Genomic DNA, 72,089 nt, shown 5'->3' with positions numbered 1-72,089 from the left:
TTTTATAATCCTTGGTCTTGGCAAATAAGGAAATTTAATTACTATTAAAATTCCCTTATATTCCTTGCCATTGATTAATGAGGAAAATTTAATTAAACTTTCCTTTTAACCCATGCTATGGCCGGCCACATCATAAGCTCTAAATAAGGTAAGTTAAACATACAAAATTAAAACTTCCTTATTTGTTTCCGGAAATTTTAAAATAAAAATTTCTCTAATAATTTTTCCCTTTATGGTTGGATATAAAAGGAAAATTTGTAAATTAAAATCTCTCTATTAAAACATGTGGATAAATTCCAAAAAGGAAAGTTATCTTTAAAATTAAAATCTTCCTCTCAATCTACAAATAATGAAAGATATCAAATCTTTTCTTAATCTTTTGTAAAAACTATAAAAGGAAAGATTTAATTTTAAAACTCTCTTTTAAATCATGAACATGGTTACAAAAAAGGAAAGTTTTATAAAAAATTAAAATCTTCCTTTTAACTACAAATAAGGAAAGATATCAAATCTTTCACTTACTCTTTTGTAGAAACTATAAAAGGAAAGATTTAAATTTTAAACTCTCTTTTAAAACCATGGTATCCACATAAGAAAAGATTTTAAAAATAAAATCCTTTTAATTTTATTAGGGTCGACCACAACAAGCTTGGGCTCCAAGCTATGGTCGGCCCCCTCAACTTGGCTCAACCCTTGGCTTGGTCGGCCCAAGCTTGCTTGGCCGGCCACCTAAGGGTGGGTAGGAAGTGGGTATGCGGTGGGTATAATTCTCTATATACAAGAGGCTACGATAGGGACCAAGAGGAGGAATTGGTTTTGGTCTTCCAATGAAATTAAGCTTCCCGTGTTCGCCCCGAACACCCAACTTAATTTCATCAATAATAATTCATACCACTAAAGAATTATTATTGAACTACCGCACCAATCCCAAATTACATTTTGGGCTCCTTCTTATTATGAGTGTGTTAATCTCCCTGTGTTTAAGATGTCGGATGTCCACTAATTAATTGAGTTACTGACAACTCATTTTAATTAATATCTTAGTCCAAGAGTAGTACCACTCAACCTTATTGTCATGTCAGATTAAGTCCACCTGCAAGATTTAACATGGCAATCCTTATGAGCTCCTCTTGGGGACATTATCAACCTAGATTTCTAAGACACAGTTTCCTTCTATAATCAACAACGCACACTATAAGTAATATAATTTCCCAACTTATCGGGCCTATTGATTTATCGAGTTAAATCGCACCCTTTGATAAATTAAAGAAATATATATACTAAATATATGTGCTTGTTATTATATCATGTTATTATATCAGGATTAAGAGTACACACTTCCATAATAACAGAGGTCATGTTCTTTTATGTAGTCAATATAAAAATAAACTACCTCAAATAGTCCTATTCAATACACTCATAGTGTACCAGTGTAATTTTATAGTCAAGATAAACTAATACCAAATTACACTACGACTATTTCAATGGTTTGTTCCTATCCATCTTAGTCGTAAGCTACTGTTTATAATTTATAATGAACTGATAACATGATCTTCTGTGTGTGACACCACACACCATGTTATCTACAATATAAATTAATTGAACAACTACATTTAGCATAAATGTAGACATTTGACCAATGTGATTCTTTATTTCAAAATAAATGTTTACAAAAAGCTAGGCTTTTAGTATACACTCTAACAATCTCTCACTTATACTAAAAGACTAAGCTGTCATATCTGCTGCTATACATCTGATTCCCATCCCCTCCACATGCCGATCAAAAGCTTTCACCGGAAGGGCCTTAGTGAAAGGATCTGCCAGGTTATCTGCTGATGCAATCTTGGCGACAACAACTTCTCCTCGTTTCATGATGTTTCGTATCAGGTGGTACTTGCACTCTATATGTTTACTCACCTTATGGGCTCGTGGTTCCTTCGAGTTTGCAACTGCACCGCTATTATCACAATAAATTGTGATGATTTTGGGTAAACCAGGAATCACATCTAAGTCCATTAGGAAGTTCCTAAGCCATACAGCTTCTTTGGCTGCCTCAGAGGCTGCCACATACTCAGCTTCCATGGTTGAGTCTGAAACGTATTTCTACTTAACACTCCTCCATGCAATTGCTTCACCTCCTAAAGTAAACACATAGCCTGATGTAGACTTACTATTGTCCCTATTTGATTGGAAGTCTGAATTCGTGTAACCCATAGGGAGCATATCATCTGCTTGGTAAACTAGCATATAATCTCTAGTCCTTCTCAGGGACTTCAATATATGCTTTATAGCAGTCCAATATCCTTGTCCAAGGTTACTTTGATATCTGCTAACCATGCCCACGGTAAAACAGATATCCGGTCTCGTACACAGCATTGCATACATTAGGCTTCCTACAGCCAAAGCATAAGGAACTGCCTTCATGTCCTCTATCTCCTTTAATGTCTTCGGAGACATCTCTTTAGATAAAGCTACTCTATGCCTAAAAGGTAAAAAAAAAACCTTTCTTGGAGTTTTGCATGCTAAAATGAGCAAGGATTGTATCTATATATGAAACTTGAGATAGACACAACATCCTTTTCTTGTGATCCCTTATGACTTTGATCCCAAGAATGTGTGCACATTCTCCTAAGTCTTTCATATTGAATTGTTTGGACAACCATACCCTTACGTCTGATAACACCTTGACATTGTTGACAATTAACAAAATGTCATCTACGTATAGTACAAGAAATATCATCACGTTTCCGTTACACTTCTTGTATACATAAGACTCATCTGGACACTGAATAAATCCATATGACTGGATTTCTTCATTAAACCAGATGTTCCAAGATCTTGAAGCTTGTTTCAGTCCATAAATAGACCAATTGAGCTTGCACACTAGATGCTCTTTGCCTTTTTCAATGAACCCCTCTGGTTGCTTCATATGGATATTTTCTTCAAGACTTCCGTTAAGGAAAGCTGTCTTGACATCCATTTGCCAAATCTCATAATCCATATGAGCAACAATGGATAAGAGTATCCGGATAGACTTAAGCATAGCTACCGGTGAAAAGGTCTCCTCATAATCGATTCCTTCTTTCTGAGTGTACCCTTTTGCTACAAGCCTTGCTTTGAAGGTTTCTACCTTCCCGTATGTCCCTCTTTTCCTTTTGTAGATCCACTTGCATCCAACATATTTTACACCATTTGGTGTTCTACAAGCTCCTAGACATTATTAGAATACATAGATTATATTTCAGATGTCATCGCTCTTTGCCAAGATACTGCATCTTTATCTTGGAGTGCTTCGTCATATGTCCAGGGATCAGGTTCATGCTTACCAGGGATCAAGTCCGAAGACTCTCCCAAAAACATAAATCTCTCAGGTTGCCTCACGACCCTCCCACTACGACGAGGCATTGTCTGCGGTTGTGTATCATTTGTGACACGTGTTGCAGTTTCTTGTAGTACCTCATCTTGTACTGTTGGTACTAAAGTAGACGTGTCCTCTCTAATTTCTCCTAGAACAATTTTACTTCTGGGCTTGTGGTTCATTACATAATCTTCTTCTAAAAATCGAGCATTGGTGCTAACAATGATCTTCTAATTTTTAGGATTATAAAACAAACCACCTTTCATTCCCTTAAGATATCCCACAAACAGACAAACTTCTGTACGTTATTCCAACTTGTCAGTATCTCCTTTCAGCACATGTGCTAGACTACCCCATATCCGGATATGACTCAGACTAGGCTTACGCCCATTCCACAATTCCATGGGAGTAAAGGGTACTGTTTTAGAAGGTACCATATTTAGAATGTACACTGCTGTTTCTAGAGCAAATCCCCAAAACAAATTTGGTAATTCTGAATAACTCATCATCGATCTAACCATTTCCATAAGAGTCCTATTCCTTCATTCTGCCACACCGTTCTGTTGGGGTGTACCGGGTGCAGATAATTGGGATCGGATTCCAGCCTCTGATAAGTAATTCCTAAACTCTCCTAAGAGGTATTCGCCACCACGATCAGACTGTAGTGTCTTGATACTTTTACCATGACGTTTCTCCACATCAGCCTTGTACTCTTTGAACTTATCAAAGCACTCAGACTTGGGGCGCATCAAGTAAATGTATCCGTATTTTGAACAATCGTCTATGAAAGAGACAAAGTATTCGAAGCCACCTCTTTCTTGGATAGACATAGGACCACACAAATCAGAATGAACTAGTTCTAACACATCTTTGGCTCTATACCCCTTGGCCTTAAAAGGTCTCTTGGTCATTTTACCTTCCAAGCAAGATTCATAGGTTGGAAAGTTTTCTAACTCCAATAAACCCAAGAGTCCATCAGCTATAAGCCTTTGAATCCTACTTAAGTTAATATGACCAAGCCTTAGATGCCAAAGATATGTTTGGTTCATTTTCGAAGGTTCCTTTCTCTTATTAGAATTAGAAGATGTGTTATTAATTTCAATTTGTTGTTTTGTGGGAGAAACTAGATTTAAAGTATATAAATTGCCAACCAATGCACCAGAACATATAATAACCCTATTTCTCTTTATAACCATATTGTTATTAAAAGAAACAGAATATCCATCCAAATATAGTTTAGAAACTGAAATTAAATTCTTTCTAAAACTGGGTACATAAAGACAATTTCTTAAAACCAAACTTCTATTCCTATCAAAAGATAAGTAGACGTCTCCCACTGCAACAGCCGCTACCTTCGTAGCATTGCCCATGTAGACAGTTATCTCTCCTTCAAATAGTCGTCGAGTTTCCTGGAACCCCTGCAAAGAGTTGCAGCCATGATCAGTGGCTCCCGTATCTACACACCAGGTGCTGGTAGATAACACCACTAAACATGTTTCTGTTGGTTGCTACTCGGAAAACCTAGAGGTTCCACTGTACAAAAATTTTGTACAAAGGTCTGAACCTTTTCCTAGCTACCATGTGTTCTTTTAAATTAAATTTTGGATCGCTTACGGAACTTAACACGTTTGATCCAAAACTTAATCTATTTGTTCTTTTAGGTTTTGACTTGGATCTCCTGCGGAACTTAACACGTTCGACCCAAATCACCTTAAGTTATTAATTCCATTAAATATTAATTTCCATAATTGGTTCCCAGTACTGACGTGGCGAGGCACATGACCTTCTTGGATATGGGAGCAACCACCACCGACTAGACAAAACCTTTTATAGAAATCTAATATTTAATTTCCTAAAATAACTTTAGGTTAACCGAAAAGAACAATCAAATCACAAGGAAAATAAAACAAAAGAACATAACATCGAAAAACATATTCGAAATACTAGAATCATAAGCCTCTTGTATTTGGTATTATTTCCATAAATAACTAGTATGATGCGGAAAGAAAAATTACTAGTTATACCTTGTAGAAAAACCTCTTGATCTTCTACTGTATTCCTCTTCTAACCTCGGACGTTGTGTGGGCAACGGTCTTCCGAGATGAGAAACCACCAACCACCTTCTTCTCCTCCTAAATAGGTTCGGCCACAAAAAAAAAAAATAAAGCTTCACCAAGGAAAAAGAAAAACACCAACCAAGCTCCAAGAGATGCAAGCTTTCTCTCCTTCTTCTTCTTCTTCTCCAAGTAGTATCCGGCCTTCACAAGAGCTCCAAGCAATAGAGAATTTCGGCCACCACAAAGAGGAAGAAAGGGAGAAGATGTTGGCCGGCCACACCAAAGAATAGGAGAGGGAGAATAATAGAGGTTGTGTCTTGTGAAGGCACCCTCACCCCTTCTTTTATATTCCTTGGCCTAGGCAAATTAGGAAATTTAATTACAATAAAATTTCCTTAATTCCCTTGACATGATTTAATTGAGAAAAATAAAATAATATTTCCCCAATTAATCTTTAATGGCCGGCCACATCAAGAGGAAATAAATTAGACAAGTTTTAATCAACAAATTAAAACTTCCTAATTTGTTTCTGGAAATTTTAAAAATAAAATTTCTCTTTAAAAATCTCTTCATGGTTGATAAAAGGAAATTTCTATAATTTTAATTTTATCAACATATGGATAATTTTAAAGAGAAAATAAAATATCTCACCAATCTACAAATAAGGAAAGAGATTTAATCTCTTTCTTTAATCTTTTGTAGATCTTTTACAAGAGAGATATTTTAATTTTAATTCTCTTTAATAAATTATTTCTTCCACATAATAAAAATTAAAATTAAAATCCCTTTTTTAATTTAATTTGGCCGGCTCCCACTAGCTTGGGTTCAAGCTAGGGCCGGCCACCTTCCCAAGCTAGCTTGGCCGGCCCCCTATTGGTGGGTATAGAAGGTGGGTATAGGTGGGTATAGAACTCTATAAATAAGAGGCTACGATAGGGACCGAGAGGAGGAATTGGTTTTGGTCTCCCGATAAAATTAAGCATCCCGTGTTCGCACACAACTTAATTTTATCAATAATAATTCATTCCACTAGAGAACTATTATTGAACTACCGCACCAATCCCAAATTACATTTTTGGGCTCCTTCTTATTATGAGTGTGTTAGTCTCCCTGTGTTTAAGATATCGAATGCCCACTAATTAAGTGAGTTACTGACAACTCATTTAAGTAATATCTTAGTCCAAGAGTAGTACCACTCAACCTTATTATCATGTCGGACTAAGTCCACCTGCAGGGTTTAACATGACAATCCTTATGAGCTCCTCTTGAGGACATTATCAACCTAGTATCTCTAGGACACAGTTTCCTTCTATAATCAACAACGCACACTATAAGTGATATCATTTCCCAACTTATCGGGCTTATTGATTTATCAAACTAAATCTCACCCATTGATAAATTAAAGGAATAAATATCAAATATATGTGCTTGTTATTATATTAGGATTAAGAGCACACACTTCCATAATAACCGAGGTCTTTGTTTCTTTATAAAGTCAGTATAAAAGAAACGACCTCAAATGGTCCTACTCAATACACTCTGAGTGTACTAGTGTAATTATATAGTAAAGATAAACTAATACCTAATTACACTACGACCTTCCAATGGTTTGTTCCTTTCCATCATGGTCGTGAGCTACTGTTTATAATTTACAAGGTACTGATCTGTGTGTGACACCACACACCATGTCATCTACAATATAAATTAATTGAACAACTACATTTATCATAAATGTAGACATTTGACCAATGTGATTCTTATTTCTAGATAAATATTTATACCAAAAGCTAGGCTTTTAGTATACACTCCAACAATCTCCCACTTATACTAAAAGACTAAGTTGCTATATCTGCTGCCATACATCTGATTCCTAACCCTTCAACATGTCCATCAAAAGCTCTTGCCTTAAGGACCTTAGTGGAAGGATCTATAGGTCATCACCTGATGCAATCTAGGGGGCAACAACTTCTCCTCATTTATACGATTTCTCGTATTGGGTGGTACTTGCGCTCCATTGTGTTTACTTGCCTTATAGACTTATGGTTTCTTCGAGTTTGCTACTGCACCAACATTATTACAATAAATTGTAATAATCTTTGGACAAACCAGAAATCATATCTAAGTCTATCTTGAGGTTATTGAGTCATTCAGCTTTTATGGCTACCTCAGAGGCTTGCCATATACTAAGCTTCTATGGTGGAGTCCAGAAAAACACCTATGCTTATCACTCTTCCATAGTTATGACTTTACCTCCTAAAGTAAACACAAAACCCCGAGGTTGACTTATTATTGTCGCTATCCGATTGGAAGTCAAAATCCATGCAACCCACAAGGACCAAATTAACTGCCTTGTAAGCTAGCATATATTCTCTAGTACCTCTAAGGTACTTCAATATATGCTTCATCGCAATCCATTGTTTCCAGGTTACTTTGATATCTGCTAACTATGCCCTTGGCAAAACAGTTCGATCTCGTGCATAGCATACATTAGGTTGTCTAACTGCCGAAGCATAAAGAACTGCCTACATGTCCTCAATCTCCTTTGATGTCATCAGAGACATCTCTTTAGATAAAGACACTCCATGCTTAAAAGGTAAGAAACCTTTCTAGGAATTTTGCATGCTTAAAACGAGCAAGGATTTTTCCGATGTATCAAGCTTGGGATAAATATATTTTTTCTTACGATCCCTTATTACTTTGATCTCAAAAATATATACATTCTCCCAAATCCTTTATATCGAATTATTTGGACAACCATACCCTTACTTCTGACAACATTTTGATATTGTTTCCAACTACCAAAAATGTTATCTACGTATAGTACAAGAAATACCACCACGTTTCCATCACATCTTTTGTATACACAAGACTTTATCCGTTTACTCAATAAATCCATAGGTCTGGATTACTTTGATAAACTGGATGTTTCAAGACCTTGAAGTTTTGTATCAGTCCATAGACTGATTGAGCTTGCACACAAGATGCTCTTAGCACTTTGTAATGAACCCTTCTGGTTGCTTTATATGGATGCTTTCTTCAAGACTTCCATTAAGGAATGCTGTCTTGACATCCACTTGCCAAATAGATAAAAGAATCCAGATAGACTTAAGCATGGCTACCAGTGAAAAAGGTTTCCTTTTTCATCAAGCCTTGCTTTGAAGGTTTCTACCTTCCTGTCTATCCCTCTTTTTCTATTATAGACCTTTTTACACCCAAAGGCTTTTACACCACTTGGTGGTTCTACAAGCTTCCAGATTTTATTAGAATACATATATTCTAATTCTATTATTCATTACTCTTTGCCAAGATGCTTCATATTTATCTTGGAGTGCTTCGTCATATGTCCGGAGATCAGGTTCATGTCCTTCAGGGATCGAGTTCAAAAACTCTCCCAAAACATGAATCTTTTAAGGTTGCTTAACAACCCTCCCACTACGACAAGGCATTTTCTGCAATTGTGTATCATTTGTGATACGTGTTGCAGTTTTCTTGTGGTATCTCATCTTGTACAGTTGGTACTAGATTAGACATGTCTTTTATTATTTCCTTAAGAACAAATTTACTTATGAGCACGTGGTTCATTATATAATCCTTTTCTAAAAATCAGTCATTGATGCTATCAATGACCTTCTGATTTTTAAGACTATAAACCTACTTTTGTTTATCTAGGATAACTTACAAACAAGTGAACTCCTATCCAACTTATCATTATCTCTCTTTAACATATGTGTTGGATTACCTGAATCCGAATATGCTTCAAAATAGGCTTACGCCTATTCAGCAATTCTATATGAGTAGAGAGTTATGACTTGGAAGGCACTATGTTCACTTTCATTTTCAGAGTTTATCTTTAAAACAAATTTGGTAATTTTCTGAATAACTCATCATCTATCTAATTATTCAATAAGAGTTCTTTACCTTCTTTCTACTACACCATTCTGTTGGGGTGTACCAGATGTAGTTAGTTGGGATTGAAATCCAACTTCTGATAAGTGACTCCTAAAATCTCTCAAGAGGTACTTGCCACTACGATCTTCCATAGTGACTTTTTACTTTATTCCTCCGCATCAACCTTGTACTCTTCAAAGTACTTAGTCTTGCGGTACATTAAGTAAATTTATTTGTATCTTGAATAGTTGTCTATAAATTAGACAAAATATTCAATACTACCTCTTCTCTGGATAGTCATAGGATCACACAAATCAGAATGAACCGATTTCAACATATCTTTGACTCCATACCCCTTGGACTTAAAAGCTTCTTGGTTATTTTTCTTCCAAGTAAGACTCGCATGTTGGAAAGATTTCCACTACCAATAAACCCAAAAGTTCATCAGCTACCAATGAATCCTACTCAAGTATAACCTAGCTTTATATGCCAAAGATATAATTGGTTCATTTCCGAAGGTTGCTTTCTCTTAAAATTAGAAGATGTGTTACTAATTTTCATTTGTTGCATCGTGGGAGTTATTGGATTATAAATTGTCAACCATCATACCAGAATAGATAACTTTCCTATTTTTCTTGATAACAACTTTGTTATCAAAATAGACACAATATCTATAATAGTTTAGAAACTGAAATCAGGTTCTTTCTAAACTTGGTACGTAAAGACAATTACTTAAAATCCATATTTTATTCTTATCAAACGATAAACATCTCCCACTGCAACAGCTACCACTTTTACAGTAGTACCCATGTGGACGGTGATTTACCTTTCATTTAGTTGTCGGGTTTCCTGGAACCCTGCAATGAATTGCAGACATGATTAATGGCATCTTGTATCTACACTCCAGGTTCTGGTAGATAACACCACTAGACATGTTTCAACTAATGAATTAAATACACCTAAATTGTTCTTAGTTCTAAGAAGACAGTCTACTTTAATGTCCAAGTCCTATTTTCAATCATTACAATTGGGACTACTAAGTCTTTTTCTATAGTATGACTACTAGGGATTGACAAACATCCTAAGAATCACAAAAATATTTGGTCAAGATCAACTCCTTAAAATCTCCATGAATTTTGTGTATACAAAATCGAAGAGGAGATTTTATTCATTAATTTTATTATCTCGTCAACTTTACTTTATGACGAATAAAATTAATAGTTGATTTGTCTTTGATCAAATATTTGGTCAAAATTCTTTGAATTTAAAATAACATTGATTCCTCAAACAATATTATTTAAATTCACCAACACCTCAAACACCGTGAATTTTGCATGCCACGTTAGTGTGGACGTATACAAATTCATCATTTGTAAGAGGAGGGTTTTACCCATTGACTATCTTGTCAATATAACTTTTTGACAAATAAAATTACCTCAAACACCATGAATCTTGTATGCCACGTTAGTGTGGACGTATACAAATTCAAACATTTGTAAGAGGGGTTTATTAATTTTATTATATTGCCAATCTAGTTTTATGACAAATCAATAGTTGGTTTCCTTTGGTCACACAAGTGATAGTAGTGACTCCGTTGGGAGGATACTATTAAATGTGTCTAAGTGTATACCATTACTTGACACTAAGTCCATTAATAAGATTATGCCCTTCCGTTGGGGAAGATCACACGCTCTTAATTAACTTCCTATAGTCATCCAAAATGGAAGTCTATTCTAGTGATCCACAAACAAGCTCATCCGTTATGGAGGAAGGCACTCGAGCCAACAGCTTGTTTGCATCACTTACAAACCAAGAATGGAGACCATGGGATTTACTTAAAATCCCTCCCACTTAGTTATTTATAAATGAGGAATTTTAACTATGCTAGCCTACTAAATATGTAAACCAACATGCACACAATATAAAAGCAATAAATAGAAAATCTAATTTTCAACTATTATGGCTTTTATCTCTAGTTGTCCTCCGTGTGTTGTCATCCCAAGCTGCTGCCATATTTGGCCACCGCCACCGGGACTAGCTGTTGCATCCATCTTGCTCCTAGTTCCGCTGCGCCTCTGGTCCTTAGAAGGTTCCACGCTTTGCAAGATTCGATCCGCGACATAAATAGAATTTTATATTTTTGATCCTATATTCCATAAAAGGAATGTACATGTATCTAGATCAAAAATAAAATCCTAATAAAACTAAATACAGCTCCTGCTGTATTTTATAATACAATCATGCACACACAATAAAATGCCCTTGACATGTCCAAGGGTCCAATCACACACATAATAACTATAAGCCATAATAGTTGGATCCTGCATCCACAAAGTTAGCACATCCTACTATTAACCTGCCTAAATTATGTATGACATGTGCATAATTAAACTAATACCAAATACACAGAGGCAAATCCCTAGCTCTGATACCAATTGTAGGATCGAAAAGAATTTAGATATCTCCACAATAGCATGATATTGTCCACTTTGGGCCTAGGCCCTCATGGCTTTGCTCTTGGGCTCTCCCCAAAAGGCCTCATGCCAATGGAGATATCTTTTCTCTTATAAACCCATGATCTTTCCCATGTGTTTCCAATATGGGACTATGTTTGCAACCTTGCAACCCCAACAATCCCCCCCTCAAACAAAGGACCATAGGCTTCCCACGTCCGATCCTCGACCCACCAGGTCTTCCTGCCCCTCGGTCTACCCGACCTACTAGGACTTCCTGCCCCTCGGTCTACCCGACCTACTAGGACTTCCTTGCCTAGCCGCAACTAGGAATTCCTGCCCCTCGGTCCACCCGACCTACTAGGACTTTCCTTGCCTAGCCGCAACTAGGACTTCCTGCCTGAAGTCTGGTCCTCTTGATCCGAACATAGGAGCCCCCATTTTCTTTGTTCGAGGTCAATATTGTACTCACATGGTTCAATCAGACCATAGCTCTTGTGCACAGTCGGCGATTAAACCTTCTGGCAGTCCGGGCTCTGATACCAATTGTTGGTTGCTACTCGGAAAACCTAGAGGTTCCACTGTACAAAAATTTTGTACAAAGATCTGAACCTTTTCCTAGCTACCATGTGTTCTTTTAAATTAAATTTTGGATCGCCTGCGGAACTTAACACATTTGATCCAAAACTTAATCTACTTGTTCTTTTAGGTTTTGACTTGGATCTCCTGCGGAACTTAACACGTTCGACCCAAATCACCTTAAGTTATTAATTCCATTAAATATTAATTTCCATAATTGGTTCCCAGTACTGACGTGGCGAGGCACATGGCCTTCTTGGATATGGGAGCAACCACCACCGACTAGACAAAACCTTTTATAGAAATCTAATATTTAATTTCCTAAAATAACTTTAGGTTAACCGAAAAGAACAATCAAATCACAAGGAAAATAAAACAAAAGAACACAACATCGAAAAACATATTTGAAATACTAGAATCATAAGCCTCTTGTATTTGGTATTATTTCCATAAATAACTAGTATGATGCGGAAAGAAAAATTACTAGTTATACCTTGTAGAAAAACCTCTTGATCTTCTACTGTATTCCTCTTCTAACCTTGGACGTTGTGTGGGCAACGATCTTCCGAGATGAGAAACCACCAACCACCTTATTCTCCTCCTAAATAGGTTCGGCCACAAAAAAAAAAATAAAGCTTCACCAAGGAAAAAGAAAAATATCAACCAAGCTCCAAGAGATGCAAGCTTTCTCTCCTTCTTCTTCTTCTTCTCCAAGTAGCATCCGGCCTTCACAAGAGCTCCAAGCAATAGAGAATTTCGGCCACCACAAAGAGGAAGAAAGGGAGAAGATGTTGGCTGGCCACACCAAAGAATAGGAGAGGGAGAATAATAGAGGTTGTGTCTTGTGAAGGCACCCTCACCCATTCTTTTATATTCCTTGGCCTAGGCAAATTAGGAAATTTAATTACAATAAAATTTCCTTAATTCCCTTGACATGATTTAATTGAGAAAAATAAAATAATATTTCCCCAATTAATCTTTAATGGCCGGCCACATCAAGAGGAAATAAATTAGACAAGTTTTAATCAACAAATTAAAACTTCCTAATTTGTTTCCGGAAATTTTAAAAATAAAATTTCTCTTTAAAAATCTCTTCATGGTTGATAAAAGGAAATTTCTATAATTTTAATTTTATCAACATATGGATAATTTTAAAGAGAAAATAAAATATCTCACCAATCTACAAATAAGGAAAGAGATTTAATCTCTTTCTTTAATCTTTTGTAGATCTTTTACAAGAGAGATATTTTAATTTTAATTCTCTTTAATAAATTATTTCTTCCACATAATAAAATTAAAATTAAAATCCTTTTTTAATTTAATTTGGCGGCCCCCACTAGCTTGGGTTCTAGCTTGGTTCCCAAGCTAGCTTGGCCGGCCCCTTATTGGTGGGTATAGAAGGTGGGTATAGGTGGGTATAGAACTCTATAAATAAGAGGCTATGATAGGGACCGAGAGGAGGAATTGGTTTTGGTCTCCCGATAAAATTAAGCATCCCGTGTTCGCCCCGAACACACAACTTAATTTTATCAATAATAATTCATTCAACTAGAGAACTATTATTGAATTACCGCACCAATCCCAAATTACATTTTTGGGCTCCTTCTTATTATGAGTGTGTTAGTCTCCCTGTGTTTAAGATATCGAATGTCCACTAATTAAGTGAGTTACTGACAACTCATTTAAGTAATATCTTAGTCCAAGAATAGTACCACTCAACCTTATTATCATGTCGGACTAAGTCCACCTGCAGGGTTTAACATGACAATCCTTATGAGCTCCTCTTGAGGACATTATCAACCTAGTATCTCTAGGACACAGTTTCCTTTTATAATCAACAACGCACACTATAAGTGATATCATTTCCCAACTTATCGGGCTTATTGATTTATCAAACTAAATCTCACCCATTGATAAATTAAAGGAATAAATATCAAATATATGTGCTTGTTATTATATTAGGATTAAGAGCACACACTTCCATAATAACCGAGGTCTTTGTTTCTTTATAAAGTCAGTATAAAAGAAACGACCTCAAATGGTCCTACTCAATACACTCTGAGTGTACTAGTGTAATTATATAGTCAAGATAAACTAATACCTAATTACACTACGACCTTCCAATGGTTTGTTCCTTTCCATCATGGTCGTGAGCTACTGTTTATAATTTATAAGGTACTGATAACATGATCTTCTGTGTGTGACACCACACACCATGTCATCTACAATATAAATTAATTGAACAACTACATTTATCATAATGTAGACATTTGACCAATGTGATTCTTATTTCTAGATAAATATTTATACCAAAAGCTAGGATTTTAGTATACACTCCAACAGTTTCAACTACTAGAGAATGAGATATACCTTTATTGTTCTGGTTCTTACGAGGACAGTCTGCCTTCCAATGTCCCGACTGCTTGCAGATGAAGCACTTGCCTTTTGGTTTCTTCACTTTAGCTTTAGGTCCATTACCTTGAGATTGTTTACCTTCTTTGCTGAGCCAGCCTGTTTCTTCTTCTTCTTGCCTTTCGACTTAAGAGTAGAACTATTTTCAGCAAAGTGAATTTGAAAATTTTGATGAAATAGCCCTTCCGCTGCCTGAAGTTCTGTCAGTAGTTCCGCCAATGAATACATCATTTTATTCATATTATAGTTCAGGCGAAAATGCTTAAAACTTCTGGATAGCATTTGGAAAATAATATCGCTCTGGGTTTCCCCATTGATTTCACCTCCAAGGATTTGTATTTCGTTCAAATAAGCCATCATCTTTAGGATATGATCCCTTACGGGAGTCCCCTCCGACATGGTGGCTATCTTTAATTTTCTCATAGCTTCTTGCCTAGCAGCCTGATCCTGGTGTCCGAAGAGATCCTTGAGATTGTTCATTATATCATAAGCAGTTGGTAAATCTTGACGCTGATGTTGCATCACATTTGACATTGAAGCCAAAATGTAATACCCCGCCATCTCATCTGCTTTTACTCATTTCTTATGATACTCAATCTCCTCTTCACTAGAATCACTATTAGGCACATTAGGGCAAACCTCTGACAATACAAACTTATATCGTTCAGCAGTCAGGACAATGTCCAAGTTTCTTTTCCAATCTATATAGTTGGGACCAATAAGTTTGTTTTCTTTCAGTATAATGGCCAGTGGATTGAAAGTCATCCTAAGAATCACAAAATAAACTTTGGTCAAGACTCTAAATTTAGAATAATATTAATTCCTCAAACAATACTATTTAAATTTACCAACACCTCAAAACACCGTGAATTTTGCATGCCACGTTAGTGTGTACGTATACAAATTCAACATTTGTAAAAGGAGGGTTTTACCCATTAATTTTATTATCTTGTCATCCTAACTTTATGACAAATTAATAGTTGGTTTTCCTTTGGTCACGCAAAACAATAGCAGTGACTCCGTTGGGAAGGATACTATTGAATGCGTCTAAGTGTATACCATTACTTGATACTTAGTCCATTAAATAGGATTGTGCCCCTTCAGTTGGAGAAGATTACACGCTCCTAAATAATTTCCTATAACCATCCATAAAGGAAGTTTGATCTAGTGATCCGCAACAAACTCATCCGTTGTGGAGGGAGACACTCAGAGCCAACACGCAAGCTTGTTGCATCACTTACAAACCAGTAATAGAGACCGTGGAATTTATTTAAAAATCCCTCTCCCACTTAGTTATTTAAGGTGAGGAATTTTAACCTAGCAAGCACACATCACACACATCATAGTAAATAAAAGCAATAAATATGGAAATTAATTTTCCAACTATTATGGTCTTTTCCATCACTGTCCTTCGCGTGCTATCAACCCTAGGGTTCATGCTGTTGGGTCCATCGAGCTTCCTTTTCCAATGCGCCTCTGGTCCTCCAATAGCACCACGCCTCGCAAGGATACGATCTGCGACAGAAAAAATAAAATTTTACATACATCGATCCTATATTCCACAAGGGAATGTACATCAAGTCTAGATCGAACATAAATGTAAAATCCTAGGGCTAATACAACTCTTGCTATATTAGTTAAATACAATCATACACACACAATAAAATGTCCTTCACACAATAACCATAAGTCATAATAGTTGGAGCCAGCAACCACAAAGTTAGCATTTTCTACTATTATCCTGCCTAAATTATGTATGACATGTGCATAATTAAACAGAAAACCAAACACACAGAGGCAAACCCTAGCTCTGATACCAATTGTTGGTTGGTCCTAGGAAGATCGTACTGGTTCCACCGTACAAAAATTTTGTACAAGTGTCGAACCTTTCCTAATAACCTATTGTGTTCTTTAGAAATTAAATTCGGAATCGCAAACGAAACTTAACATTATTGATTCCAAATTTAACTTATCTGTTCTTAGTGGTTTAGACTTGGATCGCAAATGATGCTTAACATTATTGATCCAAATCCACCCATGTTACAAATTCAATTAAATATTAATTTCAAAAATTGACTTCCAGGTTAAACATGGCGAGGCACTAGGCCTTCTTGGATATGGGAGCAACCACCACTTTCTAGACAAAGCCTTTCAATGAAATCTAATATTTAATTTCCTTATATAACCCTAGGTTAACTAAAAGGAACAATTGAATCACAAATTCGAAAAACAAAAAAAACAAACTCGAATCATAAATTCGAAGCCTAGAATTATATGCCTCTTGTGTTTGGAATTCATACAAAGAAAACTAGTATGATGCGGAAGATAATTACTAGTTATACCTTTCTTTGTAAGCAATAATCTCTTGATCTTCTACCGTATTCCTCTTCTTATCTCGGACGTTGTGTGGGCAACGATCTACCGAGATGAGAACCACCAACTCCTTCCTTCTTGCAAGTTTCGGCTACCAACCTTCAAGCTCCAAGGAATACAAGAGCAAAGCTTCATTTCTCTCCTTCTTCTCCTAGCTAGAACCGGCCACCAAGGACTCCTCTAGTGTTGATGCCACCGGCCACCAAGGAGGAAGAGAAAAGGAGAAGAGCAAGGAACTAGGGCTGACCACCACCAAGGAAGAGAGGAGAGGAAAATAGAATAGAGTTGTTCTCTTGGTGAGGCACCTCTACCCCCTCTTTTATAATCCTTGGTCTTAGAAAATAAGGAAATTTAATTACTATTAAAATTTTCTTATATTCCTTGCCATTGATTAATAAGGAAAATTTAATTAAACTTTCCTTTTAACCCATGCTATGGCCGGCCACATCATAAGCTCCAAATAAGGCAAGTTTTAAATACAAAATTAAAACTTCCTTATTTGTTTCCAGAAATTTTAAAATAAAAATTTCTCTAATAATTTTTCCCTTCATGGTTGAATATAAAAGAAAATTTTATAAATTAAAATCTCTCTATTAAAACATGTGGATGAATTCCAAAAAGGAAAGTTATCTTTAAAATTAAAATCTTCCTCTCAATCTACAAATAAGGAAAGATATCAAATCTTTTCTTAATCTTTTGTAGAAACTATAAAAGGAAAGATTTAATTTTAAAACTCGCTTTTAAATTATGAACATGGTTACAAAAAAGGAAAGTTTTATAAAAAAATTAAAATCTTCCTTTTAACTACAAATAAGGAAAGATATCAATCTTTCACTTAATCTTTTGTAGAAACTATAAAAGGAAAGATTTAAATTTTAAAATCTCTTTTAAAACCATGGTATCCACAAAAGAAAAGATTTTAAAAATAAAATCCTTTTAATTTTATTAGGGCCGACCACAACAAGCTTGGGCTCCAAGCTATGGCCGACTCCCTCAACTTGGCTCAACCCTTGGCTTGGTTGGCCCAAGCTTGGACTCCAAGCTTGCTTGGCCGACCACCTAAGGGTGGGTAGGAAGTGGGTATGCGGTGGGTATAATTCTCTATATACAAGAGGCTACGATATGGACTGAGAGGAGGAATTGGTTTTGGTCTCCCGATGAAATTAAACTTCCCGTGTTCACCCCGAACACCCAACTTAATTTCATCAATAATAATTCATACCACTAAAGAATTATTATTAAACTACCGCACCAATCCCAAATTACATTTTGGGCTCCTTCTTATTATGAGTGTGTTAATCTCCCTGTGTTTAAGATGTCGGATGCCTACTAATTAATTGAGTTACTGACAACTCATTTTAATTAATATCTTAGTCCAAGAGTAGTACCACTCAACCTTATTGTCATGTCGGACTAAGTCCACCTGCAGGATTTAACATGACAATCCTTATGAGCTCCTCTTGGGGACATTATCAACCTAGATTTCTAGAACATAGTTTCCTTCTATAATTAACAACACACACTATAATTAATATCATTTCCCAACTTATCGAGCCTATTAATTTATCGAGCTAAATCGCACCCTTTGATAAATTAAAGAAATATATATACTAAATATATGTGCTTGTTATTATATCAGGATTAAGAGCACACACTTCCATAATAACAGAGGTCATGTTCTTTTATGTAGTCAGTATAAAAAGAAACTACCTCAAATGGTCCTACTCAATACACTCATAGTGTATTAGTGTAATTTTATAGTCAAGATAAACTAATATCAAATTACACTACGACTATTCCAATGGTTTGTTCCTATCCATCTTAGTCGTGAGCTACTGTTTATAATTTATAATGAACTGATAACATGATCTTCTGTGTGTGACACCACACACTATGTTATCTACAATATAAATTAATTGAACAACTACACTTAGCATAAATGTAGACATTTGACCAATGTGATTCTTTATTTCATAAGAAATGTTTACAAAATGCTAGATTTTTAGTATACACTCTAACAATAAAGAGTATGAGTACTTTGGAAAGCACTCAGTAAGTGGGGACGATCGAACATAAAACGACAGAATACAAAACATAACAAGACATTCAAAATTCATGTCAGAAACATAACTTAATCAAAAATATATATTTATAGAACTATTAATCATCTTGTTTTTCATGGTATTACTTATCGGTCCCCTATATGTAATTCCTTTAAGGGATGAGGTCATATATCGGTTATTATTACCCACTGCATCAGGGCCACAACTTGTCATATCTTATCATATTTTCAGAAATTCTCTTTAACTGATCAATCCCCTATATGTAATTCCTCTAATGGGTGAGGCCATGTCCCTAGGGTGTAGCATAGTTGGGGGCACATGGTTTCATGGCCGAGAGGTCCAGGGTTCGATCCTCGGGGTGTCATTGCTTGAGGTTAGCATCCTGGCCATGCGCTTTCAGCTGTGTACCTGTATTTACCTCCCTCCATATCTATGGGACCGGCTCTAGAGGGGTCGCTGATGTGGCGGTTCCATATTTTTTTTTCGAATGGGTGAGACCATATATCGATTATTATTATCCACTACATCAGGGTCATAACTTATCATATCTTATCATGTTTTTATAAATTTCCTTTTACCATATCTAACTTGAGTCATAACAGTGTATCTTGGAATTCAGAAAATAAAATAAGCAGTATAAAATAATCAATAATGAAATGAAAACATGGATCGCAACTATATTCGAAACGAAAAGCCCACTTACTTGGTCAGAACCTTCTTCGATTTTGGACAAAAATTTTATGGGACTTGAACTTGCACTTATTGTTCGAAACTTGGGTAGAAACTTGTACGAAATGTGGGCACGAAATATGGATGAGGTTTTGACGAATTTCTATAGCACTTGGACAGAAAGTTTTTAAAGGATTCGAGTGTGTCTTTGGAAGACAATGCCTTAGCTATTTATAGGCCAACCATGGCTAGATAAAGGGGTGGCCAAGGCATATGAAGAGATGGCTAGATGGAGAGTCATCCATTAAAAAGGCTAGGTGAAGGGTTATGGCTAGATGTGTTGGTTGCTACTCGGAACACCATTCTGTTTCCCCTGTACAAAATTTGTACAAGCACATAACTTAACCTAGCTACCCATGTGCTCTACTGAAGTTAGACTTGGATTGCAAACGATGCTTAACATTATTAATCCAAGTTCCTCTTCAGAAGTTAAACATGGATTGGAAACGATACTTAACATTTTTACTCCAAGTTTAACCTATGTGTTCTTCAGAAGTTAAACCATATTACATAAGTTAATATATCTATTTCAAAGATTGGCTTCCAGGTTAAACATGGCAAGGCACTAGGCCTTCTTGGTTATGGGATCATCCACCACTTCCTAGACAAAGCCTTTCAAAGAAATTGGATATTTAACTTCTTACAATAACCCTAGGTTTAACTAAAGAGACCTCAATAGAAGCATAAGATTGAAACACGAAATCGAAAACCTAAAAATGATAGCCTCTTGTGTTGGTATTTCAGGATCCATATAAAGAAAACAAAACTAGTACGCAATGGGATAATATACTAGTTGTACCTTTCTTTGTAGCTAAAGACTTCTTGATCTTTTGTTGTATTCCTCTTGTAACTACCCGCCTTCTACTAACTAAGCTGTAAGGCCGATCGCTACATTATGCTGTGCTAAATTACTATTGCAGAAATCTGGATTTATTAAAATTTTACTAAACTAATTACTGTAAAATCTGAACTTAATATTCTAGGTGTACCTAGGAGTTGTACACATGCTAGGGAAGATAATTTATGCCTCTCGCGTGTCCTGCTAGTTGTAATCAGGCATTTCAATCGATCCATGAATCGATTGGGCTGTCGGATCGATCCCGTGATCGATCCAGCTTGATACTGGCACGGAGAAAGACTCTGGATCGGTCGGCTGACCGATCCACAAATCATCTCGCTTCTGTATGCGGCTGGATCGGTCTACCGACCGATCCAGGAGTACACTGATCGGTCGGTAGACCGATCAGTGTATGCGGCTGGATCGGTCTACCGACCGATCGGAGCACACTGATCGGTCGGCAGACCGATCCAGTGGCTCACCGATCGGTCGGCAGATCGATCGGTGAGCGTCTGTGCTCTCTGTTCGCATCTGGATCGGTCGGCTGACCGATCCAGTGGCACAGCCCAGTCCTGATCGATCTGTAGATCGGTCTGGGTTTCTGATTTCGAATCAGAACCCCTGATTTCAGCACTTGTTCGTGCCAAAATCTCACACAACAGTTATAGAATGCATGGAAAACGTTCTAATATCTATTAACTAGCATTCTAACATGATATAGTGCAAAGCTTATTAATTCATAGCATTTAAACCACTAGAAATGCATAAAAGTATCTTAAGACAAGGAACTAAATTCTTAATTTGCTAAACTCCCTAAGGATCTTCATTCCAGGTTCCTGCCACACACACCATCACTGCATTGACCTCCATCTTCCTCTGCTAGTCCATCTTTCCTTTACCCTTATCTGCAGTATAAGGAAAAAGTATCTATAAGCTTAAAGCTTAGTAAGAAACCATCTACCTCACTAAAACATGCAACGATGCAAACATGTTTTTAAAGAATGCTATTTGAAAACATGCACTGAATTTGTTAAAGCATGGCATACTGAAGTTACATGGCATAAACACTGGAACATGGCATGCATAATAAAATCTAAGCATGGAGCTATCTCATGATATCAACTAGGAGAAAATAAGCTGAAACTGAAACTAAAACTGAGCTAAAACTGAACTAGTTCTGATCTTAAACTATAATCACATAACTAGATTATGAGTTTGAAAGCTATTATCATAATAAGTGAAAATAGTAATCATGCTGCTGTTTGGGCCCGGCAACTGTACGTGCTATGCGCGCATCCCTAACTAGACCCGGGTTTGCAAGTCCCGAATTTAGTAGGGTTACTAGGTTGTCTGAACCTAGGGACGACTGTGGGAGTCCAACCCAATGGATATCTGATCCTGTACAGTGCCACTGAAAATAAAATACTGGTATAGCTGAATTTACTTATCTTGCTATTACTAGGTTATCTGAACCTAGTGATAGGTTGTCTGAACCTAGAGGCGACTGTGGGAGCCCACCCATTGGACCGTAGTCCCATGAAAATTGTAGTAAGGCTAACTAAGCTATTTTAAATGCTTCTATTGCATTTACTGAGCTATCAAAAATGCCTAAGTTGCATTTTTCTAAGCTAGTCATTTAATCGAACACCTAGTGTGCTTTAACTCCCCTCTCTATTAGGGAGACTACCTTTAGGCACCCAACAGCATCTAAACCTCCAACTGAAGGGGGAAAGACGTGTCCGGCCCATCTAAAGGTACTCACTAAATCCCTAAACCTGCGAGGAGGGTTAAATACACCCTATATGTCGAAAAATCTGCATATAACTAAACTAATGCATAGAAAACCAAATGAAAGCTACTTATACTGCAGGTGAGGGGTTTCTTACCTCGTACGCTAATTTCCTTACAATTCTATTCGCTAGAATTCCGGTGGAGACGACCCCTTCGACAATCTTCTCGCGTCTATGCGTTCCTCTCGCGAAGAAGAGCGTCCTCGTGCCGGAGTTGTCGCCGGAAGATGACCTTGCGGCCCTAGGGAGGGAACCCTAGGGTGTTCTTGTGGTTGGCACCGAGAGAAGGAGAAGAGAAGGAGAGGGGCGGCGTGTAAGGTGAGGTCTCGGTGGAGAATTCCCGAACCAAAGAAAAATAAACCAAACCCACTCAAGTTTTCTATTTATATTAAGTGGGTATTTCGGCCCAACTCTAATATAAATATTATTGATTCCCTTTCCTTTCAGCACGGCCCTGCTGGGTTCAACTGGTTACTAGCATTATCCCTAAGTCATAGGTCTCGGGTTCAATCCCCGCTTAGGCTATTTTGCTTTTCTAATTATTTTTGCTACTTCCGCTACTCTAAAAATTCCGAAAAAATATCTAAAAATTCCAGAATAATTATAGAATATTTCTAAAATAGTTTTGAGAATTTTCGGGCGTTACACCTCTCCTCCTCTTGGACGTCGTGTGGGTGACGGTCTACCAAGATGAAATCCACCCGAACCCTTTCTTCTCCTCCAAGACTCTCGAGCCACCAAGGAATGCCAAAATAGAAAATTTCCTTCTTCTTCTTCTCCTCCAAGCAACCGGCCACCAAGTGCTTCTCCTCTTCTTCTTCTTCCTCTCCAAGCAACCGGCCACAAGGATTTTCCAATCCTTAATGCCTCCGGCCCTAAGGAAGCAAAAGAGGAGACAAGAAGAAAGGTGCCGCCGGCCCTTATGGGAAAGAAAACAAAGAAAGAAGAAGGGAGAGGGCCGGCCACAAGGAAGAGAGGAGAAGGGCAAGGCTTAGGTTGTGTGTCTCATGAGACACCCTCTCCTTCTCTTTTATAATCCTTGGTCATGGTAAAAAAGAAAAGTTTTAAACATAATTAAAACTTCCTTATTTGTGGCCTCCCCTTAAAAAATAAAATTTTAACAATAATTAAAATCTCTCTTTCCTAAATTTCCTATTGTATATGGCAATAAAGAAAAGTTTTAAAATTAATCTCTCTCTTTTAAAACATGTAGACAACTACAAAAAAGGAAAGATTAATTAAAACTTCTCTTTTTAAATCATGGTTACAAAAAATGAAAGTGTTATCAAAAATTAAAATATCTCTTTTAAACAATATAGATAACTACAAATAAGGAAAGATTTTAACAAAATTAAAATCTCTCTTTAATCTTTTGTAGATAGCTATAAAAGGAAAGATTTTAAAATTTTAAAAATCTCTTTTAAAATCATGAGAATGACTATAAAAGGAAATTTTAAAATTAAAATTTCTCTTTTAAATCCCTTCATGAATGGCTACAAAAGGAAAGATTTTAACAAAAAATAAAATCTCCCTTTAGTTCTAATGGTGTGGCCGGGCCCCATGCTTGGACACCAAGCATGATTTGGTCGGCCACCTCTTGAGCTCCAAGCTGATGCTTGGTCGGCCCCTTACTCCAAGCAAGGATGTGTCCGACCCATTATTTGGGTAAGAAGTGGACTTGGTGGATACAAAGCTTTATAGAGGCTACAACAGGGACCGAGAGGAGAAATTAGTTTTGGTCTCCCGATGAGCTTGAGCTTCCTGTGTTCGCCTCGAACACCCAACTCAAATTCATCAATAATAACTCATACTACTAAAGAGTTATTATTGAACTACCGCACCAATCCCAAATTACATTATGGGCTCCTTCTTATTATGAGTGCATTAATCTCCCTGTGTTTAAGATATCGAATGTCCACTAATTAAATGAGTTACTGATAACTCACTTAATTAATATCTATCTCCAAGAGTAGTACCACTCAACTTTATTGTCATGCTGGACTAAGTCCACCTGTGGGGTTTACATGACAATCCTTATGAGCTCCTCAAGGGGACATCATCAACTTAGATTACTAGGGCACAGTTTCCTTCTATAATCAACAACACACCATATAAATAATATTATTTCCCAACTTATTGAGCCTATTGATTTATCGAACTAAATCTCACCCATTGATAAATCAAAGAAATAAATACTAAGTATATGTGCTTGTTATTATATCGGGATTAAGAGTACACACATCCATAATAACAGAGGTTTTGTTCTTTTATGTAGTTAGTATAAAAAGAAACAACCTCAAATGGTCCTGCTCAATACACACATAGTATACTAGTGTAATTTTATAGTTAAGATAAACTCATACCAAATTACACTACAACCATTCCAATGGTTTATCCCATTCCATCTTAGTTGTGAGCTGCTATTTATAATTTATAAGGAACTGATAACATGATCTTCTATGTGGCACCACACACTATATTATCTACAATATAAATTAAATGGACAACTACATTTAACATAAATGCAGACATTTGACCAATGTGATTCTTAAATAAATGTTTACAAAAAGCTAGGCTTTTAGTATACATCCTAATAAGATGAAGGATCATGGCTAGATGAAGGGTCATGGCTAGATGAAGAGTCATCCATTAAAAAAAGTAGGTGAAAGGGCAGGGCAAGATGAAAGGTCACCATACCATTACAACTTAGCACATGAAACATAGGCATAGCTAGAACAAGTCCAAATTTCATAAAAGGATTAACATATGACTCATTATGTTATCATGATAAATCCAAAAGAAACATAGACATAAAATGTTAACATATGACTCACTAAGTCATCTTGTTATAAAGCAAGAAAAAAAAACATAGATATAACTAGAATAAAAATTTGAAACACATAAAATTAACATGTGACTCATTAAATTATCATGATGAAGAGCAAGAAGAAACATAGGCATAACTAGATCCAACATCTGAAATCCCTAAGATTCATACTTACACATGACACAAAGTAATCAAAACTTGGGTTCAATTTTATGGTATTAAGATTGGAGCCAAACCTAACTTAACCTTCAAAGGTATGTCCACTTGTGTCCATCACCATGTCCAAAATCGGGTCTTCACAGTTGGCTACAAATAGCGTTGACCAGAGGACTTCTGACGACTTGGTCAACATAGAAGCTGTTGGTCCCCATGGTTGTTTTGATGTGATCAACCAAGTTAGGTTAGGTCCTATTTGGTTTTGATCCCTATGTCTAAGTGTGCAAGAGCTTAGGAGCACAAAAAGTCGAGCGGAAGACGCAGCTAGCGAGAAGGACGACATGGGAAGGGAGCTGATGGGCTCGGTGCGTCCGAAGGACGAAAGAGCTGCGGAAGAGTACACCGGTGGACGAGAAGAACGTGTGCGATGTTCGAGGGACGAGAAGTCGGGGCGGAAGCCGACTCGAGGAGAAGACCGAAAATTGGGTTCGGGTGAGCCTTATTTCGGTTGGCCGCAATCACCCAAGCAATCGGGACTTCGGAAGCCGAAAAGGAGAAAAAGAGAAGCTGGAGATATTTATACCCTACAGCATTGAGGGCGCCCTCATGGCGTTGAGGGCACCCTCCATGGCATTGAGGACGCCCTCATGGCGTTGAGGGCGCCCTCCATGGCATTGAGGACGCCCTCAACCCAGTGTTTGTGACCGTTGGCATGCGGATAAAGCTTTATCCACTTATCCCCTTAGAGGCGCCCTCAACCCCTTTGGAGGCACCCTCAAAACTCGAGATAGGATTTCCAGGAGTTATATAAAGGCCTCTAGAGCTAGGAAATAATCATTCAACTCAGTATTCAATTCCTAGCAACTCTTAGAGCATTCTTAGTGTGTAAAAGACTTCTCCGCCTATAGTGAAGGAGACATTTCTAGTAGAGTTTTTCAATTGCCTTGGATTAACAACCACCTAGGTTATAACCAAGTTAAATTTCTTATCTCTTCTTTTCTGTTATTTTATTTTATTATTGTTGCTGTTTTAGAGTTGAAAGAATGAGGAGGGTATTTTCTTTTTGCAGGCAATTCACCCCCCCCCCTCTTGCCGGCCCCGCTGCACCAACAAGTGGTATCAGAGCCAGACCGCCTCAGAAGGACTGACTATCGACTGAAGCATCAAGATCAAGATGATAGCCGGTGCAAGTATTCATCTCTCAAAATTTGACGGAGACTTCGCTACATGGAAATGTCGAATGGAGGTATTCTTCAAACCAGAATTTGATATTCTTTTAGTTATGAAATATGGTTTTGCAATCCCTAAAGACAAGGAAGAATACAACTAGATGAAAAAAGAACAAGCTGATTTCATGGCCAACGGAAAGACAAAGTTCCATCTGCTCACCGTTCTGCCACCCCAGGAGGTAAGTCGGAACGGAAGCTACAACTCCGCCAAAAACCTCTGGGAAAAATTCCTAGAGCTCCACGAAGGTACCTCAGAAGCAAAATTAGCAAGGTGCGACATCCTCCGGACTCAGCTTACAAATCTCTAAATGAACAATGGTAAGAAGGTAGCGCAACTCCAAGCAAGAATCAAGGAGCTAATAACTCAACTGAACAACATTGGAGAATCGATAACAAATAGAGACTCGATCCGATATACGCTCAACACCTTTCCAAGAACTCCAGAATGGGCATCCTTAGTAGATGCATACTACGTCTCTAAGGACTTTGAGGTAAGTACGCTATAAAATTTATTTTCTACATTTGAACTTCACGAGTCTCGAATTGCAGAACCTAAACAAATAGAGAAGCCAAATCTCAATGTTTCCCTACAAGCTAAGATGGACGATCTCGACTCTGAAGCGTCAATCGACGAAACTGAAGCGGTGTTATTGGTAAAAAAGTTAAATAAGTTTATTAAGACTAATAAATTTAGATCATAGTCGAGAAAGCATCAATGCAACAGAAGGATGGTCCGATGCTACCACTGCAACGAGGAAGGGCACATCAAGGTTGACTGCCCAAAATTAAAGAAAAGGGATAAGGAGAAGTCTTAAAGACCGACGTCCTCTAAACACAAGAGTCTGAAGGCTACATGGGATGGAGCATCATCCTCCAAGTCAGAAGTCGAAGCCTTCTCAGGAGTAGCACTGATGGCCAACCATCAAATTGAAGAAGAAACTAGTTCAGAGATGAGCATAGAGGAAGGGGGAGAATCATCAAAAGAAAGACACGATGAAGGGGGAGCATCAAAAATAGAGGTAAGTAAGGTATGCACTCTAACTCCTAAACAGTCTTTTCAGTTTATCAAAATTCTTACAAAAGACTTAGTAAAATCAAAAAAAGAAATTGCTAACTTAAAATTAATGTTAGATAATTTAAAATCAGAAAACAATAATTTGAAAATGCAAATTGAAAATCTGAAAACTGATGCATGCTTTAAACCAAACAAATTTCAAAAAATCAAAGCTTAGAATTTATGGAAAGTTGAATTGGTATATTAAAAAACATCAGGGACAACTTAGAAAAGTTTCCAAAAGTTATGTACCTCCTAAATACTTGATTAATCCAGTAGGAAGGAACCTATACTGGCTTCCAAAATCTTTTCTAGATTAAATTTTTGTAAGTTAGCGCTTTCAGCAAGAAAAATTAAACAGTTAATTTCTTTATGAGGCTTTGTCTAAGAAAGTGGTTGTTGCTCCAATAACCAAGAAGTCATAGTGCCTCGCCACTGCTTGGAAGCCAAAATATTGAAATAAAATGTTTAATTAACTTACTGATAAAACATGAAAATAGAAATTAGATAATGCTTTAACAAGTTTTTTAACATTTTTTTTTGGAAATTTTTCAAAAATATTTTGTTTAAATTGCCTAAAGGTTAGAGTTCTTTGCTAACTTAGAATTTATTTTGAAAAATTTCTATCCCGTTTTTGCTGTGATCAAACGAGGAGAGATAGGAACAAGTTTAGGGGGAGTTAATATTTTTTGCCATGGGATGCAAGAGCGAAGCCTCCTTTCTCTCCTTTTCTCCAAGCTAGATCCGGCCACCACAAGGACTCCAAGAGAACAAGATGGTTCGTCCACAAGAAGGAGAAGAGAGAAGAAGAAGAGGCCGACCACCAAGGAAGAGAGGGAGGAAAAGAATAATAGAGTCGTTCGCCATGAAACCTCCTCTACCCTCTCTTTTATAATCCTTAGTCTTGGCAAATAAGGAAAATTTAATAAAAACTTCCTTAATTCTTTTGCCATTGAAAATGAAAATTTATTTAATTAAAAACAATTTTCTCTTTTCAATTTACAATGGTCGGCCACTAATAAAATCTCCAAGCAAATAAAATTTAAAACTTCCTTATTTGCTTCCGGAAATTTATAAACAATTTCTCCAATAATTTTTCCCTTCATGATTGGTTAATAAAAAAGAAATTTAATAAATTAAAATCTTTCTTTTAAACATGTGGATAAAAAGAAAGTTATCTCTAAAAATTAAAATCTCTTTTAATCTACAAATAAGGAAAGATATCAAATCTTTTCTTAATCTCTTGTAGAAACTTACAAAAGAGAATATTTAATTTTTAAACTCTCTTTTAAACATGTAGATAATTTATAAATAAGGAAAGTTTTTACCAAAATTAAAACCATCCTTTTAATCTACAAATAAGGAAAGAGATTAATCTCTTCTCTTAATTTTTTGTAGAAAGCTATAAAAGGAAATTTTTAATTTTTAAACTCTATTTTAAAACCATGATATCCACATAAGAAATAATTTTAATAAAAATCCTTTTTAATATTCTAGTGGTCGGCCACCTAAGCTTGGGACCTAAGCTTGGGACCCAAGCTTTGGCCGGCCACCAACTTGGCTCATCCACTTGGTCTTGGCCGGCCCTAGCTTGGGTTCCAAGCTAGCTTGGCCGGCCCCATTGGATGGGTAAGAAGGTGGGTATGTGGTGGGTATAAATCTCTATATATAAGAGGCTACGATAGGGACCGAGAGGAGGAATTGATTTTGGTCTCCCGATAAAATTAAGCTTCCCGTGTTCGCCCCGAACACACAACTTAATTTTATTAATAATAGTTCATTCCACTAAAAAACTATTATTGAACTACCGCACAAATCCCAAATTACATTTTGGGCTCCTTCTTATTATGAGTTTGTTAGTCTCCCTGTGTTTAAGATAACAAATGTCCACTAATTAAGTAAGTTACTGACAACTCACTTAATTAATATCTAGCTACAAGAGTAGTACCACTCAACTTCATCGTCATGTCGGACTAAGTCCACCTGCAGGGTTTAACATGACAATCCTTATAAGCTCCTTTTGGGGACATTCTCAATCTAGATTACTAGGATACAGTTTCCTTCTATAATCAACAACACACACTATAAGTGATATCATTTCCCAACTTATCGGGCTTATTGATTTATCGAACTAAATCTCACCCATTGATAAATTAAAGAAATAAATATCAAATATATGTGCTTGTTATTATATTAGGATTAAGAGCACACACTTCCATAATAACTGAGGTCTTTGTTCCTTTATAAAGTCAGTATAAAAGAAACGACTTCTAATGGTCCTACTCAATACACTCTAAGTATACTAGTGTAATTATATAGTTAAGATAAACTAATACCTAATTACACTATGACCTTTCAATGGTTTGTTCCTTTCCATCTTGGTCGTGAGCTACTGTTTATAATTTATAAGGTACTGATAACATGACCCTCTGTGTGTGACACCACACACCATGTTATCTACAATATAAATTAATTGAACAACTACATTTATCATAAATGTAGACATTTGACCAATGTGATTCTTATTTCTAGATAAATGTTTATACCAAAAGCTAGGCTTTTAGTATACATCCTAACAATCTTCCACTTATACTAAAAGACTAAACTGCCATATCTGCTACCATACATCTGATTCCCAACTCTTCAACATGCCCATCAAAAGCTCTTTCCTTAAGGGCCTTAGTGAAAAGATCTATAGGTCATCATCTGATGCAATCTAGGCAACAACAACTTCTCCTCGTTTATACGATTTCTCGTATTGGGTGGTACTTGCGCTCTATTGTGTTTACTTGCCTTATAAACTGATGGTTTCTTCGAGTTTGCTACTGCACCACTATTATTACAATAAATTGTAATAATCTTTGGACAAACTAGAAATCATATCTAAGTCTATCTTGAGGTTATTGAGTCAATCAGCTTTTATGACTATCTCAGAGGTTTGCCATATACTCAGCTTCTATGGTGGAGTCCAGAAAAACACCTGTGCTTATCACTCTTCCATAGTTATGACTTTACCTCCTAAAGTAAACACAAAATCCCGAGGTTGACTTACTATTGTCCCTATCCGATTGGAAATCAAAATCCGTGCAACCCACAGGGACCAAATTAACTGTCTTGTAAGCTAGCATATAATCTCTAGTACCTCTAAGGTACTTCAATATATGCTTTACTGCAGTCCAATGGCCTTGTCCAGGGTTACTTAGATATCTGCTAACTATGCCCTTGGCAAAACAGATTTCTGATCTCGTGCATAGCATACATTATTAGGCTTCCGATAGCCGAAGCATAAAAATCTGCCTTCATTTCCTCTATCTCCTTTGATGTCTTCGAAGACATCTCTTTAGATAAAGCTACTCCAAGCCCAAAAGGTAAGAAACTTTTCTTGGAGTTCTGCATGCTTAAAACGAGCAAGGATTTTTTTCGATATATGAAGCTTGGGATAAGTAAAATATTCTTTTCTTGTGATCCCTTATTACTTTGATCCCAAGAATATATACATTCTCCCAAGTCCTTTATATCGAATTGTTTGAACAACCATACCCCTTACTTCTGACAACACTTTGATATTGTTTCCAACTACCAAAAATGTTTTCTACGTATAGTACGAGAAATACCACCACGTTTCCATCACACTTTTTGTATACACAAGACTTATCCGGTTACCAAATAAATCCATAGGTCTGGATTGCTTTGATAAACCGGATGTTCTAAGACCTTGAAGCTTTGCCTCAGTCCATAGACTGATTGAGCTTGCACACAAGATGCTCTTTGCCCTTTGCAATGAACCCTTCTGGTTGCTTTATATCGATGCTTTCTTCAAGACTTCCATTTAAGAAATGTTGTCTTTATTGGAGTGTATACTAAAAGCCTAGCTTTTGGTATAAACATCTATCTAGAAATAAGAATTACATTGGTCAAATGTCTACATTTATGATAAATGTAGTTGTTCAATTAATTTATATTGTAGATGACATGGTGTGTGGTGTCACACACAGAAGATCATGTTATCAGTACCTTATAAATTATAAACAGTAGCTCACGACCATGATGGAAAGGAACAAACCATTGGAAGGTCGTAGTGTAATTAGGTATTAGTTTATCTTGACTATATAATTACACTAGTACACTCAGAGTGTATTGAGTAGGACCATTTGAGGTCGTTTCTTTTATACTGACTTTATAAAGAAACAAAGACCTCGGTTATTATGGAAGTGTGTGCTCTTAATCCTAATATAATAACAAGCACATATATTTGATATTTATTTCTTTAATTTATCCATGGGTGAGATTTAGTTCGATAAATCAATAAGCCCGATAAGTTGGGAAATGATATCACTTATAGTGTGTGTTGTTGATTATAGAAGGAAACTGTGTCCTAGAGATACTAGGTTGATAATGTCCTCAAGAGGAGCTCATAAGGATTGTCATGTTAAACCCTGCAGGTGGACTTAGTCCGACATGATAATAAGGTTGAGTGGTACTACTCTTGGACTAAGATATTAATTAAATGAGTTGTCAGTAACTCACTTAATTAGTGGACATTCGATATCTTAAACACAGGGAGACTAACACACTCATAATAAGAAGGAGCCCAAAAAAATGTAATTTGGGATTGGTGCGGTAGTTCAATAATAGTTCTCTAGTGGAATGAATTATTATTGATAAAATTAAGTTGTGTGTTCGGGGCGAACACGGGATGCTTAATTTTATCGGGAGACCAAAACCAATTCCTCCTCTCGGTCCCTATCGTAGCCTCTTATTTATAGAGTACTATACCCACCTATACCCACCTTCTATACCCACCAAATAGGGGGCCGGCCAAGCTAGCTTGGGAACCAAGCTAGGGCCGGCCTAGGTATAAAATTGGGTGGTCGGCCCTAGCTTGAACCCAAGCTAGTGGGGGCCGGCCAAATTAAATTAAAAAAGAATTTTAATTTTTATTATGTGGAAGATATAATTTATTAAAGAGAATTAAAATTAAAATATCTCTCTTGTAAAAGATCTACAAAAGATTAAAGAAAGAGATTAGATCTCTTTCCTTATTTATAAATTGGTGAGATATTTTATTTTCTCTTTAAAAATTTATTCACATGTCGATAAAATTAAAATTATAGAAATTTATTTTATTAACCATGTAGAGATTTTTAAAGAGAAATTTTAATTTTTAAAATTTCCGGAAACAAATTAGGAAGTTTTAATTGTTGATTAAAAATTGTCTAATTTATTCCATGTTGATGTGGCCGGCCAATATAGATTAAATTGGGAAATTTTATTTTATTTTTCTCAATTAAATCATGTCAAGGAAATTAAGGAAATTTTATTGTAATTAAATTTCCTAATTTGCGTAGGCCAAGGAATATAAAAGAAGGGGTGAGGGTGCCTTCATGGGTGACAACCTCTATTATTTCTCTCCCTCTTTTGTTCCTTGGTGTGGCCGGCCATCATCATCATCCTCTCCCTCTCTTCCTCTTGTGGTGGCCGAACCTCTCTATTCCCTTGGAGCTCTTACGGTGGCCGGATACTACTTGGAGAAGAAGAAGAAGAAGGAGAGGAAGCTAGCATCTCTTCGAGCTTGGTTAGTGTTTTGGTTTTCTTCCTTGGTGAAGCTTCTTTCTTTGTGGCCGAACCTAGCTAGGAGGAGAAGAAGGTGGTTGGTGGTTTCTCATCTCGGAAGATCGTTGCCCACACAACGTCCGAGGTTAGAAGAGGAATACGGTAGAAGATCAAGAGGTTTTTCTACAAGATATAACTAGTAATTTTTCTTTCCGCATCATACTAGTTATTTATGGAAATAATACCAAATACAAGAGGCTTACGTTCTAGAATTTCGAATATGTTTTTCGATGTTGTGTTCTTTTGTTTTTTCTTTTCCTTGTGATTTGATTGTTCTTTTCGGTTAACCTAAAGTTATTTTAGGAAATTAAATATTAGATTTCTATAAAAGGTTTTGTCTAGTCGGTGGTGGTTGCTCCCATATCCAAGAAGGTCATGTGCCTCGCCACGTCAGTACTGGGAACCAATTATGGAAATTAATATTACTTGGAATTAATAACTTAAGGTGATTTGGGTCGAACGTGTTAAGTTCCGCAGGAGATCCAAGTCAAAACCTAAAAGAACATATAGATTAAGTTTTGGATCAAACGTGTTAAGTTCCGCAGGCGATCCAAAATTTAATTTAAAAGAACACATGGTAGCTAGGAAAAGGTTCAGACCTTTGTACAAAATTTTTGTACAGTGGAACCTCTAGGTTTTCCGAGTAGCAACCAACAGTCTTGACATCCACTTGCCAAATAGATAAAAGAATCCGGATAGACTTAAGCATGGCTTCCAGTGAAAAAGTTTCCTCAAGCCTTGATTTGAAAGTTTCTACCTTCCTGTCTATCCATCTTTTCCTATTGTAGACTTATTTTCACCGAATGGCTTTTACACCATCTGGTGGTTCTACAAGCTTCCAGATTTTATTAGAATACATATATTCTAATTCTGTATTCATTGCTCTTTGCCAAGATGCTACATCTTTATCTTGGAGTGCTTCATCATATGTCCGGGATTAGGCTCATGTTTATTTGGGATCAAGTCCAAAAGACTCTCCCAAAACATGAATCTTTTTGTTTGACAACCCTCCCACTACGATTAGGCACTGTCTATAATTGTGTATCAATTGTGATACGTGTTGTAGTTTCTTGTGATATTTCATCTTGTACAGTTGGTACTAGATTAGACGCGTCTTTTATTAAGAACAAATTTACTTATGGGCTTATGGTTCATTATATAGTCCTCTAAAAATCAGTCATTGATGCTAACAATGACCTTCTGATTTTTAAGACTTTAAACCTACTTTCGTTTCTCTAGGATAACCCATAAATAAGTGAATTCCTATCCAGCTTATCATTGTCTCTCTTCAGCATATGTGCTGGACTACCCGAATCTGAATATGCTTCAAAATAGGCTTACGACTATTCAACAATTCTATATGAGTAGAGAGTTCTGACTTTGAAAGGTACTATGTTCACTTTCTTTTCCAGAGTATATCCTTAAAACGAACTTGGTAATTTTCTGAATAACTCATCATCAATCTAATTATTTCCATAAGAGTCCTATACCTTCTTTCTACTACACCATTCTGTTGGGGTGTACCAGGTGCAGTTAGTTGGGAGTGAATCCCTACTTTTGATAAGTAACTCCTAAATTGTCCCAAGAGGTACTTGCCACTACGATCTTACCATAGTGACTTGATACTTTTACTTTAACGTTTCTCCGCATCAGCCTTGTACTCTTTGAACTAATCAAAGCACTTAGTCTTGCGGCACATTAAGTAAATGTATTTGTATCTTGAATAGTTATCTATAAAATAGACGAAATATTCGATACTACCTCTTGACTGGATAGTCATAGGATCACACAAATCAGAATGAACCAATTCAATATATCTTTGGCTCCATACCCCTTAGACTTAAAAGCTTCTTGGTTATTTTTCCTTCCAAGTAAGACTCGCAGGTTGGAAAGATTTCCACTACTAATGAACCCAAAAGTTCATCAGCTACCAATGAATCCTACTCAAGTTAATATAACCTAGCCTTAGATGCCAAAGATATAATTGGTTCATTTCCGAAGGTTGCTTTCTCTTAAAGTTAGAAGATGTGTTACTAATTTCCATTTGTTGCATCGTGGGAGTTATTGGATTATAAATTGTCAACCAACATACCAGAATAGATAACTTCCCTATTTTTCTTAATAACAACTTTGTTATCAAAATAGACACAATATCTATTCTATAATAGTTTAGAAACTGAAATCAGGCTCTTTCTAAACTTAGTATGTAAAGACAATTTCTAATAATCCATATTTTATTCCTATTAGAGAATAAACCTCTCCCACTGCAACAGCTGCTACTTTTGCAGTAGTGCCCATGTGGATGGTGTTTTTATTTTCATTTAGTTGTCGAGTTTCCTGGAACCCTGCAATGAATTGCGGACATGATTAATGACATCTGTATCTACACTCCAGGTTCTGGTAGATAACACCACTAAACATGTTTCAAATAATGAATTAAATACACTTATATTGTTCTTAGTTCTAAGAAGACAGTCTACCTTAATGTCCAAATCCTATTTCCAATCATTATAATTTGGACTACTAAGTCTTTTCTATAGTATAACAAGTCACGCCCCAGAGGAGTCCCTGCCAGACAAAAATCCGACAGCATCTCCCCTGTACCGGTGACAATATGAAGCATACATACATACATCACAATATATAAACATAAACAACATATTCATCAGCCCACACGGCTGGAACATACATAAAATAGAAACAACATAACCACGAAATGTATCAATTATATATATCTATCCATAGACTACAATTACTACAGATAAACGACATCTGTAACAAAAGTGCAAAATGTAAATACAGCGAAACAAAAGTAAAACAAACCAGAAAATCAGCACGTCGAGATCTCTGAGCAACTCTATGAAAGTCCAAAATCAACAGTAATATCAAAAGGATCCCTGTGTCTGCAAAAATGGAGACCAAGGAATGTAGCAAATTAGCCAAATGGCTAAGTGGATACTCAAGAAAGATGTGCATGAATTTAATCTTATTGAAGAAGTCAAGGAAGTAGAATAAATCATCATCTTTTGTTACAACTTTAGGATTATTCTTAAAGTTCTACATTTATACATATATATGTATAATCATCTTCTCATTATCTATAATCAGGTAAAATTTTTAGATAGAGTTTGGGATCTTCACCTTATCATCACTTGTCATCATTAATAAAATCAATTTTAATCACTCAATTATAAGTTATCATGGTAAGATCAACATGTATATCAATAGTCTGAATCTGATAAATCAACTAAAAAGTGAATCACTGGAGCCAAGATCATCAGAATGAAATATCATATGGATAGGCTAAAAGCCTCCTAAGAGTATAAAACTGTCGCATACGTCATCTGACGTACGGGCTATCAGCCCTCACCGGTGGAAGACATAATAAACACTGACCGAGGGCTACATCACGCCAACACGCCTCGGGTGTACGGTCAGATACTCTGGACCGCGGCCGCCGCGCTACCACAATAACATGTGGGCGGTCCAGTACTCTAATATAGAGCTCTGGTATAAAGCTAGGCTCATGGTCTTCACTTTTTAATTCTTCATTTAAAATCTTTATTAATTCGTCGTTATGATTATATTCATCCATTTATCATGATTATTCTCTTTTCATATTGATTGGTCAATCAAGGTAATATTTTCGTGTCAAATCTATTAATTTATCATTATATGGTCCACAGATAAAAAGCTACAAGTATCAACAGATAGAGTATCAAAAGCATGAAGTATGTAAGGTCAAGCAAGTCAAAAGAGACAAGGTATCAACAGAAGAGAAATTCAGAATATTTCTTTAAATTTTAAAAAACAACCCTCCCCATATCAATCCCAATATGAACCCACATATGAACAAGAAATAATATCAATTATTTACCCTCCAATAATTTTAATATTTTAACCCATTTTGATATTTATAATATCAGTTTAATCCCCATTTTGAAAACAATAATACAATATATACATATTCCAATTTATATATTTATTCATGCACAAGGAAATAGACAAGAGTAGATGTATCCACCTTATATACAGCAAAATCTCTAAGTATCGGCAGGTCACCGTGCTCCACTCGAGCTCGGATCTACAAACACAATATCAAACATAACTTAAATAATCAAAATACTATCTAATAATAATAATGACCTAAAATCTACACATTATCTCTGATTCAAAATCAGTGAATTATTTTGATCTCGATACCTCGTACCACTTCGCATTCCTAAATACAACATCTGTTCTAATCTAGATAACCCTTCTAACTACACATCAATTTAACCAAAAGCAACATAAAATATACCTTTTAAGGGTTTTGTGTGGCTGCTGGAAATGAGGACAGCAACTAGGGTTATTTTCCCTTCGTCGTTCGCCGCCTCAGCTAGCTCCGGCGAGCTCCGGCGAACTCCGGCGGTGCTGCCAAGAAAAGGACAGCAGCTAGGGCTGCTGTTGGAGAAGACAAAAGGGCAGCAAGGTGCTGCTGTTGGAGGGGAAAAGGAGAGAGCAACTAGGGCTTTGTTTTTCCCCCCTTTCCTAGTGGTCCGGCGAGCTCCGGCACACTCCGAGGAGCTCCGACGATGTTGCCGAGAAGCAAGACAGCAGCAAGGAAGAAGAAACTTGTTGCTTGTGGCCGTTGGAGAAGAGAAAAGCAGAAGAGAAGGGGTTTGCAAGCTTGGAGAAGAAGACAGGGCTCTCCCTGTTGTTTGTCGCTGCTGGAGAAGAAAAACGAAGAAGAAGAGAGGGGGAAGGGTTTGAGGCTTCGGTGGGGAAGAGAAGAAAAAAGGAGGGGGTATGGGGGAGGGTGTGTGCACGTGGATGGGTGTGGCTATATTTGTTTTTTTTTTTTCCATACTTAACATTCTCCCCCACTAAAAGAAACTTGGTCCCCAAATTTAAGTAATTGAGACTCATTGATACCTGAGGTAAATAAATGAGGATATCCGATACGTATATCCTCCTCACGCTCCCAAGTTGCTTCTTGATCAGAGTGATGTTGCCACCCAACCTTTACGAGATGGAGGCATTTGTTCCGCAACCGATGTTCCTTGCGATCCAGTATACGAACAGGGAATTCTTCGTATGTCGCATCAGACTGTAGAGGAACTATAAGATCCTTCAAGACATGTGTCGGATCCGGAACATACTTCCGCAGCATAGAAACATGAAAGACATTATGTACTCCTGCTAAAGCTAGGGGTAACGCAAGTCGATATGCAACAGCACCAATCCGCTCAAGAATCTGGAAAGGTCCGATAAATCTGGGTGTTAACTTCCCTTTTAACCCAAATCTCTTAACTCCTTTTATGGGTAAAACACGAAGAAATACGTGATCACCTACTGTGAATTCTAACATTCTTCGTCTTTTATCTGCGTAACTCTTTTGGCGACTCTGAGCAGTCAATAGTCTTTGTCTAATAGTTCGTACTAGTTCAGCATCCTGCTGAACACTCTGAGGGCCCAAGAGTTGACGTTCACCGACCTCATCCCATAAGATAGGAGATCTACATGCTCTGCCATAAAGTGCCTCAAACGGTGCCATTTGAATAGCAGAGTGGTAACTGTTATTATAAGCAAATTCTACCAAATGTAGATGGTCCTCCCAACTACCCCCAAAATCTAGCACACAAGCACGCAACAGATCCTCTAGAGTCTGGATAGTGCGCTCTGACTGTCCATCAGTCTGAGGATGAAAAGCGGTGCTAAAGCGCAGCTCGGTTCCCAACGCCTTTTGGAAACTTTGCCAGAATCTCGAAGTAAAACGTGGATCTCTATCAGAAATAATACTGAGGGGAATACCATGGAGTTTAATAATCTCTCTGCAATATAACTCTGCTAGACGATCTAGAGATTCTGTCTTACGAATCGGTAAGAAATGTGCGGATTTAGTTAACCGATCGATAATCACCCAGATTGAATCATGTCTCCTCTGGGTCCTTGGTAACCCCGTGACAAAATCCATAGTAACATGTTCCCACTTCCATTCCGGCACTACAATCTTCTGAAGTAACCCGGCCGGTCTCTGGTGTTCTGCCTTAATTTGTTGGCAAACTAGACACCGAGCTACAAAGTCTGCAATATCTCTTTTCATACCTTTCCACCAATATGATTGCTTCAAGTCTTGATACATCCGTGTACCACCAGGATGAACTGCAAATCTCGATCGGTGGGCTTCTCGAAGGAGATCCTCCTTAACAGGATGTACCTCTGGGACACATAATCTGTTTCGGAACCGAAGAGATCCATCTATATCACGTGTGAATTCTGGCTTGGGGCCTAACTCCAACTCACTAGCTATAGATCTGAGATACTGGTCTTCCATTTGACTTTCCTTAATCCGCTCCACCAATGGGGACTGTGCGATCAAGGAGACCAGTATACCACGCTGTGTTTGCCCTACTTCAGTTAAATCTAACTCTAAAAACTGTCTGACTAGATCTGTAACTGCCACCCTGTGAGTTGCCAATACTCCTCTAGACTTCCTGCTCAATGCATCTGCGACTACATTAGCTTTTCCAGGATGGTAGTTGATAGTGCAGTCATAGTCTTTCAGAAACTCCATCCACCTTCTCTGTCGAAGGTTTAACTCTTTCTGAGTGAAAAGATATTTCAGACTCTTGTGATCGGTGAATATCTCAAAGGTAATATCGTAGAGATAAGGTCTCCATATTTTAAGGGCAAAAATGATGGCTGCTAATTCTAAATCATGCACGGGATAATTTTTCTCATGATCTTTTAGCTGACGAGAAGCATAAGCTACTACTCTATCATACTGCATCAAAACTGCCCCTAATCCTTGAATAGATGCATCCGTGTAAAGAATGAATCCATCATCTCCAGAGGGAATAACTAATACTGGAGCACTCACCAATCTCTGCTTGAGCTCTTGGAAGCTTGCTTCACAAGCCTCAGACCAAGTAAACTTGACTCCTTTTCTAGTTAATCTAGTCAAAGGTGCAGCAATACTAGAAAATCCTTCCACAAATCTCCGATAGTACCCAGCTAATCCGAGAAAGCTACGGATTTCCTGCACTGACTTTGGTTGTTCCCATCGGTCAACTGCTTCAATCTTCTGGGGATCTACTGAAATCCCTTTACTAGAGATTACATGCCCTAGAAATCCCACAGAACTCAGCCAAAAAGCACATTTACTGAACTTAGCATATAAGCGTTCCTTCCGTAAAGTTTCTAAAACTATTCTGAGATGTTGTTCGTGCTCCTCTTCTGATCGCGAATATACTAGAATGTCATCAATAAATACAATAACAAACCGGTCTAAATATTCTAAGAATACCCGGTTCATTAGATCCATAAATGCTGCAGGATCATTGGTAAGCCCAAACGGCATTACCAAAAACTCATAATGTCCATATCGAGTACGGAAGGCAGTCTTCTGAATATCTGTATCTCTAACTCGTAACTGGTGATAGCCTGATCTTAAATCAATTTTTTAGTACACACAGGTACCTTTAAGCTGATCAAACAAATCATCTATTCTAGGTAGAGGATACTTGTTCTTGATAGTTACAGAGTTTAACTGCCTATAATCAATGCAGAGCCTCAAGGATCCATCTTTTTTCTTCACAAAGAGCACTGGAGCACCCCAAGGAGAAACACTAGGACGGATAAAACCCTTGTCTAGCAACTCCTGAAGTTGGATCTTTAGTTCCTCCAATTCTCTTGGTGCCATCCGATATGGAGCTTTCGATATTGAAGCTGTGCCAGGAAGCAACTCAATGGCAAACTCTACCTGTCGCCGAGGTGGCAAGCCAGGAAGTTCTTCAGGAAATACGTCGGGGTATTCACGTATTATGTGGACATCAGAAAGATGGACAGAACTATCCACATTGGAACTCACTAAAGACAAGAGATACCCCTTGCATCCCCGAGCCAACAACTGCTGAGCCTGGAGAGCTGAGATAATAGATACCCCTCGATCATTGATCCCAATAAATTCCCATGATGATTGATCTAAGGGTTGAAAAGTCACCACTTTGGCTCGACAATCGACAGTGGCATGATGCTCTGACAACCAATCCATACCCAAAATAATATCGAATTCAGTCATATCTAGCACCTGGAGATCCACTGTAAGGATATGACTATCAAAATTTAATGGACAACTTTTGACCTCCTGATCTGACATCAATACTCCACCTGATGGTGTCAATACTGATAATCCATAAGGTCGAAGAGTTGGGACCCTCTTAATCTTGCATACAAACTCAAGAGAAATAAAGGAATGCGAGCTACCCATATCTATCAATATATTCGCAGGAATACTATAAACAGAAATAATACCTTGGATAACAGATCCTCCAGCTCGCTGTGCCTCCTCACGAGTCAAAGCATAAACATGACCCGGCTCAAGACCTGATGGCTGACCCCTCTGGATAGAAGAAGAGGGCTGACTCTGATCTTGCGAAGGCTGGTATGACTGGGTCGAAGGCTGATAAGATAATGGTGGCTGATACTGCTGGGGTGGAGGTAGCAGGTACTGCTGGGGTGGAGCCACCAAATACTGCTGAGATGGAGCTGGCAGATACTGCTGAAGTGGAGGTACTGAGTGATACTCACTCTCCACCTGGGACTGCAAATGATAGAGTTGTGGCTGGTGAGCAGACTGTGTAGGTGGGGGATTTTGTGGCTGAGACTGTTGGGATCTCTGTGGGCCTTTCTGCTGCCGAGACTGTGGAGGTCGTGAGGTAGGTCGAGCCTGCTGAGACTGTGATCCTCCTGCTTGATGTTGTGCCTTCAAAGTGCAATCTTTCTGCATATGTCCTGGCAGTTTACAATAGAAACATATACTCTTATCCAGTGGACATTCTGATGCCAGGTGATTTGGTGCACCACATTGAAAACACTTCACCGATATCTGGCCCCGCTGTGATGCGACTAGATCCCTGTGATACTTTGGCCACCTTTCGTGACCATGAAGACTCTCTAGTCGTATCCTGACCACGAGATCGACGACCTCGACTCTGCTGTCTAGAGTGTGAGCTCTGCGAGGTCTGTCGGCTGGCTTCTCTTTCTTGAGAGACTTGCTGCTGAGTCATCTCAATAAATATGGCTCGATCAAGTGCCTCTCGATAAGTAGTAACAGGAAATCCAGACATCCTGATCCGAATATATGCTGCCAGTCCCTGTGTAAAGTGAAACATACGGTCTGAGTCCTGAGCAACCATATGTGGGCAAAACTCAGCAAGTCTGCTAAATTCTGCACTATAGTCTAACACGCTTCGGTCACCCTGCTTGAGACTCATGAATTCCTGGCGTCGAGCAACACAAAATGCTGCAGGAAAATACTGTCTCTCGAACGCCTCTCGAAAAGACTGCCAAGAGATAATCTGATCTCCAAAGACTGTCTTTTGCATCTTCCACCATGTGGATGCTTGCCCTCGAAAATGATAAGCGGCTAGCTCTACCTTCTCTGTGTCTGAACAGGACATGTACCCAAAAGTGCCCTCAATATCCTCCAACCATGTACGTGCCACCCAAGGATCGGTGCCTCCATGGAATAGCGTAAAACGATCCTTTGCTGAACTAGCAAGCAAAGGAATACGGGCCTTTTCCATAATAAGCGATGCTGTAGGAATGGCTGGTACGGCTACCTGAGCTGCAACAAGATGAGGTTGTCCCTCAGTCTGACCACCAACTCCAATACTGGGACCAACCTGAGCTCCCGGTATCAACTTAGATGGGGAGATAGGAGCCTCATCCAAACCATGATCAGTAGTAGTGGCACGCTGACATCCAAGACCACGACCGCGACCACTACCACTGTCGCAACCACGACTGCGACTACGGGCACGGCTACTGCCCCAACCGCGACCACGGGCTCGTGGCATTGCCTATAAAATCATATGAAAATTTTCAATAATTATTTATAATCAAGATAATTAAAACAAAGAATGACTCGTAAATCCTATAGCTCAGAGATACAACTCGACTTGTATAAAAATTCCTTTGATCGAGAACTACATAAACCGAAAAAATCTCGAAATAAAGCCAAAACCCACGAACAGAAAACAAAAAACCAGGCTCTGATACCAATAAAATTGTCACGCCCCAGAGGAGTCCCTGCCAGACAAAAATCCGACAGCATCTCCCCTGTACCGGTGACAATATGAAGCATACATACATACATCACAATATATAAACATAAACAACATATTCATCAGCCCACACGGCTGGAACATACATAAAATAGAAACAACATAACCACGAAATGTATCAATTATATATATCTATCCATAGACTACAATTACTACAGATAAACGACATCTGTAACAAAAGTGCAAAATGTAAATACAGCGAAACAAAAGTAAAACAAACCAGAAAATCAGCACGTCGAGATCTCTGAGCAACTCTATGAAAGTCCAAAATCAACAGTAATATCAAAAGGATCCCTGTGTCTGCAAAAATGGAGACCAAGGAATGTAGCAAATTAGCCAAATGGCTAAGTGGATACTCAAGAAAGATGTGCATGAATTTAATCTTATTGAAGAAGTCAAGGAAGTAGAATAAATCATCATCTTTTGTTACAACTTTAGGATTATTCTTAAAGTTCTACATTTATACATATATATGTATAATCATCTTCTCATTATCTATAATCAGGTAAAATTTTTAGATAGAGTTTGGGATCTTCACCTTATCATCACTTGTCATCATTAATAAAATCAATTTTAATCACTCAATTATAAGTTATCATGGTAAGATCAACATGTATATCAATAGTCTGAATCTGATAAATCAACTAAAAAGTGAATCACTGGAGCCAAGATCATCAGAATGAAATATCATATGGATAGGCTAAAAGCCTCCTAAGAGTATAAAACTGTCGCATACGTCATCTGACGTACGGGCTATCAGCCCTCACCGGTGGAAGACATAATAAACACTGACCGAGGGCTACATCACGCCAACACGCCTCGGGTCAGATACTCTGGACCGCGGCCGCCGCGCTACCACAATAACATGTGGGCGGTCCAGTACTCTAATATAGAGCTCTGGTATAAAGCTAGGCTCATAGTCTTCACTTTTTAATTCTTCATTTAAAATCTTTATTAATTCGCCGTTATGATTATATTCATCCATTTATCATGATTATTCTCTTTTCATATTGATTGGTCAATCAAGGTAATATTTTCGTGTCAAATCTATTAATTTATCATTATAGGGTCCACAGATAAAAAGCTACAAGTATCAACAGATAGAGTATCAAAAGCATGAAGTATGTAAGGTCAAGCAAGTCAAAAGAGACAAGGTATCAACAGAAGAGAAATTCAGAATATTTCTTTAAATTTTAAAAAACAACCCTCCCCATATCAATCCCAATATGAACCCACATATGAAAAAGAAATAATATCAATTATTTACCCTCCAATAATTTTAATATTTTAACCCATTTCGATATTTATAATATCAGTTTAATCCCCATTTTGAAAACAATAATACAACATATACATATTCCAATTTATATATTTATTCATGCACAAGGAAATAGACAAGAGTAGATGTATCCACCTTATATAAAGCAAAATCTCCAAGTATCGGCAGGTCACCGTGCTCCACTCGAGCTCGGATCTACAAACACAATATCAAACATAACTTAAATAATCAAAATACTATCTAATAATAATAATGACCTAAAATCTACACATTATCTCTGATTCAAAATCAGTGAATTATTTTGATCTCGATACCTCATACCACTTCGCATTCCTAAATACAACATCTGTTCTAATCTAGATAACCCTTCTAACTACACATCAATTTAACCAAAAGCAACCTAAAATATACCTTTTAAGGGTTTTGTGTGGCTGCTGGAAATGAGGACAGCAACTAGGGTTATTTTCCCTTCGTCGTTCGCTGCCTCAGCTAGCTCTGGCAAGCTCCGGCGAACTCCGGCGATGCTGCCAAGAAAAGGACAGCAGCTAGGGCTGCTGTTGGAGAAGACAAAAGGGCAACAAGGTGCTGCTGTTGGAGGGGAAAAGGAGAGAGCAACTAGGGCTTTGTTTTTCCCCCCTTTCCTAGTGGTCCGGCGAGCTCCAGCACACTCCGAGGAGCTCCGACGATGTTGCCGAGAAGCAGGACAGCAGCAAGGAAGAAGAAACTTGTTGCTTGTGGCCGTTGGAGAAGAGAAAAGCAGAAGAGAAGGGGTTTGCAAGCTTGGAGAAGAAGAACAGGGCTCTCCCTGTTGTTTGTCGCTGCTGGAGAAGAAAAACGAAGAAGAAGAGAGGGGGAAGGGTTTGAGGCTTCGGTGGGGAAGAGAAGAAAAAAGGAGGGGGTATGGGGGAGGGTGTGTGCACGTGGATGGGTGTGGCTGTATTTGTTTTTTTTTTTCCATACTTAACATAACAACTAGGGAATTGACAAACATTTTTAATCCTAAGAATCACAAAAATATTTGGTCAAGATCAATTCTTTAAAATCCCTATGAATTTTGTATGGCACGATAGTGTGGACGTATACAAAATCAAAAAGGAGATTTTATCCATTAATTTTATTATCTCGTCAACTTTACTTTATGATGAATAAAATTAATAGTTGATCTGTCTTTGATCAAATATTTGGTCAAAACCTTTTGAATTTAAAATAACATTGATTCCTCAAACAATATTATTTAAATTCACCAACACCTCAAACACCGTGAATTTTGCATGCCACGATAGTGTGGACGTATACAAAATTTAAACATTTGTAAGAGGAGGGTTTTACCCATTAATTATCTTGTCAATAAATCTTTATGACAAAATAAAATTACCTCAAACACCGTGAGTTTTGTATGCCACGATAGTGTGGACGTATAGAAAATCAAACATTTGTAAGAGGAGTTTTTAATTTTATTATCTTGTCAACCTATTTATTTGACAAATTAATAGTTGGTAGCAGTGACTCTGATGGGGAGGATACTATTAGACGTGCCTAAGTGTATACCATTACTTGACACTAAGTCCATTAATAAGATTGTTCCCCTTCCGATGGGGAAGATCACACGCTCTTAATTAACTTCCTATAGTCATCCAAAATGGAAGTTTAATCTAGTGATCCGCAAACAAGCTCATCCGATATGGAGGAAGGCACTCAGAGCCAACGCGCAAGCTTGTTGCATCACTTATAAACCAGTAATGGAGACCGTGGAATTTATTTAAAAATAAATCCCTCTCCCACTTAGTTATTTAAAGTGAGGAATTTTGACTATGCTAGCCTACTTAACATGCATACTAACAAGCACACACAACACAGCATAAAAAGCAATAAATAGAAAAACTAATTTTCAACTATTATGGCTTTTATCTATTGCTGTCCTCCGTGTGTCGCCAACCCTAGCTGCTGCCATCTTTGGCCACCGCCACCGGGTCTAGTTGTCGCATCCATCTTGCTCCTTGTTCCGCTGTGCCTCTGGTCCTCAAAAGGTTCCACGCCTTGCAAGATTCGATCCGCGACATAAATAGAATTTTACATTTTTCGATCCTATATTCCTCGAAGGAATGTACATGTAAACTAGATCGAACATAAAATAAAATTTACATCCATCGATCCTATATTCCATAAAAGGAATGTATATGTAACTAGATCAAAAAATAAAATCCTAATAAAACTAAATACAGCTCCTGCTGTATTTTATAATACAATCATGCACACACAATAAAATGCCCTTGACATGTCCAAGGGTCCAATCACACACACAATATCTATAAGCCATAATAGTTGGATCTTGCATCCACAAAGTTAGCACATCCTACTATTATCCTGCCTAAATTATGTATGATATGTGCATAATTAAACTAATACCAAATACACAGAGGCAAAACCCTAACTCTGATACCAATTGTTGGTTGCTACTCGGAAAACCTAATGGTTCTACTATACAAAAATTTTGTACAAAGGTCTGAACCTTTTCCTAGCTACCATGTGTTCTTTTAAATTAAACTTGGATCGCCTGCGGAACTTAACATGTTTGATCCAAAGTTTAATCTATTTGTTCTTTTAGGTTTAGACTTGGATCTCCTGCGGAACTTAACACGTTCGATCCAAATCACCTACGTTATTAATTCCATTAAATATTAATTTCCAAAATTGGTTTCCAGGACTGCATGGCGAGGCACATGGCCTTCTTGGATATGGGAACAACTACCACCGCCTAGACAAAGCCTTTTAAGGAAACCTAATATTTAATTTCCTTAAATAACTTTAGGTCAACCAAAAGGAACAATCAAATCACAAGAAAAAGAAAAACAAAAAAATACATCATCGAAAACTAATTCAAAATACTAGAATCACATGCCTCTTGTATTTGGTATTTTTACATGGAGATAAAACTAACATGATGCGGAAAACTATATTAGTTATACCTTACTTAGTAGATAATGACCTCTTGATCTTCTACCGTATTCCTCTTCTAATCCCGGACGTTGTGTGGGCAACGATCTTCCGAGACGAGAACCACCAAGGCACCTTCTTCTTCTTTGCAAGGTTCGGCCACCACATGACTCCAAGAAAGGATGAGGTTCGGCCACCACCACCAAGCTCCAAGGGATGCAAGAGGGAAGCCTCCTTTCTCTCCTTTTCTCCAAGCTAGATCCGGCCACCACAAGGACTCTAAGAGAACAAGATGGTTCATCCACAAGAAGGAGAAGAGAGAAGAAGAAGAGGTCGGCCACCAAGGAAGAGAGGGAGGAAAAGAATAATAAAGTCGTTCGCCATGAAACCTCCTCTACCCTCTCTTTTATAATCTTTGGTCTTGGCAAATAAGGAAAATTTAATAAAAACTTCCTTAATTCTTTTGCCATTGAAAAGGAAAATTTATTTAATTAAAAACAACTTTCTCTTTTCAATTTACAATGACCGGCCACTAATAAAATCTCCAAACAAATAAAATTTAAAACTTCCTTATTTGCTTCCGGAAATTTATAAAAAATTTCTCCAATAATTTTTTCCTTCATGATTGGTTAATAAAAAGGAAATTTAATAAATTAAAATCTTTCTTTTAAACATGTGGATAAAAATAAAGTTATCTCTAAAAATTAAAATCTCTTTTAATCTACAAATAAGGAAAGATATCAAATCTTTTCTTAATCTCTTGTAGAAACTTATAAAAGAGAATATTTAATTTTTAAACTCTTTTTTAAATCATGAACATGGTTAAAAAGGAAAGTTTTCTTAAAATTTAAAATCCACCTTTTAATCAACAAATAAGGAAAGATTTCAAATTTTAAACTCTTTTTTAAACATGTAGATGATTTATAAATAAGGAAAGTTTTTACAAAAAATTAAAACCATCCTTTTAATCTACAAATAAGGAAAGATATTAATCTCTTCTCTTAATCTTTTGTAGAAAGCTATAAAAGGAAATTTTTAATTTTTAAACTCTTTTTTAAAACCATGATATCCACATAAGACATAATTTTAATAAAAATCCTTTTTAATATTCTAGTGGCCGGCCACCTAAGCTTGGGACCCAAGCTTTGGCCGACCACCAACTTGGCTCATCCACTTGGTCTTGGCTGGCCCTAGCTTGGGTTCCAAGCTAGCTTGGCCGACCCCATTGGATGGGTAAGAAGGTGGGTATGTGGTGGGTATAAATCTCTATATACAAGAGGCTACGATAGGGACCGAGAGGAGGAATTGGTTTTGATCTCCCGATAAAATTAAGCTTCCCGTGTTCGCCTCGAACACACAACTTAATTTTATCAATAATAATTCATTCCACTAAAGAACTATTATTGAACTACCGCACCAATCCCAAATTACATTTTGGGCTCCTTCTTATTATGAGTGTGTTAGTCTCCCTGTGTTTAAGATAACAAATGTCCACTAATTAAGTAAGTTACTGACAACTCACTTAATTAATATCTAGCTCCAAGAGTAGTACCACTCAACTTCATCGTCATGTCGGACTAAATCCACCTGTAGGGTTTAACATGACAATCCTTATAAGCTCCTCTTGGGGACATTCTCAACCTAGATTACTAGGACACAGTTCCCTTCTATAATCAACAACACACACTATAAGTGATATCATTTCCCAACTTATCGGGCTTATTGATTTATCGAACTAAATCTCACCCATTGATAAATTAAAGAAATAAATATCAAATATATGTGCTTGTTATTATATTAGGATTAAGAGCACACACTTCCATAATAACTGAGGTCTTTGTTCCTTTATAAAGTCAGTATAAAAGAAACGACCTCTAATGATCCTACTCAATACACTCTAAGTGTACTAGTGTAATTATATAGTTAAGATAAACTGATACCTAATTACACTACGACCTTCCAATGGTTTGTTCCTTTCCATCTTGGTCATGAGCTACTGTTTATAATTTATAAGGTACTGATAACATGATCCTCTGTGTGTGACACCACATACCATGTTATCTACAATATAAATTAATTGAACAACTACATTTATCATAAATGTAGACATTTGACCAATGTGATTCTTATTTCTAGATAAATGTTTATACCAAAAGCTAGGCTTTTAGTATACATCCTAACACCCTCAACCCAGTGTTTGTGCCCATTGGCATGCGGATAAAGCTTTATCCGCTTATCCCCTTGGAGGCACTCTCAACCCCTTTGGAGGCGCCCTCAAGACTCGAGATAGAATTTCCAGGAGCTATATAAAGGCCCTTGGAGCTAGGAAATAATCATTCAACTCAGTATTCAATTCCTAGCAACTCTTAGAGTTTTCTTAGTGTGTAAAAGACTTCTCCGCCTACAGTGAAGGAGATATTTCTAGTGGAGCTTTTCAACTGCATTGGATTAACAACCACCTAGGTTGTAACCAAGTTAAATTTCTTGTCTCTTCTTTTCTGTTATTTTATTTTATTATTATTGTTGTTTTAGAGTTGAAAGAACGAGGAGGGTATTTTCTTTTTGTAGGCAATTCACCCTCCCCTCTTGCCGGTCCTGCTGCACCAACTGAAACCACCTCAATATACCCCCCTTCCAAGACATCATGATTCAGTCAACATTCCATCCACCTCATCCGGCGGTCCATCTGACTCGGATTTTAAACAAGATCAATAGAGATATGTAAATTTTTTTTATCCTAATAAGTGGTATTAGAGTTATGGTCCAAATCGAGTATTATGGGTGGAATAGTGACTTTTAACAAAAGAGATGGGAGCTCCTAAAAGAGTGAAATCTAAGTAAAAAGTTCAAGCAACTCAAAGACCAAATGCTTAGTAGAAATCTTGGAGGAAAAGTCCAAGAAGGTTAGAATGATTAGATGCTTGGTGAAAATCCTAGGGAGTAAATCCTAGGTGGTAAAAAGTTCAAACAGATCAAGAATGACCAAATGTTTGACTGAAATCGTGGGAGTAAACACTTGGTAGAAATCTTGGAAAAGTGAACCCTAGGTGAGATGAAAGATATTTTTATCGGTATAAAATCTTTTGAATAGAGTCTAAAAATAAATCTATAAAAACTTAGGTCCACGATAAACCATATAATTGTTATAATCTCATAAATATTATAATTCACATAGTTATAATATTTTAAAAAATAAAAATAAATTAGGATGGGCAGACATAATAATAATAATAATAATAATAATAATAATAATAATAATAATAATCGGTATCGTTTAATAACCAATTCTTAATTGATTTCATCTTGGGAAGTCTAACATTAAGTTATGTTAATATCTTTTATTCTTTATTTTTTATTTTTTATTTTTATATAGAAAATAATTTAAGGATTATTAATAATTTTAGCTTCTTATCTTTCTCAACTAGCATAATCTAATTTTTACTATTTATGTTACTTCTTTTTACCATCTCAATTCTCATCAATTCTTCATTATTCACTTCTCCCGCTTTCTCTCTAATTTTTACTGTAACTTTCTCGTTTTGATCTTTTTTATATCATAATATATTAATCTATCTATTTTGACTCTTCTACATATCGATATAGTCACATTAATTTATCGATTCTCTAAACAAAATCACAATTACATTTATCCACCTTTGCATTCTCGCAACATAACTATTAATAATCTAATTTTTATTTATTTTTAAATTAAAATTTTTATAAAATAAATAATATTAGTATAAAATAATATTATTTAATTATTTGATAGTAAGTATTTACTTTTAAATGATCTTTTACCCTTTTTTTTTAATAATAAGTTATTTTATTTTTTTCAATTTTATTTACTTCTTTACTTTTATTTTTTAAAAAAAAATTATTTACTTCTTTAGTTTTATTTTTTTATTTATTATTTTTTTCATCAATTTTTTTTATTTTTTATCCATATTTTACTTTTAAATTTTTTACAAATAATAACCTCTAAAATCTACTATTAAAAAATACAAAAAAAAATTATAAAAGATCGAACCCTCTATCCCAATATCACTTGTCCCCATGTCCCATTCATCGCTCCAGCCTACCGCCTGTGGCCTCTGGTCGTCGTCCTGATTAAAACTATATCATAAGGGAAGGTCAACGCAGTGAGATCATCATCGGCACGATCAGCACCGAAATTCGATCAAATTTGAGCAGACTTTCCTTCACCATCGATCCGAGTCCCTTCTCAAATTCGGTCGAATTTCGACGTCGATCGTGCTGATGAAGACCCCCCTGGGTTCACCTTTCTCCTAGGATATAGTTCTGATCGAGACGACGACCAAAGGCCATCGATAGTGAGCTGGAAATGATGAATGGGATATGGAGATAGAAAATTAGGGACAGAGGGAGGATCCGATCTCATATTACAAATATAAAAAATAACATAATATTCTTGCCAAGAAAATAATTAATAAAAAATAAAAAAAATGAAATAAGAAAAATGACATAAAGATAAATAATAGAGGGTCGAAAAGCCTGTGTAAATTAAAAAATAAATTAAAGATTATAAATATATAATAAAAAAAATTATAGAAAAGAATAAAATTGATAAAAAAAAATAAAAATTAATAAGATAAAATAAAACGTGGAGGAGAATAGGAAAGGATATAAAGGTAAAAATAAATAAATGGGGTCGGATGGAGAGAGTGTCAGAGGGGTGGAATCAGTTGAAATTTAATTAGAAGAATTACCCACGCAGATGCCAATTTTATCAACCCAGGGTCCCAGGGCGATTTGATGTGTGTTGATGGTTTTTGACTTTCTAAAGATGGCATTTAATGTTCAGGCTTTGACATTACTTGCCGTCGTGGTCTTTCCTTCTGGCCGGTGTCTTCCTCGATCGGACGTTAAACCAGAGGCTAATGTCTCCGCTGGGCGCACTCGCAGCTCTCATCTCCCTCTTGTTCGCGTCGGTCACGACAAAGGCAACGATCTCTCCGCGGCCGGAAGGCGATGGGGAGGCTCTGCTGGCTTTCAAAGAGAAGCTCGATGGAGGAGGCACCGCACTGCCGTCGTGGAACCAAAGCTCCCATTTCTGCACGTGGCAGGGAGTGACATGCGGCCGCAGGCACCCGGAGAGGGTGACGTTCATAAATCTCACCGCTTCCGGGCTCACGGGCCAGATCTCCCCTTCCATCGGCAACCTCTCCTTCCTCCGAAGCATCTTCCTCAACAACAACTCACTACATGGCGGCATCCCTTCCTCCATCGGCCGCCTCCGCCGCTTGCGGCACCTCGTCCTCAAGTTCAACTCCCTCGGGGGGAAGATCCCTTTCGAGTTGTTCAATTGCTCGGAGCTGAGAATAATAAGCCTGGATAGCAATCGATTCGTGGGATCTGTTCCGCCCTGGCTCGGCTCCTTCAAGAGACTTACTGATCTTTATCTCAGCAACAATAGCCTCACAGGAGTCATACCTACATCACTCGCCAATGCCTCATCCCTCGAAGTCCTGGCGATTTACTATAACCACATAGAGGGTGTCATCCCGGAAGGCCTGGACCGACTTGCCCGACTCCAACGTCTATATCTTTCCGCCAACAACCTCACAGGTAGCATCCCTACTTCGCTCTACAATTTGACCTCTCTGCGAACCCTCGCCATGACGATGAACCAATTGTCCGGGGAACTTCCGGCTGACTTCGGAAGCAAGCTCCGCAATCTGCGAAGGCTTTTATTGGGCGGGAATAAGTTCAGCGGACCATGTCCATCTTCCATCACCAACTGCTCCGACCTCGAAACATTGGAACTCGAACACAACAATTTCAGTGGGCGCTTGCCTCCAAACATTGGAAGATTAGCAAACCTCACCTGGTTCAACATTGGCTGGAACCGCTTTGAAGCACAAACCGCTAATGACTGGGATTTCGTAGCTTCATTGACCAATTGTTCCAAATTAGAGAATGTCTACCTCCAATCAAACAACTTCGGTGGGTCACTGCCACCTCTCGTCGCCAATTTATCCGAGAAACTTCGAGAGTTGTACATGTCGGAAAATTTGATCTCAGGTAGCATACCGCCGGCGATCGGAAACCTGGTGGGCTTGGAAACACTCATACTGAGCAATAACCACTTAATCGGCGGCATTCCGGAAGGGATTGGCCGTCTCCGACAGTTGCAGATCCTGGAGTTGGAAGGCAACAGCCTCTCTGGGCACATACCACCTTCTCTCGGTAATCTCACACTACTGTTCTTTCTCTATGCGTCCTTCAACGCATTGCGAGGCACAATTCCAGAAACACTTGGACGCCTGCAACACCTGACGGATTTATCATTGTCCAATAATTTTCTCGACGGTGCCATACCGAAAGAAGTTGTCGATTTACCCTTTCTGTCACACGCCATTGATTTGAGCTCTAATTTACTCATAGGACCGATTCCTTTGGAGGTAGGAAACTTGAGGAATGCAAGAACTTTCTCTGTGTCTAGTAATAGATTGGAAGGCGAGATACCAAGCACAATCGGAGACTGTGAGTCACTGGAGTACTTGACCTTGGACGACAACTTATTACAAGGGACTATACCTTCTTCGCTCGGCAACATAGTCGGACTCAGGGGCCTAAATCTGTCGAAAAATAACTTGTCTGGCGAGATTCCACGGAAATTGAGCTCCATCGAAGGGCTAGAAGAGTTGTATATTTCGCACAATGATTTGTCAGGCGGCATTCCACTGTTCTTTCAAAACTTGAGCTTTTTATATGCAATTGATCTCTCTTTCAACCGCTTGGAGGGTCCAGTTCCGACCAAAGGTGTCTTCCAGAGCATTTTTAACATTTCCATTGCCGGCAACAATGAACTCTGTGGGGGCATTCAAGAACTCCACTTGCCTGCATGCCCCACGCAGCATCTTGAAAGAAAAAAGTCCAAATTGGTTCCGCTTCTGACCGCTGGTTCCAGTCTCTGTTTCGTGTTGTTGATCATCATCTTTGTTCTTATTTACCGGAGGAAGAGCAAAAACTTGCAATCGACACCATTGTCTTCTGGCTTGGATACCCAGTACCCAATGATATCGTATGCTGAGTTGTCGAGATCTACAGCAGGATTCGATGCTACCAATCTAATCGGCAGAGGAAGCTATGGCGCGGTGTACAAAGCGACTCTGGATCGCGAGAACAGAACTGTTGCCGTGAAGGTGTTCGACCTCCAACAATTGGGATCCTCTCAGAGTTTTTTAACGGAATGCGAGGCTTTAAATCGCATCCGCCATCGGAATCTCATCAAGATCATAACCTGCTGCTCAAGCATCGACATGAACGGCGACGACTTCAAGGCCTTAGTCTTCGAATTCATGCCCAACAAGAGCTTAGACAGGTGGCTGCACCCTCAGCTTGAAGAAGATCAGCATCAACATGCAAGAAATCTAAGCCTGACACAGAGGCTGAACATAGGAATCGATGTCGCTGAAGCATTGGATTATCTTCACAACAATTGCAAACCACCAGTGGTCCACTGCGATCTAAAGCCTAGCAACATTCTCCTGGACGAGGAGATGGTGGCTCATGTTGGCGATTTCGGGCTCGCCAAGCTCCTCCCCGAAGGAATGCGGAGGTGCTTGGCTGACAGAAGCAACTCACTTGGATTGAGAGGCACCATTGGCTATGTCCCTCCAGGTGAAACCAAACTACTAATCACTCAATTGCTAAACTTCACGTGATTATCCATTTGCTTTTGGTTTTGCAGAGTACGGAGAAGGCAGTCCTGTTTCCACAAGCGGCGATGTCTACAGTTTCGGAGTGCTCCTAATGGAGCTACTGACAGGGAAGAGCCCTCTGGACGACATGTTTAAGGACGGGCTTACTCTGCCCACACTTGTGGAGACGAGAGGAGCCTTGGAAATTGTCGATCCAGCTTCTCTCCTGCATGAAAATGGAACGAACTCGTCGAATAGTATCGAAGAGTGTTCGATTTCCCTTGCAAGGATCGGTCTCGCATGCACCAAACGCATGCCTGGGGATCGAATTCGCATGTCCGATATCGTTGCTCAGCTGCGGGGCATCAGGAATTTGTTCGTCTGAGATGAAGGAAGAACAAATTGTTCATAATAATATGTGATCGATTGAACTGTGAAAAACAATAGTTTTTTTTTAAGAAATATCACAGTTTGCCGTGGTTATTAATTTTCTTTTTGAAATTGGAGATTTTTATTAGTAAGAGTGTTTATCAGTTGTTAGTAATTAATGGATTCTAAATGCTTGAGCTGTTATTGATTAAATATGGACTGCTATTAATGTTACAGTAGTAGCTTTGCATTGGAACTTCAGCTAAAGTTTCTGACTGGTTCATTCTTATTAATTTGGATTCTGAATCTGTTGATTAAATTTGTTCTTTTATTATATATGGCTTTGCTATGTCGATTTAAAACATATAGAATTATGCCAACTACTAGCTTTGTCAATTAGTAAAGGTCTTTTAGGTTCAAAATCCATCTTCACCAACCAAACGTATGTGCCGAAGGATCCTCTTAGCTATCGTTTCTAAAATAACAGTCTCTTTAAAGCTCAATTGAGAGATGCATTCATGAAGATGACCCTAAATAAGTTCACCTAATATCGACAAAATGATTATGATTTCATATGCATACATACACGCGGAGCTTATATGGCCTAGTGTCAACAGCTCAGGACAAAAAATATAGTTTTCCAACCTTTTATCCACGCGTGGAGAGGTGAGGCTACTGCAGATGCAAAACACAACAGCCATTTCCTATCTTTAGTGCTACGTCTTATACAAATAAATACAAAGGTTTCAAGCAAAATACAGGAAATCCATTCAATACTAATCAATTAATTATAAATTTGATTTAAAATAACTCTGTAAAAACTAGAAAGGACATATAGATATATAAATTTTGGTTGTGCCTTTATTTTATGGGCCAAATAGAGGTCCATAAAATCCCTAAGTAAGTTTATATAGCACAAGGTTGAGTGTGGCACCTACATGGTGGAGTTCCTCAAGTACCTGGACTAGTTCGGGAAGATGTGCGTGGCCGAGTGCACCCACTTCGGCCTCCTCTAACTGCCAGGCTCCTAAGGCTGTCCCACCCATCAAGCCTACGGCTCCTTTGACACTCTCATCTGTTGCCTCCATGCAACATATTATAAGAACATAACAACCCAGGTACAGTGGTAGATTCAGAAATTTAAGTATGGAAAGGCGATTTTTATACGAAACAAGGAGCGATATCCTCTATTTCTACCGGTGGAACTGGATCCGCCCTTACCCAGGAAATAAATGCAGGAAAGGCACGATAACGTACCCTGGCCCCGGGGGGGGGCGCCCTCGGATGGATCAGTGAGCTAGTCGTTGTGTTGATCGAGTCATCGTGTGGCGACATGGGATCTAATGCAGCAAGGGTCCGAAGAGACGGCTCGTAGGCCGGATATGATAGCGGCTCGTAGGTCGGCACACGACACACAGGCCGGATAATACGAATGACTCGCAAGCATAATAATGGTGCGAAGAATGAAACATAACGGCTCGATGGCCGGATCCACATCGGCTCACAGGCCGAACATAATCTTGGCGCGAAGGCCGGAATAAACAAACCTGAGCCCTTCAGATGACGGTTGCTCGGAGGGTGATGACGGCTGCCCGGAGGTGTCGGTGGCTGCGGCAGTGGTTGCCAAAGGTGGAGGCATAGACGGCAACCTCCACTGCCGTCAGGGGCGGAGGGAGGCATCGAGGTCAGAGGATAAGGGAGGAGGGGGTCCCCTCGTCGCCGGCGGATCTCTCCGGCGGCAGTAGCGAAGGATCAAGAAGCTTTGCTTCCACCTCGGATGGTAGCCGCAGGCAGCAAAAGCACCCCTTGGGCGCGAGGCGGCGAAGAAGATCAGTGAAGAGAGGTGCAGCGGCAACCTCAGCAGTGTGCGATCGTGGCCTTCAGCGAGGAAGGAGAAGGGGGGAGCTTGTGAGGACGCCGGCGGCGGAAGAGAAAAGCACAGACTGCCTCCCTCTTGGCGACAACGTTCCTTCAACAGGAGAGATCACGGCGCTGGCGAGACCCCCCTCCTGGAGGTTGCTGGTGGCCACCCCCGAAAAGCACACATCCCCCCTCCCTGTTCTCTGTGTGAATAGTGCTCCTTATAAGCACCCAAGCCCTAAGTGTCCCAAAAGACGAAAATGCCCTCCCTCATCTCCTTATTTCCCTCCATGTCCTCAACTACATCCGGATCACAAACCTCCCCTTCAAGTCTAGTCGAAGGAGGCGTGAGTCCGACTGACTGGACAGTTTATCACCAAAGCTGAATCACTCGCTCTTGACATCAAAGTCAAATCACTGGACCCCTCATATAATGGCACGCGAGCGATCACTATAGTACTGGTGTCACCTGAGATGGTAACGGCGCCTAGCGGATCAAGTCGATAACTGGCCCGATGCCAAGCGAATAACAAGACATCAAACGAGCGGCAAAACAACAGGCGATCGACGAGTGCAAGGATAGTAGACCGAGCGACACGCTGGACAACGAGTAGACCGAGCAGACGAGCGACGCCTAGCACACGACCATGAAGATGTCGAACGGGCGATCGGAAGAATGTTGATCGGGTGGATAGATGTTGGGCGGACGATGCCGAGCGTGCGACCTAGCTCAAGCGTGTGGCCGGACGGACGGTCAAGCGATACCGGTCGGATGACTGCGAGAGTGCTGACCGAGCATCCCACAGAATGTCGAACGAGCGATCGTGAAATGTCAACCCGGTAATCGAGTAGTACTAAATGGGATGATGCCGAGTGGCCGCATCACTCGTGAGTTAATCGGAAGTGTAGCCCGTGAATCGAAGGCGCATAGAGGCGAAAGTCACGAGCCGAACAGGCGCATAGCCTATATTCTGGTTCGAAATCAGTAAAGATACTCTTTGTTCGCGACCATCGGAGATAGCTCGACCCCGATCGGGGGAGATAAGACGCTCTTATAATCTGATCTGTGACCAGCGAGAAGCACTCGACCTCGAACGGGGGAGATAAGAAATACGCTGTGCTGATAAGCTGGCTCGAGGCCAGTGATAATTGCTCGACCTCGACCGGGGGAGATGAAATAGCTGATAAGCTCGGCCCCGATCGGGGAAGAAAGAATATCCGAAGGTGATGACCACTTGACCCCGACCGGGGGGCATAGAATATCCGAAGCTGGTCCGAGACCAGTGACGACCACTCGACCCCGAACGGGGGAGATAGAATATCCGAAGCTGGTCCGAGACCAGTGACGATCACTCGACCCCGAACGGGGAGATAGAATATCCGAAGCTGGTCCGAGACCAGTGACGATCACTCGACCCCGAACGGGGGAGATAAAATATCCGAAGCTGGTCCGAGACCAGTGACGATCACTTGACCCCGAACGGGGGAGATAGAATATCCGAAGCTGGTCCGAGACTAGTGACGAACGCTCGACCCCGAACGGGGGAGATAGAATATCCGAAGTTGGTCCGAGACCAGTGACTAACGCTCGACCTCGAACGGGGGAGATAAAATATCCGAAGCTGGTCCGAGACCAGTGACTACCACTTGACCCCGAACAGGGGAGATAAAATATCCGAAGCTGGTCCGAGACCAGTAACGACCGCTCGACCCCGAACGGGGGAGATAGAATATCCAAAGCTGGTCCGAGACCAGTGACTATCACTCGACCCTGAACGGGGGAGATAGAATATCCGAAGCTGGTCCGAGACCAATGACGACCGCTCGACCCCGAACGGGGGAGATAGAATATCCGAAGCTGGTCCGAGACCAGCGACGACCGCTCGACCCCGAACGGGGGAGATAGAATATCCGAAGCTAGTTCGAGACCAGTGACGATCACTCGACCCCGAACGGGGGAGATAAAATATCTGAAGCTGGTCCGAGACCAGTGACGATCACTCGACCCCGAACGGGGGATATAGATGCTCTGATAAGCCGATCCGAGACTAGTAATAATCGCTCAACCCCGAACAGGGGAGATGAAATAACTGATAAGCTGGTCCGTGAAGACGGGGGTTTAATGTCGCCGCTCGACGGTCTTCAAGCCGGGGTTTTTATAGTCGCCGGTTCGACTATAGAGTTTAACGTCGCCGCTCAACGGTCTTCAAGCCGGGGTTTTTATAGTCGCCGGTTCGACTCTAGAGTTTAACGTTGCCGCTCGACGGTCTTCAAGCCGGGGTTTTTATAGTCGCCGGTTCGACTCTAGGGTTTAACGTCGGAGCTCGACGGTCTTCAAGCCAAGGTTTTTATAGTCGCCGGTTCGACTCTAGAGTTTAACGTCGCCGCTCGACGGTCTTCAAGCCAGGGTTTTTATAGTCGTCGATTCGACTCTAGAGTTTAACGTCGCCGCTCAACGGTCTTCAAGCCGGAGTTTTTATAGTCGTCGGTTCGACTCTAGGATTTAACGTCGGAGCTCGACGGTCTTCAAGCCGGGGTTTTTATAGTCGCCGGTTCGACTCTAGAGTTTAACGTCGCCGCTCGACGGTCTTCAAGCCGGGGGGTTTATAGTCGCCGGTCCGACTCTACAGTTTAACGTCATCGCTCGACAGTCTTCAAGCCGGGGTTTTTATAGTCGCCGGTTCGACTCTAGAGTTTAACGTCGCCGTTTGACCGCCGGTTCGACTCTAGGTTTTAACGTCGGAGCTCGACGGTCTTCAAGCCGGGGTTTTTATAGTCGCCAGTTCGACTCTAGAGTTTAACGTCACCGCTCGACGGTCTTCAAGCCGGGGTTTTTATAGTCGTCGGTCCGACTCTAGAGTTTAACGTCGCCGCTCGATGGTCTTCAAGCCGGGGTTTTTATAATCGCCGGTTCGACTCTAGAGTTTAACGTCGCCGCTCGACGGTCTTCAAGCCAGGGTTTTTATAGTCGCCGGTTCGACTTTAGGGTTTAACGTCGGAGCTCGACGGTCTTCAAGCCGGGGTTTTTATAGTCGCCGGTTCGACTCTAGAGTTTAACGACGCCGCTTGACGGTCTTCAAGCCGGGGTTTTTATAGTTGCCGGTTCGACTCTAAGGTTTAACGTCGGAGCTCGACGGTCTTCTAATAAAACTCAAACCCGGCCGACTGGCACGGGGTCTTCGTCATCGAGCCGATAACTAGGATAATATACGCCCGGCCTACTGGATCGGGGTCTTCGTCATCGAACCGATGGCTCGGATAATATACGCTCGGCCGATCGGCTTGGGGTCTTCAACATCGAGCCGATGGCTCGGATAATATACGCTCGGCCGATCGGCACGGGGTCTTCGTCATCGAGCCGATGGCTCGGATAATATACGCCCGGCCGACCGGCACGGGGTCTTCATCATCGAGCCGATGGCTCGGATAATATACGCTCGGCCGATCGACACGGGGTCTTCGTCATCGAGCCGATGGCTCAGATAATATACACTCGGTCGATCGACACGGGGTCTTCGTCATCGAGCCGATGGCTCAGATAATATACGTCCGGCCGATCGGCATGGGATCTTTGTCATCGAGCCGATGCCTCGAATAATATACGCCCGACCGATCGGCTCGGGGTCTTCGACATCGAGTCGATGGTTCGGATAATATACGCCCGGCCGATCAGCTCGGGGTCTTCGACATCGAGCCGATGGCTCGTATATGATGGAAACCCGGCCGATCGGCATGGGAGTCCTCACTCGAGAAACCATGCTAAATTCTATGACCGAAAGATAATGTAACTGAAAAACTGACTTGCAGACCAGCAAAGGATCTAACCCAATTTCTCGACTCCCGAATACCCGTGGAGTGAGAAGGATATGATATACTCGTCGAAACTCATCTAGGCCACGAGGATGGAGGAATTTTCCGGGTCGTCCGTCTTCACGTTCCAGACCAGGTGCGTTCCCACAGACGGCGCCAATTTGATCATGTCGGGAAGCTGAGAAGACGGACCTGCCGGTGTGACGTGTCTGTGTTGACTGAGTCGTCAAAAGTCTCCAGTCAACAATCCCTGCATCCAGCGACCGGGTCGCCCCGATCTCTGGTACCTCGGTGCTCGAGGCGAATTCCACAAGTATATAAGCAGCTGAATACTAATAACAGAATAGTGAAATAAATGTAGGAAAGGCACGATAATGTACCCTTGCCCCGGGGGGCGCCCTTGGATGGATCGGTGAGCTGGTCGTGGTGCTGATCGAGTCATCGTGTGGCGACATGGGATCTAATGCAGTAACGGTCCGAAGAGACGGCTCGTAGGCCGGATATGATAGCGGTTCGTAGGTCGGCACACGACACACAGGCCGGATAATACGAATGACTCGCAAGCATAATAATGGTGCGAAGAATGAAACATAACGGCTCGATGGCCGGATCCACATCGGCTCACAGGCCGAACATAATCTTGGCGCGACCTCCACTGCCGTCAGGGGCGGAGGGAGGCATCGAGGTCGGAGGATAAGGGAGGAGGGGGTCCCCTCGTCGTCGGCGGATCTCTCCGGCGGCAGTAGCGAAGGATCAAGAAGCTTTGCTTCCACCTCGGATGGTAGCCACAGGCAGCAAAAGCACCCCTTGGGCGCGAGGCGGTGAAGAAGATCAGTGAAGAGAGGTGCAACGGCAACCTCGGCAGTGTGTGATCGTGGCCTTCAGCGACGAAGGAGAAGTGGGGAGCTAGTGAGGATGCCGGCGGCGGAAGAGAAAAGCACAGATTGCCTCCCTCTTGGCGACAACGTTCCTTCAACAGGAGAGATCACGGCGCCGGCGAGACCCCCCTCCAGGAGGTTGCTGGTGGCCGCCCACGAAAAGCACGCATCCCCCCTCCCTGTTCTCTGTGTGAATAGTGCTCCTTATAAGCACCCAAGCCCTAAGTGTCCCAAAAGATGAAAATGCCCTCCCTCATCTCCTTATTTCCCTCCATGTCCTCAACTACATCCGGATCACAGGGTTTACATGATAATCCTTATGAGCTCCTCAAGGAGACATCATCAGCCTAAATAATTAGGACACAGATTCCTTCTATAATCAACAACACACCATATAAACAGTATTATTTCCCAACTCATCGGGCCTATTGATTTAACGAATAAACCTCACCTATTGATAAGTTAAAGAAATAAATACTAAGTATACGTGCTTGTTATTATATAGGGATTAAGAGGACCACATCCATAATAACAGAGGATCTGTTCTTTTATGTAGTCAGTACAAATCGAAGAACCTCAAACGGTCCTGCTCAATTTACACATAGTGTACTAGAGTAATTTTATAGTTAAGACAGATAATACCAAATTACACTACAACCGTTCCAATGGTTTGCCCAAATCCATCTTGGTTGTGAGCTACTATTTATAATTTATAAGGAACTGATAACATGGTCTTCTATATGGCACCACACATCATGTTATCTACAATATAAATTAAATGGACAACTGCATTAACATATATATAAATATAAAATGCAAACATTTGACCAAAGTGATTCTTATTTCAAAATATTTCAAAACAAATGTTCATACAAAAGCTAAGCTTATAGTATATATCCCAACAAGTGACACTACCTCATTGAATTTGAAAAAAGAAATATCAAGTGTTCTTGTTCATCATGATCTACAAGTTTAAGAAAATCAGAGGCCAAGGATATGATAGTGCTAGCAATATGCGTGGCGCGTGGAATGGACTCCAGACATTATTTCTCAGAGATTGTCTTTATGCATACTATGCCCACTGTTTTGCTCATTGACTACAATTAACATTGATTTCTGCAGCTAAGGATGTCAGTATTATTTGCGAATTCTTTTCTCATTTGGACAATATTGTCGATATTGTTACTTCTTCTACTAAGTGCATTGCTGAGTTACATACTGCACAAAGAAATGAAATTGAACATATATTGGCAATTGGAGAACGTGATTATGGAAGTGGAGCCAATCAGATTGGTAATTTGCAGCGAGCAGGAGCTACTTGTTGGAGTTCTCACTATGACTCAGTAAAAAGCTTGATAGGTATGTACACTGCAACTTACAAAGTTTTTGAAGTTCTTAGTTGTTGGTGCAGTTAGCACTAACAGTCTAACCCAGGTTTTGATGAATGACAAAATAGGTTAAGTTAGTTTTGCTGTTGATCTAACACTCTGATCGAGTGTGCAGGAGAAGCCCAGACAAGTCGACGGGCTGACCGGATGTCTGACACGAAGCCCAGCTAGGTCGACGGGCTGACCGGATAGCTGACACGAAGTCCAAACGGGTCGACGGGCTGACCGGACGTTTGGCACGAAGTCCAGCTAGGTCGACGGGCTGACCGGATAGCTGGCGAGAAGTCTAGATGGGTCGAAGGACTGACCGGCCGTCTGGCAGGTCACTAAAGGTAATTCACTGGAGGGGAGTGACTATGATGACGCGTTCCCAGGAAGGGAACTTAGGCGCCGATCCGACTTAGAACCATTTCAGAACTCTAAGTCGAGATCGTGACTAAATTCCGGTCTCGGAAAGATGGAATCTAAGTCATACTCTTTCTATTGAATTATAAACTGTGCTAATAATCTGTTTTGCAGGATATATGAGTGCCTCGGACTAACGTTTTTTTTTTGCAGGAAGGAATATGCTGAAAAACATGGTCCGGGCGCCCGGGAGGTACCCAGGCACCCGGAGGTCCGGGCGCCCGAGAGGTACCCAAGCGCCCGGAGGCGAACTTTTATCCCCAACGTCACTGAGGCATGTGGAGCTCACTGGTTGGCTTAGCTATGTCACCACCAGGGCGCCCTGAAGGTTCCAGGTAGGGATGTAAATGAATCGAATCGAGCCGAATATGCGGAAAAATTTAAGGCTCGAATTCGGTATATTCGAGTTCGAGCTCGATTCGAAGCTCAAAAAATTTAAAATGTTTGGTTCGAGTTCGGTTCGAATTAGGGTTCAGGTTCGAATTCGGCTCGAAATATTCGAACATGTTCGCGAACTATTCGAATTATTACTCGAAAATAGGTTCGAAAGGCTCGAAATTTATTTGTTTAATATATATTTAACTTATATTAATAAATATTAAGGCTCGTGAGCGGCTCGCGAGCGGCTCGAACAATATAATTTGGGCTCGAGTTCGGCTCGAAAAAAAGTTCGAACATGTTCGAGTTCGGCTCGAATTCGATAAATTCGAATACGAATCGAATATTTTTCGAGCCGGCTCGAAAAACTCGCGAGCCGGCTCGATTCGTTTGCAGCCCTAGTTCCAGGTGCCTCGAACCTCCTATATAAGGAGGGTCAAGGCTGAAGCTCAAAACACAACTCACGATCAGATCTTCAGTGCTCCTGCGACGCTGCCAAAAGCTGACCGACAAGTTTTATTTCTTCTTGTCTTAGTTCTCATAATTGTCGGTATTTTCTTTACTAATAATTCCTGTAATTTCATTATAACTCTGATTTTAAATTATTAGTAATTGCCCACCGAAAGCACCCTTGTATACTAACCGAAATTATTAGTAATTGCCCACCAAGTAAAAGAACTTGTGTTAGCCTTGCTCTTCCTTTCCTTACTCTTTTTTCGTTGCTTAACTCTTTACGAAGATTTTTTATTTTCGATATTCACCCCCCCCCCCCTCTATCGATTCTTTACGATCCAACATTACTATTCTCCAAATGGAAGAGCTAAGGCTGAAGTTCGGGGAATTTACAGAAACATGGCAAGCTTTGAATTTGTGTTCATTTTGCATTTTATGAATAAAATTATGAGAACAACAGATACTCTTTGTCAAATTCTTCAAAGAAAATCTCAAAACATGTTGACTGCTATTACATTTGTCTCTACTACCAAAATCATCCTTCAAGAACTTAGAGAATGCAGGTGGGAAGAATTTCTTCATGAAGTGAAAGTTTTTTGTTTGAAAAATGATATTGATGTGTCTGACCTTGATTGCCTATATAAGATCGGTCGTTCTCGTCAGCAAACTACAATTGAGCATCATTATCACTCTGATATTTTTAATGTAGTAATAGATTTCATCTTGATGGAGTTAAATACTCGGTTCAATGAGTCATCAGTGGAACTTCTTTCTGTTAGTACAGCTTTAGATCCGAAAAATTCATTTGATTCAATTAACAGTGATGATATTTGCAAACTTGCAAAGAAGTTTTATCCTGAAGATTTCACAAATCAAGACATCGTTGCTTTGGAATATGAATTGGTACATTATAAACTTGATGTAATGCAAAATTTGAAGGTTTCTACACTTGTTGAGTTGTGTTAGCAATTGACTGAGAGTGGGCGGTCAAAGGTTTACATTATGTTAACTAAATTGATTCATCTCGTTTTGACATTACCTGTTTCTACCGCCACTACTGAGCGAGCCTTTTCAGCAATGAAGCATGTGCAGACGACACTTCATAATAAAATGGAGGATGATTTTCTTGAAGATTATTTGACACTCTATATTGAACGAGATTTAGCTAAAAATATAGATGTAGATTCTGTTATAGATGAATTTTATGTTTCAAAATCTCGTAGGGCACAACTTTGTTGAACAATATAATATAATAACTTTTTTTTTGTTATATATCTATATAATTTATTATATATTTTTAATAATAATATATAATTTATTACATTAAGTTTAAGCTCCTCCCAATTCTAATTCCTGGCAGGCGCTTGTATTAATTTCTCCATTTCACATCTTTTGCAATAATCTTCTTTGTCCTATGTCTATCGGACGACGGTGTGTAGTGACTTGTGTCATTTTTTCTTTTTAACGGAGGAAACTATAGCCGTGGGCCCGTCGAATTAGTTCGCCCCGTCAAATAATTTAAACGGATTGGGTTGAAATTTTATCAACCTAAGTCCACCGTGGGCTGACCCGCCTAGGCCTGCGACCTGCGCGGGTCGGCCCGCAATGAGCTTGGGTTGATCCGTGGATTGAGAAACACATATAATCTAAGTTTCATGTCAATTTATTATTTTCTTTATTATAATTTTGAAATATAAATAGTACTTTTCATCCAACATAAGTACTAAGTACTAAGTACTAATTTATGTCTATTTATATTTAAAATATATGTTTATGTATATATTTGATTGATAAAATCTTTCCAAAATAAAATATTGAAGATATGAAATAATTTTTTAATTTTTTTAAAAAATTTTGATTGGTCAACGGGTTGGCCCGTCAAATCCGTAATACGCCTTAGATTGAGTTGGGTTGAAAATTTTCTAATCCGTTAAGTAGATAGATCGATCCACCCCACCCTACTAAATAATCATTCCATCACGGATCGATCCGTTTCGTTACGGATTGACCCGTATGACAACTCTAACAGCCTGTTTGGAATGATATGGAATTCAATTCCTTTTAGAATTGGAATTGAATTCCATGCTTTGGAATGATTTTTTAGCTAAGAATTGATATGGAATTCAATTCCAATTCCATCAAACAAGGCAAAAGTAAATCACACCTCTTTATGTGTGATTTAGATAGGGAATTCAATTCTCCATATTATGTCCATTGTGTCCTCATTCTCTCTTCTTTGTAATAAAAGAAAAGAAAAAAGAGAGAAGGATAAAATGATAAAATATAAGAATTTCATAACTTAAGTTATAATTTATTTCAAACATATGAATTGAATTCAAATTTTTTTATGAAATTTAATTCATAATAAAATTGAATTCAATTTAATGACTTAAGTTGTCTTCAATAAAAAAAAATAAAAAAAAAGCTCCGATATGCTGAATAAAAAGAGGTAGTTTTTTTTGTTCCTTTCGCAGTCTGGTACCAGTCTACCTGTCGGAAATGGCCCCGCGCGCTTGCGTGGCATGCGCAACATAGGGTTTCAGCTCATGATAGGATCCTCTGCGCCAACCTCATCAACTACGGCACCTCGAAGATAAAGGGCGGGTCGGGGTGGCGTATCAGCCTCGTTCCCGCCGCCGCCCCAGCCGCCGTCATCTCCATTGGCTCTCTCTTCCTGCCCGACACGCCCAACTCCCTCATCGAGCGCGGCTTTTCCGAGCAAGCAAAGCAGATGCTCCGGCGCATCCGCGGCACAGACGACCTCTTCGAGGAGTACGGCGACCTCGTGGCGGCCAGCGAGGAGTCGAAGCTAGTCAAGCATCCTTGGGCTAACATCATCCAGAGGAAATATCGCCTGCAGCTCATTATGGTCATTCTCATCCCCTTCTTCCAACAGCTGACCGGTATCAATGTGATAATGTTCTACGCCGCGGTACTTTTCAAGACGATGGCTTTCGGCGACGATTCTTCTCTCATGTCCGCCGTGATTACTGGGATTGTAAACTTGTTTACCACCTTCGTTTCCTTCTTCAGCCGAAGGAAGCTCCTCTTGGAGGGTGGACTTCAAATGTTCATTAGTCAGGTATAACTATAAAGTTGTGGCTTTTTTATTCTCTAATCAGCCTAAATGTGCCTCATTCCTAATCTATCAAGCTTTTTTTTTTTTCTCTGTCAAGATAATTTACATTGCTCATTTTGGTTGCAGATTGTTATAGGAATTTTAATGGCAATCAAGCTGGAACTACTGGAGAGGGGCACTTTTCAAAGACCTACTCAACTTTACTGGTCATCTTTATTTGCATCTACGTTTTGGGGTTCGCTTGGTCTTGGGGTCCTCTTGGATGGTTGGTTCCTAGTGAGATATTTCCACTTGAGATCAGATCTCCCGGGCAGAGTATCAGTGCTTCTGTCAACATGTTGTTCACCTTTATCATTGCTCAAGCCTTCCTCGCTTTTCTCTGCCATTTCAAATTCGCTCTCTTCTACTTCTGTGGATGGGTTGTCATCATGGCCACCTTCATTGCCCTTTTCCTTCCCGAGACCAAAAATGTGCCCATTGAAGAGATGATCCTCGTCTGGAAGAGCCACTGGTTTTGGAGCAGATTCATTTCAGACGATGACATTCGTGTAGGCAATGCAGAGGGAAATCCGTGATATCTACCATTCGAAGGATCAATCGTCCATTAAGGTACTTGACTCTCCTTGTACCGGTGGAAATTTCTCTCTGAACTAAAACAAACTTGTCTGTGATAGGTAGCTACTTTTAGTCAAGGATGGGTAGTGTTGTCCTTCATCTTCTTATGAATGATATGCATATATCAATGATGTTGTAGTTTTTTGGAGATTCAATACAACTATTCTCTTCTCCAATGATATCATACATTGTTGATCATGTTTGAGTTTCTTATCAACGATTCCTGTTGTAATCTTCAATTCAGAAAAAACCAAAAATTTCAGGATGCTATGTCACCTATCTTCACTTTATTTTCCAGAATTCTCGAGATATACTTCTCAAAAATTCTGGCAATCAACATGCTTAACAACCTTATCATATTGAAATGGCCGAAGTTGATAATATTGGCCAATACTGAGTCAATGGCTTCACCAATTTTTCTCACATTAGCACTTGTGCTGTGTTTTACAAACCAAGATAATGTAGTTAAATTGATCAACCATAATTTAATTGTTTTAATCGACAAATACTCATTTATAGTATTGCAACTCGACTACAACTCCCCTGTTTCCTATATAGTCATTAAAAGTTTAGATTGGATGAGTTGTCCTTCACGCATCCCCAATGAGAAAAATGGAAGGGGAAATTGCATTGCAGTTGATTGTTCAATTAAGTAGTTTGTTTGGCTTGTGCTCCCAAGGATATGATTGTAGTTAATACGATTGCTGTGGACATGGTTTGGATAAATTGTGGAAAAATTCTTTCAAGTGTGTGAGCTGTAGAGTTTTAATCCTGAGTCAAATTGTTTAAAGTTCAACACCTGCGGCTCCTGCTCAATCTTACTTATGGTGAAGGTTTATGATATCAGCTCAAACTTAGGGGCCGTTTGATTTAGGGTAATAGGAGTGGAGAATGAGAATGGGAATCATTGATTCCCATTGTTAATGTTTGGATTATAGGAATAGGAATACAAATAAGGGAATGAATCCTTGAAATTTGGTAATGACTCATTCCCATGTACCTCCCCTTCAATGAGCCATTACCCTATTTTCATCAATCAAAATACTCCCTTATTCCAAAAATACCCTTGACTTAAAACTAAAATTTTCTCCATTAATATCAAATATCAAAATATATTTATTTATTTTTTTTTTCATATCACTTATCTCTCCTTATTCTCTCTCATTATATTTTCTCTCTCATCATAGTTTCTCTCTCATCATTTTATCACACACTTTCTCTCTCCTTAATCTCTACTATCATACTCTCTTTCCTCTTTTTTTTCTCATTACACTTTCTCTTTCATCATACTTTCTCTCTCCTCAATTTATTTCATCGCACTGTCTTCCTTCTTTTGTTCCTCATCACACTTTCTCTCTCCTCAATCTCTCCCATCACACTCTCTTTTCTCTTTTTTCTCATCACCCTTTCTCTCTCATCATACTTTCTCTCTCCTCAATCTCTCTTATCACACTTCCTCCTTTTTTCCTCAACACACTTTCTCTCTCATCACACTTTCTCTCTCCTCAATCTCTCTTATAACACTTACTCCTTTTTTCCTCAACACATTTTCTCTCTCATCATACTTTCTCTCTCCTCAATCTCTCCTATCATATTCACTGTTCTTTTTTCTCTCACCATACTTTCTCTCTCCTCAATCTCTCTCATCACACTCTCTCTCCTCATTTTTTCTCACTATATTTTCTCTCTCTTCATCCTCTCCTATCATACTTTCTCTCACATCATATTTTCTCTCATCATGCTCTCTCCAATTACACTCTTTTTTTTTCATTTTCTCTCATCACACTTTCTCTCTCTTCATTCTTTCTTATCACACTTTCTCTCTCATAATACTTTCTCTCTCATAATTCTCTTTTATCATATTTTTCTCTCACATTCATCTTTCTCTCACATCTAATTTTTTCTCTTATTTTCCTTTAAGGGTAAAAAAGGAACTTTGATTTATTCCGATAGAAGATATACAACTAACCAAACATTGCTTTTAAGAGTAATATCCATGCTCATACCCATTCCCATTCCACAATACAATGATTCCCATTCCGATTTCTATTCCTAAGAAAGAACCAAACGTCCCCTTAGTTTGTTTGAGCGAAGAGTTATAGAAATGCTTGTATATTTAATGAGAATAGGAAGATCCATTCCAGCTATAATTCTATTCCGGAGTTTGAATGGATAAGAGGTGGAGTCACTCACTTCAAAAGACTTAGGTGGCGTTTGGTTCTCTCCTAGGAATCGGAATGGGAATGAGTATCATAGTATTATGGAATGAGAATAGGTATGAGCTTGAGTATCATTCTTAAAAATAATGTTTGGTTAGTTGAATATTTTCAATCGGAATGAACCTAAATTTCATTTTTTACGCTTAGAGGACAAGAAGAGAAAAAATTAGATGGAAGAGCAAGTTGAATATGAGAAAACTATATGATGAGAGAGAATGATGAGAAAGAAAATGTGATGAGAGAGAAAGTGTGATGGGAAAAATAAAGAGAGAGAAAGTGTGATGAGAGAACATAATTAAAGAGAGCATGATAGGAGAGATTGAGAAGAGAAAAAATATGATGAGAGAGAAAGTGTGTTGAGAAAAAATGGAGAGAGAAATGATGAGAGAGAAAGTGTAATGAGAAAAAATAAAGAGAGAGAAAGTGTGATGAGAGAAAATGAGGAGAGAGAGTGTGATGGAAGAGAATGAAGAGAGAGAGAGTGTGTGATGAGAGAGAATATGGTAAGAGAGATTGAGGAGAGAGAAAGTATTATGAGAGAGATAATATGATGAAAAAATGAAGAGAGAGAAACTAATGAGAGAGAGTGTGTGTGATGAGAGAGAATACAGAGAGAAAATGGTAGAGAATGTGTGATGAGAGAGAATGAGGAGATAAAGTGTGATGGAAGAGGATGAAGAGAGAGAAAGTGTGATGAGATAAAATATGAAGAGAGTGTATGGTAAGAGAGATTGAGGAGAGAGAAAGAATGATGAAAAATGAGGAGAGAATGAAGAGAGAAAATAATGAGAGAGAGTGTGTGATGAGAGAGAATACAGAAATAAAATGGTAGAGAATGTGTGATGAGAGAAAATGAGGAGAGAGAAAGAATGTTGAGAGAGAAAATGTGATGATAGAATAAGGAGAGAGAAAGTATGATGAGAGAGAATAATGAGAGAGAGAGTGAAATGAAAGAAAAATTGAACAAATTACTAAAGGTATTTTCGTCCAAAACTTAATTCTTATTCTCATTCCATCAAAACCCAAGGGAGGGGTGAGTTTCATCCATACCCAAGTTTTTGGATTTCATTCCAAAATCTTGATTCCATTCCCATTAATCAAACACAAAGTTTGGGAATGAATCCATTCCCTCATTCCCAAACCTTTAAACCAAACGCCACCTTATTCCATGCAAAGATGACAACTTTATCCATCTCTATTAAATATTATACTACCTATTAAATTATCATC

The 72,089-nt window shown here is 39.0% G+C and overlaps 2 protein-coding genes and 1 pseudogene across 2 annotated transcripts; all 3 read left to right on the top strand.

Moving 5' to 3' along the window:
• Positions 1-52,580: 52,580 nt before the first annotated feature.
• LOC121975726 (probable LRR receptor-like serine/threonine-protein kinase At3g47570) lies at positions 52,581-56,000 on the top strand. The gene is made up of 2 exons (XM_042527554.1): positions 52,581-55,385; positions 55,456-56,000. The coding sequence occupies exons 1-2, from the start codon at positions 52,640-52,642 to the stop codon at positions 55,788-55,790; spliced, it is 3,081 nt and encodes a 1,026-aa protein (XP_042383488.1). The 5' UTR covers positions 52,581-52,639; the 3' UTR covers positions 55,791-56,000.
• Positions 56,001-62,359: 6,359 nt separating this feature from the next.
• On the top strand, positions 62,360-66,185 carry LOC121978454. The gene is made up of 4 exons (XM_042530796.1): positions 62,360-62,510; positions 63,445-63,681; positions 65,656-65,849; positions 65,913-66,185. Exons 1-4 carry the CDS (start codon positions 62,360-62,362, stop codon positions 66,183-66,185), a joined length of 855 nt encoding a protein of 284 aa, XP_042386730.1.
• A 1,321-nt stretch (positions 66,186-67,506) lies between these two features.
• LOC121975724 lies at positions 67,507-69,533 on the top strand (annotated as a pseudogene).
• The last annotated feature ends 2,556 nt before the right edge of the window (positions 69,534-72,089 follow it).

Source organism: Zingiber officinale, chromosome 4B (assembly GCF_018446385.1).
Source record: "Zingiber officinale cultivar Zhangliang chromosome 4B, Zo_v1.1, whole genome shotgun sequence".
NCBI classification, from domain to species: Eukaryota; Viridiplantae; Streptophyta; class Magnoliopsida; order Zingiberales; family Zingiberaceae; genus Zingiber; species Zingiber officinale.
The sequence above is the reverse complement of the archived record's forward strand: the minus strand, read 5'-3'. Positions and strand labels throughout refer to the sequence as shown.

Excerpts from the sequence above, each read along its gene's own strand:
- LOC121975726 (XM_042527554.1), top strand. The coding sequence starts at position 52,640 with ATGTCTCCGCTGGGCGCACTCGCAGCTCTCATCTCCCTCTTGTTCGCG. Across the intron at positions 55,386-55,455 it reads CATTGGCTATGTCCCTCCAG|AGTACGGAGAAGGCAGTCCT; the intron begins GTGAAACCAAAC and ends TTGGTTTTGCAG.
- LOC121978454 (XM_042530796.1), top strand. The coding sequence starts at position 62,360 with ATGCCGGCGGCGGAAGAGAAAAGCACAGATTGCCTCCCTCTTGGCGAC. Across the intron at positions 62,511-63,444 it reads ATCCCCCCTCCCTGTTCTCT|CTAAGGATGTCAGTATTATT; the intron begins GTGTGAATAGTG and ends TGATTTCTGCAG. Across the intron at positions 63,682-65,655 it reads CTCAGTAAAAAGCTTGATAG|TAATAGATTTCATCTTGATG; the intron begins GTATGTACACTG and ends TTTTTAATGTAG.